This window comes from Strongylocentrotus purpuratus, unplaced genomic scaffold (genome assembly GCF_000002235.5).
Source record: "Strongylocentrotus purpuratus isolate Spur 01 unplaced genomic scaffold, Spur_5.0 spur5_contig_850, whole genome shotgun sequence".
Classification (NCBI taxonomy): domain Eukaryota; kingdom Metazoa; phylum Echinodermata; class Echinoidea; order Camarodonta; family Strongylocentrotidae; genus Strongylocentrotus; species Strongylocentrotus purpuratus.
The window spans coordinates 1,078,587-1,144,617 of record NW_022145558.1 but is presented as its reverse complement, the minus strand read 5'-3'; the positions used below and the strand labels follow the sequence as shown (position 1 = coordinate 1,144,617).

Sequence of the window (66,031 nt, the reverse complement as noted above, 5' to 3'; positions counted from 1 at the left end):
CTAACTTTAAAAGTACAAGCCTGCGTGCAGGTTAAACATTGCACGGAAGCAAGCAATGGTACATCCTTCCTCTCAATTTCCTTCTTTCAAGCATTTCTATTTTATTTTTGTCAGGTAACAAATGCTTGGCTTTGTGAAAACGTAAAGATTATTTAGATTTAGAAATCACAAGGATGTTCAATTTTGGCAAGACATTAACCTACATTGGCCACTCTCCACCCAGGTGAAGTGTCTTGCAAAAGGATATACAGTAAGTGCCGCTTCAGGACTCGAACGACGAACCGTGTGATTCATATTCCGGTGACGTATCCAAAAGACCTCTACTTGTGGAAAAAGCAGACTGTTGCATTCCACTGATTGTTCAATTAGTCTACTAAAGGTTGTAAAAGCAAAGTGTTTTGTGTAGCAAAAGTTGACTGCATCCCAGCGATTGTTCGATTAGTCTACTCAGGCAAGCAATTAAATTGCACCACCTTACCACTGGATTGGCCTGTAGTAGTAGACCCGGTAATACCAGAGAGAGAAGGGGTCTATCTTGTCTGTGATACTCCTGAATTTGACAGCATCTTCGACAAAGACCACAGCTAAACACAGAATATACACAAAAATACATTTCAAGTTCACTTTAGCTGTCCAGTGGACACTAATCGCCATATTGTAAAGTAAATAAGTATATGTAAAATAAATATAAAGTTGGCAAAGTGAAAACAGCTATTTTCATGAAGGCATAAACTGAGTGACTGCATTTGCGTTTCCGCCTTAATCATCATCGCGAACTTCTGTGAGAGGACAGCGTTGTTGTTATGTACATCGCATGTTAGCTCATTATCATCAGAAACGCCGGGAGGGGGGGGGGGTACTTACATATGAAGACATACGGGGTGTGCCACTCTAATGGGTCACTTTTTCAACAAAAAAATCCTAAACACGGGTCCCATTTTTAACTAAAATAGCCCTAAACATGGGAACGTTTTTTCAAAATTTTCGAGTGTTTAATGGTCTAAAATGGGCTTTACTTCGAAAAAAAAATCCCTTAAATGACCCTTAAAATGGGTAGGGGTTTCGGGGCTTTAGCGGCACACCCCCGTCAAAAACAAATCTGAGTACCCCCCCCCCCCCCCCCCCCTGCGGGTCAGGAACACCTGGAAGGTAATTTCATCGCTATCACTCCGATATGTAATTGTTACGTGTTTAAATGAAATTCTTGACCGATTTCAAAGTGCTTTGTACGAGTAGAAAGAAGAATCCACTAGGCACTAATAAACTCTAAAAGTATTTTGCAAGGTTCGTCTGGTACGGGAATGGGCGATTACGAGCGCATTTAAGATTTTGTTTAAATCTCTCTTCACACAGGCAGGGGTAAGTGTCCCAATTTATACTAGGTGATAATCATTTCATGGTTATAGTAATTTTAAGGAATATCAAAACTATACCTCTTACACGTCAACATGGTCAATCAGTCCATGACGTTCATACCATTGATCTACTTTGAGCACACTATTAAGTTGATTCACCCTCCCACTACAAGTCCAGAAAGTAATTCCCACAATGTAATTGACAGACCAAAATATAATAATGAATCTTGAAAAGAATGTCAAAAGGACGGATGGGTTTGCTTATTTTTTGTTTGGTGTGCTTGGAACGGAAACAACACATTTCCCGTATAAACTTCCTATTCAATATTAGAACATGTGTACATTTGCAACAGAAGATTCATTACAAGTCAGGAAAGTGTTTGCCCACAATGTAATTGACAAATTAAACAGTGTAGTAGATTTAAACGATTGAATTTTGGGGAAAAGTACTTTGATGCAATGGTAGATGATATATTTTGAAGTCCCCCCCCCCTCAAACGTCATTTAAAGTATTATCTTTCTGTCTGGAAACAGACTAAGGTTTCCACTTGTTGAGTGGAATGCCCAGGCCACTTTATCACATGATATTATTTGCATTACATTGCCCATCGCCGCAGGACCGACTGACCGAGCGAGAGATATGTATTCCTTTGTTTGGTTGGTTAGCTCTAGTTATATGTGGTTCCTCTGGTTTTGTTTTTGGACTACATGATCCACCTGACTTGCATTAAGTACCTGCTCAATATCACGTCACCAGACGGTGTAATACAGACTCAGGCAGCCTATGTTTTTCATTTTATACGGGTTATCCGTCACTTCTACATGGAAATCTGATGGAACGCAGCACATTTGTGCAAATGGAATCTGCATTAGATTGCTTTCTCGATAATTTTCTTCGACACACTGCATGTTTTGGCATCTGTCACACACGGATTCATGACCCAGAGACAAATTCTCCTTTTACCTTGCGACATAGACATTATAAACACAGTTATAACACGTTCTAGAAGAGACCTCTCATGTCACTTGTTGCCAGTTACTTTTATTTGAACTGTGTAAGCTTACGTGTGAGTCCTTTTATTAAAGTCGGCTATAATTGGATAAACATTTCTGAGAAAAGGTCTCGACGCCTCATTCCACGATTCATTTCGCATTTAGCAGGATCTAGGCAAACAGTGAGTACAATTAATATATAATTTTTGACTCGTTACCTCTAAATTTGGTTGATCCAAGCAATTGCCACTATATAAGCTTGTCGGAATAGAGTTACATACAATCTATGTATATATTACAGAAACCCTTATCCTAATTATATATCATGAACCGTATCCGGACACCTACCCCCTGGACATCCACCCCCGGATAACCACCCCAGTCAACTATGTATTCCTTTGTTTGGTTGGTTAGCTCTAGTTATATGTGGTTCCTCTGGTTTTGTTTTTGGACTACATGATCCACCTGACTTGCATTAAGTACCTGCTCAATATCACGTCACCAGACGGTGTAATACAGACTCAGGCAGCCTATGTCTTTCATTTTATACGGGTTATCCGTCACTTCTACATGGAAATCTGATGGAACGCAGCACATTTGTGCAAATGGAATCTGCATTAGATTGCTTTCTCGATAATTTTCTTCGACACACTGCATGTTTTGGCATCTGTCACACAGGGATTCATGACCCAGAGACAAACTCTCCTCTTATCTTGCAAAAGAGACATTGTAAACACCTTTATAACACGTTCTATAGAGACCTCTCATGTCACTTGTTGCTAGTTACTTTTATTTGAACTGTGTAAGCTTACGTGTGAGTCCTTTTAAGTCGGCTCAAGTGGATCAATATTTCTGAGGAAAGGACTCGACGCCTCATTCCTCGATTCATTTCGCATTTAGCAGGATCTAGGCAAACAGTGAGTACAATTAATATATAATTTTTGACTCGTTACCTCTAAATTTGGTTGATCCAAGCAATTGCCACTATATAAGCTTGTCGGAATAGAGTTACATACAATCTATGTATATATTACAGAAACCCTTATCCTAATTATATATCATGAACCGTATCCGGACACCTACCCCCTGGACATCCACCCCCGGATAACCACCCCAGTCAACTACCCCCTAGGACACCATCCCCTAGGACAACTACCCCTTAGGGCAACCATCCTCTATGACGACTATCCTCCGGACAACTACCACCCGGACAACTACTCCCTAAGATAATTGTCCAGGGGGTAGGTATCCTACAGGATGGTTGTCGTAGGGGGGTAATTGCTGGGGTAGTCGTCCTAGAGGGTGGTTGCCCTAGGGGTAGTTTTCCTAGGGGGTAGTTGTCCTAGGGGGTAGTTTTCGTAGGGGAAGATTTGCTTTTATTGTTGTTGTTGATGGTAATGTTGATGGTAATGGTGATGATTCGTGATCTCATGTCCTTAGATAAATTTTCAACATTCGGGCAATGTTAGGCGATTTGCATAAACCTTTTGAGTCAAATGTACCATGCTGATGCATGAAAGTTGTATTCCCAGCTTTTGAATGGAGTAGAATTCACTTCTGATGTTTATCTTGTAATTTAAAGTCATGTATAGGTATTAAAGGTCAAATACAGATCGGAATAGTTATCATGGAATAGTGACAATAAATATTGTTACATCTGATTGATTGATTGATTGATTGATCCATTTTGTTTCAAATTCAGTATTTAAAAAAAAATGGTTGTAAACATTTACAATGTACATAATTATAACAATCGACCTAAATATGTTAAACAAAGTAATTACATTTAAATACAAATTGTGTTGGAAAATGAAATAGGGTGTATCAATAACAGCCTATGTGGCTTGACAAGTTGATACATCCATTACAAAGAATAAAAAATATTCTATCAATTTCAGGTAGTTGACGGTTACACACTAAATTGCATTTAACTTAAACATAATCGGACAGTAAATGGCGCTTGTACTTATTTTTAAAGGACTTTCCAAATTGAGTATTGCGTGTCAAGGGGGTTGATGAATTCATTATAATAAGATTAACGAACCGAATAAATTTAAAAAAGAGAGTGAGATGTGACCTTTGATTGATGGAAAAACTGGTTGTTAGAAATATATATATCTTTATTCGTTCAAAAGTTTATATATTCTGTGTTCCATATACATGGTGTTCTCTGCTTTACAAGAGAGTCATGTATAAAATTACATAATACAATTACAGTCAAACCTGCTTTAATTCTTGTTTTAGAGTAAATGTTTATGCATAATAATAATAATAATAATAATAATAATAATAATAATAATAATAATGATACTAATAATAATGAAATAAGCCAGATGGCTTTATACAGCACTAAATACATCTTCAAGGACTTAAAAGATATTACTACTCCTATCATTAGATTCAAATTTATATGTAGGCACTATGAATATGGCGGACAAAGAAATATGACAAAATATAAAGTTCCTCATTCTACTCTCAACAATTGCTGTGGTAGACAAAGGAACATCCCTTCACTGCTATTTATGAAAAAAATGTGTAGAACAGGTGTCACATGCATATTCACCTGTTTTACACATTTTTACATAATAGCAGTGAAGGGATGTTCCTTTGTCTACCCCAGCAATTGTTAAGGGTAGAATGAGGAACTGTATATTTTGTCCTCTGTCTTTGTCCGTCATATTCATAGTGAGGCTCGCCTGCATACAATGTATGTATGAATACCTATGTATATAGGAGGTGTTCAGTTTGAGTTTGATTTGGGTCCTTGGGAGAAGAATTATATTTCGAGAAACATCTCTCCTCCCATGGCAGATCTTTTGAATTCATTAGGTGGTGAACATTATATATCTATAGTCTCATTTGTATAGCGCTTAATACGTTTTTAAATGCTTTACATTGTAATTATTGTTACCTCGGTAATTGGATTCAATTGCTAATCCGCCCATGATAGTGCCCACGCTCTGCTCCCTGGGGGGGTATTCTGGCCAGATGCCATTTCAAAAGGCCAATTTGGATACCAGGGTGGGGAGTGGCAAGTGTAAATTAATGTCTTCCCGCAGTGGGATACGAACCGCAACCCATGTGTTCCACAGTCCTGTGACCTATCCACTTGACCATAACACCTTTGAATCATAAACCAAACAATCAAAATGTAAGATGATGAATTTGCCTTGGAGGGTGGGGGGGGGGGGTAGGGGGTCAAAGCATTGTACATGTAGATGGCATGACCCCCCCCCCCTTTCAAACCATGAAACTCAGTATAATTAGGGATCGTAGATGTATTTTTACAGTTCCCTGCTATAATATTTATAATCTACAAACAACCAGTGAACTGTAACAGGTTTGTTTTCTTCTCTGGAATGTCTGGGGTTTTTATATGGCAAATACCGTGAACATGTTAAGATGGTCACATCAAGACCAGTCAAACGTAGAAAATATGTTTTTCACAAGAATTATGAATAACAGAATGAATACCGGACAGCAGTACATGGTGTACAGGCGCGGATCCCGACGGGCCCGGGCCCCCCCCCCCCGTAAAAAAAGGAAAGGGAAGGAAAGAAAAGGAAAGGAAAGGAAAGGAAGAGGGAAGCAAGAAGGGCTAAAACACGAGTTAGGAGTGGACCCAGGGCCCTCACCTATCCGTATATAGGCCAAGCTCCCGCGGCGGTTAAGCTGGACATGCGCCGATCTTTGGATTGTTTTCAGGTCAGAACTAGCCCTAATTCGTGTTTTAGGCCTATATATTATGATAGAAACAAACTGCCGATGATCTCTCTACACTAGGGCGTACAAGTTACAACGTTCAAAAGTATTTCAGGACTCGGTTAACTTTAGGTCCATCCGAATAATAATCATGCTGTTACACAGTGCACATGGTCCGCGGTATGGCGGGGCTCGAGCCCCCCCCCCCCCCTCTTATTTGAAAAAGTATTTTAAAGAGAAATAGAAAGAAACCAACCAAGGGCAAGGCCCCAGAAAAAAAACCTTTTTTTTTCCTGCAAAATGCGAGACCACATATTTCATCTACATAAAAGCTCGACTTAGCAAACGTAATTAAGGAAAAAAGCACGTAAAAATAGCAAATGCGAAAAGTAAAAACACGGAGGCATCGTGAAGCTACCAAGTTCGGCAGTTTCGTAAAAGTGGTCGTAAAAGCCTGATTTATTCAGAAAATTACCCATTTTTATCTCCAGAATCTGGGTAAAAACACTGCATTCAGTTGAACAGGTGCACAGAAGACGACCTGTCAGTCTAAATTTTTCTTTTTCAATCTGCCCATAATATTTATTATATGTAAATTATACGGAATAAAATTAGTCTCATGCCCATCGTTTACTAGTGTCACAGATGGGTTGTTACTGTTACACTATATGGACAGATTGGATAGATGCGTAAATCATTAAAAATTAAAATCAGTATACGATGCGAAAAGGATTCTTCTCCAGTAAAATAAAATAAAATAGTTATGATAGCCATTTTTATTTTAAATTATCACCTCAGAGCTTTATTCGCGTAAACTGGAATAAGTCGGATAGTCTGATAAGAGGTAGGCAACATGAAGAAAGAAAGAGGGCAAAGAGCTTTTCACAGGATGGGAGAGTGTGATCAGGAGAGAAACGATGTGGTGTAAATAAACGTTGAAAGATGGAGAAGGACCAAGAGAGAGAGAGAGAGAGGGGGAGAGGAGGAGAGAAAGAGAGAGGGGGAGAGAGGAAAAGAGAAAGAGATAGGGAGAAAGTAAGGGAATAAAGAGAGAGAGAGAGAGAATAAAATAATGAAATACAAACTCGCATACGAAAGCATATCTTGTTATGTTATCAATTTGTCATTACCGTTTTCTTTTACTTATTCTTAGGTGAGAAAAAAAAGAAAAGTATATATATTTATATATAAGCCAGTTTTAGTAAAATCGTAATTTCTGACAGTGCTCTATTAATGTAGATATAGAGGCTGAAAAGGTTAAACTTTATTAGTAAGTGTTGTACAGTCTGTTTCATCTGAAGGCTCATCAGCAACTATATACATTTTACACAAGGCACTGTTAAATACTAATGTGCAGTCAGGTAAAAATACAAAAGAGACATAATAATACCCTATTAAGATTGAATGCAAGCATATTTAGTTGCTGATGAACCTTGGGGTGAAACAAACTTTACAACAATTACTGATTAAAGTTGAACCTTTTCCACCTCTATCTATATAAATATATATATATATATGATTACTATTTGTTTAATCAAGAACAAGTGTTTCAATGGCAACTTTATGGTGTTTAAAAACTTTTTAATAACGCCACTTTCATCTTTTATTAGGCCATACATCATATGTGGAACATCCAATTTTCAAATGTATATCAAACAGGTCTGTTGCTTCAAACTCATTATGAAAATGATATTAAGTGAAAGGTAATTTCAAATAATGCATAGGCCTATTAGGTAAATAAAAGAATTAAACAATCGTTAGTTTAGGACTTTCTTTCAAATTTTGAGCAAAAGAAATTGGATTCTGAGCAGAAAATGCGCGTGGCATCCACCCCAATGTAATTTTTTTAGTAATTTCGCAAGAATTTTAGCAAGGAAGTCATGCATTACCCCCCCCCCCCCCAACATGCCGTTAAAAGTTTGTTTTTTTAAATATTGTGTCTAAGCTGGTCTACTACTACTACTACTAATAAAAATAGACATTTGTATAGCGCCGTCTATCTAGACAATGCTATTCCGAGGCGCACAAGAACTACGAGCTGGTGTTTAAGGCATAACAAGGTTTTGTAAATAGTTTGGTGCTAATCCGTTTACAGCCTTCCATGTGAGGAGAAGGATTTTGAATTCCACATAATAATATAACAAGCATTGGCTATGGCGTCATTTTGCAGAACGCTTTTCGTCCCCTTTCCGTTCTTTTTTCCACCTCGAAATCTTGCAAACCTGGGTGACCAAACGCAGGGTATCTCATAATCTCGAAGCCGAATTTTGAAAAATCTGTAAAGGGGGGGGGGGGTGAGGCATTTTAGATGCCATTTTATACCCTGCATGATCATATTAGTATGGAAGGCCATTTGTGCCACAGAGCGTGTCGTGATTTGTTCATCTGATCTTTCACCATCTTTCATTTGTATTATAAAGCAATATCTAGTGATACAAAATCTGACTCTTGGCTAGGGGGTATTTTACATAGCTTAATGGTCGTTGGTATCTTATTTTAGAGTATGCGAGAGCCTAAATAAATTGCACCAACAAAAAAAAATCACATATTTTGTACCGGGAACGAAGGAGTCCAATGTGATCATTTGAGGGACCCGTGTGTTTTTCACCATAAACATGATATATATGCCTACATACTTTGCCGGTCTATTTCTGATATTCTTTTATTAATGTAGAACGCTGCGAAAGAAAACAAATCTGTAAAATTCGGGTTTTCGCAATCTATTCAACACCATGCACCTTAAAGGTTAAACGCCCTCTTAGGTTCAAGTATACCATACCATAGCTAAATGCATAAATGTAATTCGTCATTAAGTTTTGAGGGTTTCCACTTGTTTCCTGAATTACATTATGATACATATATAAATGTGAAATCTTGTTAAGGATGGTGGACCTGAATATCAGGTAAAACGTCATAAACAGAAGCCAAAATATTGTTTCCGGTTTTCACTTCAGTTACATGTCTGTCTGAGTTTTCTCGTATATTAGCGAGGAATGTCTGTATCAAAGCGAAACGAAATAATACCCAAATTTGGACATGCCTATCACTTCAGATATTTTTCCATTGTAATTTTATTCTAAAAGAATTCCTTCGACAAACATGTTTTTGAGCTTCTTGGCACCCACGCTTCTCAAGGTCGCAATCGGTGATCATAAAATGATTTGTTTTTTTATGAAAACCTACCAGCGTGCAAATCATTACAAATGATTTCAATCAAGGTACGTTTCCTTTCAGAAAGTTCCTTTCAAATGTGTTTTTCTTTCTTCTGTTACCCTTGATACAAGCCCAGCTTTATGAAATATCTTATTCACCTACGATACTGTGGCATGCTAAGGGCGGCGATTTCTTTTGATGACCGGGGGGGGGGGGAACGAAATGCTAGGGACGAGGGAGCAGTGGCGTAATGAGCAAAAACGTTTGGAGGGGGCAGAACAAAAATCTGCATCACCACCACTCTTACATGATACGCAGGAGCTGGCAACGTTTTTCAAAGTGGGGAGGGGGCTAAAGTATTTACGATCAAAGCGAGCAAAGCAAGTGGTGCGTAAATTGGCGTGGGGTCCAGGGGCAAAGCCCGGCGGGGGGGGGGGTCAGAGGCGCAGCCCCATGAAACGCATTTAATACGTGTACAATTCACAAATTATGATCGCTTTTTGTGCGTGGAATTAAATCAGTTATAACATGAAACAAATTATAACCATAACCCCCTCCCTTACTACCCAATCCCCAAACAAAGCACCACCTCACACATCCAAAATAACACACACACACACACACACACACCACAGCAATGCTTTCCCCTTTACGAAAACTCACAGCCAAAAATGACAAAGAAGAGACAAAGTAAGGCCTACATTGCGCTTCGATATTTTTGTTTCTGCTCCATTCGAATTTCATGAAAGGTTTTCTCAAATATTGTTGGGCAATCATCGTTGAGTTGAAGTTCCTAATTTTAGTATAAATTCCCTGAGATTTAGGTACCAATAAATAAACACATGTATACATATCATAATCAAAACGAAATTCGTTTGTAAAAATTCAAAACATAATCAAATAGTTACTGGGAAACCAAACGCTGGCCTTTTCTTAACCCCACCCCTTCCCCCCCCCCCCCCCCAATAACATGATTAGATTTGCAACAGAAGATTTTGCGTTGTCTAGATTCGCTATTGTAGTAGATTTAAGTGATTGAATTTCGGGAAAAGTCGGGAAAATTACTAGATGCAATGGCAATTGATATATATTGAAGCCCCCCCCCCCCATCAAAGTTAAAGTAGTTTCTTCTCTGTCTGGGAAAAGATTAAGGTTTCCACTCGTTGAGCGAAATGCCCAGGCAACTTTATCACATGAAGCTATTTGCGTCACATTGTCCACATCAGGACCGACTCACTAAGCAAGAGATATGTATTCTTTTGTTTGGTTTTTTCGCTCTAGTTATTTGTATTTTCCTCTGGTTTCGTTTTTGGACCACATGATCTAACTGACTCAGTGCATTAGGTAACTGCTCAATGCCACGTCACCAGATGTTGAAATACAGGCTTACGCAGCCTATGTCTTTCATTTGATATGGGTTATCTGTCACTTCTACATGGAAATCTGATGGGACGAAGCATATTTCTGCAAATGGAATCTGCATTAGTTTGATTTCTAGATCATTTACTTTGAATCATTACATGTTTTGGCATCTGTCACACCGGATTCATGACCCAGAGACAAACTCTCCTCTTATCTTGCGTAAGAGACGTTATAGACACCTTAATAGCACGTTCTAGAAGAGACCTCTCATGTAACTTGTTGCCATTTACTTTTATTTGAACTGTGTAAGCTTACGTGTGAGTCCTTTTAAGTCGGCTATAATCGGATAAATATTTTCTGAGGAAAGGACTCGACGCCTCATTCCACGATTCATTTCGCATTTAGCAAGATCTAGGCGGGGACCTAGGCAAACAGTGAGTACAATTAATATATCATTTTTTGACTCGTTACCTCTAAATTTGGTTGATCCAAGCAAAAGCCACTATATATAAGCTTGTCGGAATAGAGTTACATACAATCTATGTATATATTGCAGAAACCCTAATCATTATATTATAGCATAAACAATTTGACTAAAGGTTAATAGTATTTTGAGAATGATGAGAAGGTTGACATTATCCACATTAGCATGTCATAAGTTTCTATACCTGGGCAAGGATAAAGCATTTTGCCTCTGGTAACGCATGAAATATCATCTTGTTCGAAGCGGTTCCCCCAAAACTCCGGTAGGAAAGTGGACTTTGCATTTAATGAACCTAAAAAAGGTCTTTCCGCTGAAGAGTTGTTGTTGATGAGCATGATGATGATTCGTGATATAATGTCGTTAGAGAACGATTTCAACATTCGGGCAATGTTGGGCGGTTTGCATAAACTTTAAAGATATTGATCTACATTTGCCACACTCAACCCAGGTGATGTAAATGGGTACCTGGCAGGAATTAATTCCTAAAAATGCTGGAGCGCTGTATAAACGGCAGCTAGGCTAAAGTCGGGGGTAATAATAAATGCGCCTCGGAATAGAATTATCTAGATAGACGGCGCTATAGAAATGCCTATTGTTATATTGTTTAACTACCCTTCATGCCTTCAAAGTTGCTCTAAAAACCCATCTCTTTCTAAACAGTGCTATCTAATCATGTCAATGTAGCGTTATAATTTGTGTTGTTTTAGTTTACTTTATTTTAGTTAAGAAGTTATATTTTTGTGATAGTAATACATGTATGTACAGCGCCATGAGCGTCAGAGCCTGGCGGATACCGGCGCTATATAAATATCCATATTATTATTATTATTATTATTATTATTAAAGCCCAATGTTTTATGATGATGCATGATAGGTACCTGTCTGGTCCTCCCACATGCCATTTCACCAGCCGTTGAAATACAGACTCATGCAGCCTATATGTCTTTTATTTCATACGGGTTATCCGTGACTCCTACATAGGAAACTTATTTGACAAGGGCTTTTGTCCTTATATTAGTTCTTCTTTTCTCATTTTCGGCTGGTAAATTTGGTCTCTTTGATACAGTCCACATGTATGATTGCTTTTTTGTGGTTTTGTTTAATGTATAATATTGTAATGATCTATAATTGTTTTTATATGAAAATGGAAATAAATGGAAATCTAATGGAACGAAGCACATTAGTGTAAGGTGAATCTGCATTAGATTGATTTATTGATCATTTTAGCATGGATGCCATGCTTTACCCCCATAATACCGTCGGAAGAATAAAAAAAAAATATATTTAAAAAAAAAATTTAAAAAATCTTATCTTGGCTTGTCTACTACTGGGTTTTAGCATAATTATAACCCGCGTTGGCTAGGGCGTCATTTTAAAGAACGCTTTTCGTCCCTTTTCTGTCCTTTTCATTCTCTTAAAATTTTGTAAGCCTGGGGTGCCAAATGCAGGGCATCTCGAAGCCAAATCTACTTGAAATATTGAGCAATATTTAGTGAATTTGTTATAGTTTGATGTCTCAAAATAATCATATGTTCTAGTTTTCTACACCAACCTATACCGGTCCATCTATAACTATACCTATACATCGGTTTATACGTTAGGGTATATTTTACAAAGCTTGAATGTCGTTGGTATCTTATTTTAGAGTTCGTAGAGCCTGAATAAATTTCATAAAAAATTGATCAATAAGTACACATATATGTATTATTTTTGTATCGGGGACAGAGGAATTTAATAAGTATAAGTAGGTATAAGTATAAGTATAATAATTTATTGTCCTTTTAAGGAAATTTGCTTTCCACTGGTTACAGAGTATTGCGATACAGATATATAAATGAAATATTACATGACAGTGATAAACATACACATATGATAAACATGATAAACAATGTGATCATTTGAAGTGCCAACAAGTGAATTATTGAAATACGGACCTGTGTTTTTTCACCATATACCTGATATGTATGCATATATACTTTGTCTAGTTCTGTTATTCCTTTTTCTAATTTAGAACGCTGCGAGAAAGAAAAAAACGTTTCTGCAAAATTCTCAATCTATTCAACACCAGCTTAACGGTTAAATGCCCTCTTGGACTCAAGCATAGCATACCTTAGCTATAAGTATGAATGAAGTTCGTATTTAGATTGAAGTGTTTTTACTTATTTCCTGAATGACATTATGATACATATATAAATGTAAAATCTTGTTAAAGATATAGTCCAGTTATGGTCATGTGATTGCATTGTGAAAGAAACGCTGTGGAATCGATCAGAAAAGGTGGATCATCTAGCATTGAAGTATTGGTGTGTACTGCAAGGTTCTGGAATCATCAAAATTATAAGAAATTTGGCCCAGTCTTGGTAAAGTTACAAGCACTGTACACATAAAAATGTATATGGGACTACGCGACACGTGCGCGACACGTGCGTTATACCTATCAGGTCCAAATAGATATAATATTTTACCAAATATATCAATTTGTAGGCGGTTTCTCGGCCAAATTTATATCATTACGTATTAGTCAAAACATACTCTTTCACATGATTGGTAATAAAAGCTTCCATTTTATGTTTGAGAGGGGGGCGTTTTCAAAACTGGTCTTTACCTTTAAGAATGGTAGACTTGAATATCAGGTAAAGTGTCATAAACCGAAGCCAAAATCTGGTTTCTATTTTTTTAACACTTCAGCTAATATATGTCTGTCTGAGTTTTCTCGTATCTCCTTTTAGCAAGGGATGGTTTATCAAAGCAGAACGAAGTATAATACCCAAATTTGGACATGCTTACATTTCGAAAAATAGTTTTCCATAGTTTTTTTCATTGTAATTTTGCTCTAAATAATCTATTCGGCAAACATGTTTTTGAGCTTGTGCGTTTTCTTTCTTTTGTCACCTTTGAAACAAACCCAGTCGGCGTATGAAACATCTTATTCACCTACGATACTTGACATGATAATAAGAGTATGCCAGTCCGTATATCATGATATGACTAATGGAGATCAGAATTAGATTTGTGTGGTTTCCAGGCAAAGTCAGTCTTTTCTCTCTCTCTCTCTCTCTCTTTCTCTGTATTAAAAACTCCAGGGTCTATGAGTAAACCCATACAGGATACATAATATAAACTAAGAAGAAGAACCAAAACATACTACACACAGAACTGGTTCCATAACAATGTTTTTAATATAGAGAAGAAAATTCCTTAGGCTGCGAGCAAGGTTACTTTAAATAACTTGTAGAATCGTCAAATGTCGGGGGATGATTTTGTCTTCAACTTTAAATAGAGAGCCTCTTTTCTACATGATGTAACAATGAAATAATTATTTCATGGCTTGATTTGAATTTCATGAATGTTTTCACAAACATTGTCGGGCAATTATCGTTGAGTTGAAAGAAAAGGCTGAGTTCTGGGGAAAGGTAAAACGATAATGCAAGTATGGAAGAAATCAGGGAAAAATACTCCCTGAAAAAGCATGGCTCTTCTGTTCTAAATATGACAAGTATAAGCTTAAAAATGACGCCAAATTTTTATTCCACATGTTTCTGTAGTCCCATATAAATCTTTCTTTGTACAGTGCTTGCTACTGTACCACAACTGGGCCAAAATTTGTTATCTTGTAATGACTCCAGAACCTAGCAATACACACCTAGACGTAAATGCTACTTGATCAACCTTTTTCCGATTCCTCACCGTTTCTTTCACAATGCAATCGCATTACCAGAACTCAATTTTATCTTTAAGTTCTTAATTGTACTATGAATGTTAATTGTGTATTTTTTTTTTATATGTCTGAACATGTATGTATACTTGTTTTTTATGAACCACATGTGGAAATAAAACTTGAACTTGAACTTGTATAAAAAATCATGACAAAACGAAACGCGAATATCAAAATTGAAAACATAATTAAATAGTTAACGGGTAACAAAAGCCTGGCGTACCCTTAACCCGTTAAAAAATAAATAGCATGTTTACATTATTCGCTATTGTAGTAAATTTAAGAGATTGCATTGTGGGGGAAAAGTACTCAGATGCAATGGCAATTGATTTATATTGAAGTCCCTTCTCCTCCTTCCCAATCGTCATTTAAAGTAGTTTCTTTTCTGTTTGGTAACAGACTGAGGTTTCCACTTGTTGAGCAGAATGCCCAGGCCACTTTATCAAATGATACTATTTTCGTCACAATGCCTATCAGGACCGACTCACTGAGCAAGAGATATGTATATTCCTCTGGTTCCGTTTTTGAACTTCATGATCCAACTGACTTGCATCAAGTACCTGCCAAATGCCATTTCACCAGAGGTTAAAATACAGACTCATGCAGCCTATGTCTTTCATTTAATACGGGTTATCCGTGACTTCTACATAGGGAACTTATTTGACAAGGCCTTTGTCCTTTATTACTTCCCCTTCTCTCATTTTCGACTGGTAAATTTGGTCTCTTTGATACAGTTCACATGTATGATTGCTTTTTTTTGTTTTGTTTAATGTATAATATTTTAATGATGTATAATAGTTTTTATATGAAGATGGAAATAAATGGAAATCTGATGGAACGAAGCATATTAGTGAAAGGGGAATCTGCATTAGATTGATTTCTAGATCATTTTAGCATGGATGACATGCTTTACCCCCATAATGCTGTCGAAAGTTTAAAAATATATATATATATATATTGAAGTCCCTTCTCCCCCCTCCCCATCGTCATTTAAAGTAGTTTCTTTTCTGTCTGGGAACAGACTAATGTTTCCACTTGTTGAGCAGAATGCCCAGGGCACTTTGTCACGTGATATTACTTTCGTCACAATGCCCATCAGGACCGACTCACTGAGCAAGAGATATGTATCTTTTTTGTTCGGTCGATTAGCTCTAGTTACATCTATTTCCTCTTGTTTCGTTTTTGAACCAAATGATCCAACTGACTTGCACAGGTACCTGCCAAATGCCATTTCACCAGACGTTGAATTACAGACTCATGCAGCCTATATGTCTTTCATTTCTTTTGGGTTATCCGTCACTTCTACATGGAAATTCGATGGAACGAAGCACATTTTAGTGCAAAGGGAATCGGCATTAAATTGATTTCTAGATCATTTTCTTCGACACACTGCATGATTTGGCATCTGTCACACACGGATTCATGAACCATAGACAAACTCTCCTCTTATCTTGCGAAAGGGAAATTGTTAACGCCTTCATAACACGTTCTACACTGTTGGTCATAATGGTGGAATATTTATTTTTACCCCAGTTTAGGGAAGGATTTTTAAAAAATATTTATTTCTAATAGATCTAGATAATGGCATACATTCTCAGATTTTATTGAATATTAATTTGCGAGTGTTTGTTTTGCGTGACTGCTTAATCATATGTGTGCCACTATGCTAATCAGCTAAGGGACCTACGTCCTTAAGTCATAATTGACAGTAATGAGGATTAATGCCTCACAAAAGGGCACTAATATATAGCTGATCGACACGATTTTTATCCTGGGGCCTCACAGTAACGAGGCCATTGCTTAGCCCCTGAATCATGATTGTACGCAGTGTTTGCTAGGGTACGCGGCCCCTTCCACAAATCCCCCAAAACGAAGAAAATGCAATAAATTGTCAAACAATTATTGCATTTCCCCCCGGCCCCCAACAGGAAAAATTCCTCTGTAGGGCCATGCATTATGGTTCAAGGCATGGCCACACAGAGGAATTTTTCCTGTTGGGGGCCGGGGGAAAATGCAATAATTGTTTGACAATTTATTGCATTTTCTTCGTTTTGGGGGATTTGTGGAAGGGGCCGCGTACCCTAGCAAACACTGCGTACAGTCATGATTCAGGGGCTTAGCAATGGCCTCGTTACTGTGAGGCCCCAGGATAAAAATCGTGTCGATCAGCTATATTAGTTCCCTTTTGTGAGGCATTAATCCTCATTACTGTCAATTATGTTTTAAGGACGTAGGTTCCCTAGCTGATTAGCATAGTAGCACACATATGATTAATCAGTCACGTAAAACAAACACTCGCAAATTAATATTCAATAAAATCTGAGAATGTATGCCATTATCTAGATCTATTAGAAATAAATATTTTTTTTAAATCCTTCCCTAAACTGGGGTAAAAATAATTATTCCACCATTATGACCAACAGTGTAGAAGAGACCCCTCATGTCACGTGTTGCCAGTTACATTTATTTGAACTATGTAAGGTTAATGTGAATCCTTTTAGCTCGGCTATAATTAAATATATATTCCTGAGGAGAGGACTCGGAGCTTCATTCCACGATTCATTTCGCATTTAGCAGGATCTAGGCGAATAGTGAGTATATTGTATATAAGATATATATGATAATCGACGATAAACTCTCATTGAAAGTTCATATTTATAGCATTTATAGCACAATTTCTCGCAATATACACACAGAGAAATAAAAGGTGTTCTTGGGGAGTAAAACGAAATTGGAAAAATAGGGCGCCGCTTTTACACCTTTTAGGGAGTAAAACACGGGAATACGCAAGGGTGTATATTTGAGGGATGTAATTTTACACCCTATTTTAGTCAGACGAGTTCTGATTGGTCAGTGCATATGCGCATGCGCTACAGCAATGGCGCATCGTGTCAATATAGGTACTGCCAAATGATTTTTTTTTTTTAAAGAATAATTCACATATTTTAGTCATGTTAGGGGAATTATCATGTTTCATTTGGGCATATTATTTGTGTGAAAGTTATCCGATCAATAATAGGGGGTTGTACCGAGGGTTACAATTTAATGAAATTAGCAGAAGTGTTGTTTTACTAACTAGTACATAATTGTCTTCTTATACGTGTTAGTGAAGGGAAGAAATTCGGTAAGGCAGGATTGTGTGTTTAAGTAATTCCATTACATTTAAACCGATAACTCCAGCCATATGTTAGTTCTTACAGTCTGCACTTGTGTTGAGTTCACACTAATGGTTGTTTAGGTGAGCATTAAAGCCATGGGTGTCAATCCTTACGTAATACCTATTGATCAGGGGGGATGAATGAATAGATCACCCCCCCCCCCTGAACAATAGGTATCACTTACAGATCGACACCCATGATTAAAGCCTTTCAACATATAACTCGACATTCTGGTCTGATTTCTTTAGAGCAGTGAAACGTAGACAAAAGGGTGAGAATCAGTGACTGTTAAGTGATTACAAAGCATGGATGATTGATTGCTCGAGGGATGATCAATTGGTTGATGCTGTGCATAAAAAGGGTGTAGATTTACTCCCCACAGGGTGTGGAATCGATCATAAAGGGTATAAAATTCAACCCCACGGGTGTAAATTTGAACCCATTTTTCATGAAAATGGAACCAAAAGGTGTTAAATGAGCACCATTGGGTCCAAATTTCACTCCTTAAAGGGAGTACAATCATAACCTTGGGGTGCAAATTTACACCTTCTTATGAAAAAAGGTAATTTACTCCCTACATTGGGGAGTAAATTTACTCCCTGAGGGGTGTCACTTATGTGACAAGCATTTACTCCCTATAGGGAGTCAATTTACACCTACTTTTCTGTGTGTGTAGGGATTGTAAATAAGGTTACGTTTTTTTTGCCAACCTCCTCCCTGCTAATGATTTACTCGACATTAATTTTGCCCTACTTAACTTATGGCATTATTTTATGGGGTAATACACACATTTCTTATCTTCATAGAATAATACTTCTACAAAAGAAAAATGTGCGTGTTTTCTGTAACACTTCTTGGAGATCCCAAATTGATGTTTTGTTTTTAAAAAAAATAGGTTGAAGATAAATGATTTATATCGTTATAGCCTCGGTCAGTTTATGTAGCAGTTAAATAATCAAACGCTACGAATTCAATTTTTATTAAAATAAAACTATACACAAATACCCCCACGCGCCAATCTGACGAACTATACTTGTTAAATCCATGTTTATTTACGAAGGCCCGAAGCTTTGGGCCATTCTTGATGTTAGCATGAAGAATGCCCCCAGTTTAAACTCTTTTAAGTTCAAATTAAAATAAAATTATGCGTGATTATCAAGCCTCAGCTCTCCCTCATTAAATATTTCACTCAATAAAAATACTTTGTTATATTTTCATTCATTTTGTACTGCCATCCGTATTCCGGTCGGACCGTGTTTTGTTGTGTGTGTTATAGACAAGAGTCCTACCCTCTCTCGTTCCTCGTTTCCCTTCTTTCCCTGTCCCTTGCACTCCTTTTATGTTATGTCTATTTGGTTTATGTATTTGTGCGTTCCCTTATTATTGATATACTATTTTTGCAATTATAAGTTATAGGGGGCTGCAATCTACAAGCCCAGCTTTTCAGCAGTCCCCTCCATGACCAACCTGTTTTATATGCCTGTTGTAACACTGTGGACCAATTACAAATATATTGTTAAGTTTCATTATTTTACTATGTACAAGGCAATCCCATGTAATTCATTTTATTTTGTTGGAAATGGAAATAAACGAAACGAAATATTGTTTTTGACTCGATCGTTACCTCTTAATTTTGTTGATCCAAGCAATAGCCACTACATATAAACTCATCGTAATAGAGTTACATAAGATCCTTGTATATATTGCAGAAACCGTAATTCTTAGTACACTGTTGCTCATAACGGTGGAATATTTTTTTTTCTCCCAATTTATGGAATTATTTTAAAAATAATTTAAAAATACTAGATCTAGATAATAGTATACAGTCTCAGATTTTATTGAATAAGAATTTACCAATATGTGTTTTGCGTGACTGCTAAAGCATGTCTGTTATGCTACTATGTTTATCAACTAGGGGACCTATGCCCTTAAGTCATAAATGACAGTAATGAGGATTAATGCCTCACAAAAGGGCACTAATATAGCACATCGACACGGTGTTGATCCTGGGGCCTCACAGTTACGAGGCCATTGCTTTGTCACTGAACCATGACTGTACGTAGCAGGGGCTAGGGTAGGGGGCAGTTTCCATAAATTAAAAAAAAAACAGAAAATGCAATAAATTTTCAATAATTTATTGCATTCTACCCCGGTCCCCAACATAAAAAAATCTTCTGTGTGCCCATGCATTGAGCCATAATGCATGGCCGTCCAGAGGATTTTTTAATGTTGGGGACCGTGGTAAAATGCAATAAATTATTGAATATTTATTGCATTTTCGGTTTATTTTTTTAATTTATGGAAACTGCCCCCTACCCTAGCCCCCGCTACGTACAGTCATGGTTCAGTGACAAAGCAATGGCCTCGTAACTGTGAGGCTCCAGGATCAACACCGTGTCGATGTGCTATATTAGTGCCCTTTTGTGAGGCATTAATCCTTATTACTGTCATTTATGACTTAAGGGCATAGGTCCCCTAGTTGATAAACATAGTAGCATAATAAACATGCTTTAGCAGTCACGCAAAACACATATTGGCAAATTATTATTCAATAAAATCTGAGACTGTATACTATTATCTAGATCTAGTATTTTTAAATTATTTTTAAAATAATTCCATAAATTGGGATAAAAAAAAATATTCCACCGTTATGAGCACCAGTGTATATACCATGAACAATTTGACTAAATGTTATTAGTATTTTGAGAATAATAGTAATTAAGGTGGACATTGTCCATATTATGTTCATGAAAATGTATGATTAAAAAAAGAAAAAAGATGCAGAATCCAATAAATCAAATCAAATCAAAATCAAATCAAATAAGTATGTCATACGTTTCTTAAGTCTATACCTTGGCAACGAAACCGAATTTGGCTCTGGTAACGTATGAAACATCATCTTTTTCGAAACGGTAGGAAAGTGGACTTTGCATTTAATGAACCTCAAAAAGGTCTTTCCGTTGAAGATTTGTTGTTGTTGTCGATGAACGATGAACGATTTCAACATTCGGGCAATGTTGGACGGCTTGCATCAACTTTAAAGCCCAATGTTCCATGATGGTGCATGATAGGTACCTGCCTGTACCTGCCACATGCCATTTGACCAGACGTTGAAATACAGACTCATGCAGCCTACATATTATGTCTTTCATTTCATACGGGTTATTCGTCACTGCTACATAGGGAACTTATTTGACAAGGCCTTTGTCCTTTATTACTTCCCCTTTACCATTTTCGGCTGGTAAATATGGTCTCTTTGATACAGTTCACATGTATGGTTGCTTTTTTGTTTTGTTTAATGTATAATATTGTAATGATCTTTAATTTTTTTTTATATGAAGATGGAAAAAATGGAAATCTGCTGGAACGAAGCACATTAGTTAAAGGGGAATCTGCATTAGATTGATTTCTAGATCATTTTAGCATGGATGCCATGCTTTAACCCCAGAATGCCGTCGAAAGTATAAAAAACTTTACAAAAAATAGTCTTCTCTTGGCTTGTCTACTACTGGGTTTCAGCACAATTATAACCTGTATTGGCTAGGGCGTCATTTTTTAAGAACGCTTTTCGTCCCTTTTCCGTCCTTTTCTTTCTCTTAAAAGTTTGTAAGCCTGGGTTGCCAAACGCAGGGCATCTCGAAGCCAAATCTATTTGTAATATTAAGCAATATCTAGTGAATTTGTTATAATTTGATGTCTAAAAAAACATTATCTAGTTTTCTACACTAACCTATTCCGGATTCGTTACATCATCGGCTTAGCAGTACTAAATTGGCCTATACGTTAGGATGTATTTTACAAAGCTTGAATGTAGTTGGTATCTTATTTTAGAGTTCGTAGAGACTGAATAAATTTCATAAAAATTGATCAATAAGTACACATATATGTTATATTTTTGTATCGGGGACGGAGGAATTTAATGTGATAATTTGAAGTGTCAACGAGTGAATTTTTGAAATACAAACCTGTCTGTTTTTCACCATATACCTGATATGTATGCATATATACTATGTCTAGTTCTGTTATTCTTTTTTACAAATTTAGAACGCTGCGAGAAGAAAACAAACGTTTCTGTAAAATTCTCAATCTATTCAACACCAGCTTTACGGTCAAATGCCCTCTTGGACTCAAGCATAGCATACCTTAGCTATAAGTATGAATGAAGTTCTGATTTAGCTTGAAGGGTTTTTACTTATTTCCTGAATTAAATTATGATACATATATAAATGTGAAATCTCGTTAAGAATGGTGGACTTAAAATTCAGGTAAAGTGTCATAAACCGAAGCCAAAATCTGGTTATTATTTTTTACACTTCAGCTAATATATATGTCTGTCTGATTTTTGTCGTTTCTCGTTTTAGCAAGGGATGTTTGTATCAACGTAGAACGAAGTGAAATACCCAAATTTGGATATGCTTACATTTCAAATATAGTTTTTCATTGTAATTTTGTTCTAATTATCCATTCGGCAAACATGTTTATGAGCTTCTAAGCCCCCACGCTCCTCAGGTTTACAACCAGTGTTCATAAACTTTTTCCCCTACACTGTACCACCTCCCAGTGTGAACTTCATTACAAATGATATAAATCAAGGTACGTTTCTTTTCAGAACGTTCCTTTCAAAAGTGCTTTTTCTTTCTTCTGGCACCTTTGACACAAGCCCAGTCGGCGTATGAAATATCTTATTCACCTACGATACTTGACATGATAATAAGAGTATGCCACTCCGTATATCATGATATGACTTATGGGGATCAGAAATAGATTTGTGTGGTTTCCAGGCAAAGTCACTTTTTTGTCTCTCTCTGTTTCTCTCTCTCTCTCTGTATTAACAAATCCAGGGTCCATGAGTAACCCCATATAGGATACATTATATAAACTAAGAAGAAGAACCAAAACATACTACACACACAATCGGTTCCATAACAATGTTTTTAATATAGAGAAACAAAATTGTTAGGCTGCGAGCAAGGTTACTTGTAGAATCGTCAAATGTCGGGTGATGATAGAATCTTCAACTTTACATAGAGAGCCTCTTTTCTACATGATGTAATAATGACATAATTATTTCATGGCTTCATTTGAATTTCATGAATATTTTCACAAACATTGTCGGGCAATTATCGTTGAGTTTAAAGAAAAGGTTGAGTTCTGAGGAGAGATAAAACAAATCTTGAGAGCTTTATCATTTTGATAATGCAAGTGTGAAAGAAATCAGAGAAAAAATGTTCCCTGAAAAGCATGGCTCTTCTATTCTAAATATGACAAGTATCAGCTTAAAAATGAGGCCTGATTTTTATTCCACATGTTTCTGTACTCCCATATACATCTTTCCTTGTACAGTGCTTGTTACTTTTACCAAAGCTTGGCCAAATTTGTTATCATTGTGATGACTCCAGAACCTAGCAGTACACACCTAAACGTATATGCTACTTGATCAACCTTTTCTGATAGATTCCTCACCGTTTCTTTCACAATGCAATCGCATGGCCAGAACTCAACTTCATCTTTAAGTTCCTAACTGTAGTATAAATTCCCTTACAATAGATAGATACTAATACATGTATACAAAATCATGAGAAAACGAAACGCGAATATCAAAATTGAAAACATAATTGAATAGTTATCGAGTAACAAAAGCCTGGCTTACCCTTAACCCCCCCCCCGACAAATAAATAAAATGTTTACATTATTCGCTATTGTAGTAGATTTAGATGATTGCATTGTGGGGGGGGGATACTCAGATGCAATGGCAGTTGATGTATATTGAAGTCTGGTAACAGACCAAGGTTTCCACTTGTTGAGCAGAATGCCCAGGGCACTTTGTCACGTGATATTACTTGCGTCACAATGACCATCAGGGCCGACTCACTGAGCAAGAGATATGTATCTTTTTTGTTTGGTCGATTAGCTCTAGTTATATGTATTTTCTTCTGGTTCGTTTTGAACCACATGATTCAACTGACTTGCACAGGTACCTGCCAAATGCCATTTCACCAGACGTTGAATTACAGACTCATGCAGCCTATATGTCTTTCATTTCTTTTGGGTTATCCTTCACTTCTATATGGAAATCTAATGGAACGAAGCACATTTTAGTGAAAAGGGAATCGGCATTAGACTGATTTTTATATCATTTTCTTCGACACACTGCATGTTTTGGCATCTGTCACACCGGACTCATGAACCATAGACAAACTCTCCTCTTATCTTGTGAAAGAGACATTGTTAACGCCTTCATAACACGTTCTAGAAGAGACCTCTCATGTCACTTGTTGCCAATTACATTTATTTGAACTGTGTAAGATTATTGTGAATCCTTTTAGCTCGGCTATAATTAAATAGATATTTCCGAGGAGAGGACTCGAAGCTTCATTCCACGATTCATTTCGCATTGAGCAGGATCTAGGCAAATAGTGAGTACATTGTGTATAATATGTATCTGATAATAGACGATAAACTCTCATGGAAAGTTCATACTGATAGCATTTGCCGTACAATTTCTCGCAATATAGGGATTGTAAATAAGGTTAAGTTTTTCCACCAACCTCCTCCCTGCTAATGATTTACTCGACATTAATTCTGCCCTACTTTAATTATGGCATTATTTCATAGGGTAATATCATAGACGTATGTAATATACACAATTCTGATCTTCATAGAATACTAAAATAAAGCTATGCGTGTTATCTGTAACACTTCCTGGAGATCCCATACTGATGTTTTGTTTGTTGAAAAATAATGTGTTGACGATAAATGATTTATATCGTCATAGCCTTGGTCAGTTTATGTACCAGTTAAATAATCAAACGCTACGAATTCAATTTTCATGAAAATAAAACTATACACAAATACCCCACGCGCCAATCTGACGAACTATACTTGCTAAATCCATGTTTATTTAAAACGCAGGCTCGAAGCTTTGGGCCATTCTTGATGTTAGCATGAAGAATGCCCCCAGTTTAAACTCTTTTAAGTTGAAATTGATAATTAAAAAAAATGCGTGATTATCAAGCCTCAGCTCTCCATCATTAAATATTTCACTCAATAAAAATACTTTGTTTTATTTTCATTCATTTTGTGCTGCCATACGTATTCCGGTCGGACCGTGTTTTATTGTGTGTGTTATAGGCAAGAGTCCTACCCTCTCTCGTTCATCGTTTCCCTTCTTTCCCTGTCCCTTGCACTCCTTTTATGTTATGTCTATTTGGTAATGTATTTGTGCGTTCCCTTATTATTGATATACTAGTTTTGCAATTATAAGTTATAGGGGGCTGCAATCTACAAGCCCAGTTTTTCAGCAGTCCCCTCCATGACCAACCTGTTTTTATACCTGTTGTACACTATGAACCAATTATAAATATATTTTTAAGTTTCATTATTTTACTATGTACAATGCTATCCCATGTACTTTATTTTATTTTGTTGGAAATGGAAATAGACGAAACGAAATATCATCTTGACTCGATCGTTACCTACTTATTGTGTTAATCCAATCAATAGACACTTTGTATAAGATCACTTAGTATATATCATGAACAATTAGACTAAAATGTTGTCAGTATTTTGAGAATGATGGTAAAAAGGTGGACATTGTCCACATTAGTATGCCATACGTTTCTCAAGTCTATACCTTTGCAAGAAAAAGGAATTTTGGCTATGGTTACGTATGAAACATCATCTTTTACGAAGCGGTTCCCCCCCCCCCCCCCCAACCCCCGTACAGTGGGCCAGGGATGAACCAAAGTGCGCTAAAACTAAGTTTGGGTGATTTATTTATTTATTTTTTTTTTTTAATTCCGGTATGCACAATAATAATAATAATAATAATAGCTCACATTTATAATAAGGGTATAAATTTACTACTTCAAACAGCAAAATTCTACATATTCACAGTTTTAGTGCAAAAGTGACTTATTTTATAAATCTTTCAATTCAACATGAAGTTTTTAAGTTATTTATATGAAATTGCTCTCACACATTCCTGATAGCTTATTTCATTGAATGAATGGTTTTAAATTTATAGAAACACAATCTTCATGATATATCATAGGGTAATTCACTGAAAAATCGTTTAATTATCCATGTTTTTTTATAAATCCAGAAGAAATGTTTAGATCTCCGCAGTGTTTTGCTTAAATCTTAATACCACCATTTTTTCTGATGTCTAAGCTTTAAGTTGATACCAAATTTGGCTGCCCGATCTTGTCCGTTGTTATGTAAGAGCCGATTTCCCTTGCCACATTGCCCCGAAAAATGTGGGTTTTTGGGGTCCGCGGATGAATCATGAAGGATTCGTGGTCATAAATCACGGCGCGAGGGGGCGCGTGACAGTCTTGTTCTGACACCGCGGACCAAAATAAACACATTTTTCGGGGCAATGTTGCAAGGAAAACGGCTCTTACAAAATAACGGGCAGAATGGGGCAGCCAAATCTGGTATCAACTTAAAGCTTAGACATCAGAGAAAATGGTGGTATTAAGATTTAAGCGAAAATCCCCGGAAATCCAAACATTTCCTCCGGATTTATAAAAAATAAATCCCTAAACATGAGTTTTGGCGCACTTTGGTTCACTTTGATGTCATTGCCTCACTGTTTATCAATTGCTTTACATATTTTTATCCCACTAATTTCCCTTTTTATCCCAAAAAACTTGATTTCCCCATGCCTTTGCCTAGGTCATATGATTTGTATTATATTGCGGGCACGACATTTTACAAAAAAATGTATGACCTTGAAGAATTGGTACTTTTTTCTTAATTTAGGTTTTCCCGGCCAATTTCGTCAAAGCAGCGATCAATTTCACTAACGTGCATTCATGTTCGAGCGAATTTTCTCCACTCGTTGCTCCCCTGTTTCATTTTTAATCTTTTTGCATTCAATTTCGTTTCGAGTCATCAATTTTCTAAACATGCATATTCAAATTAAAGCTTGGTTCAGTCAATTTGGAAATGCGTAAGCGTCATTCAATTTCGCCAACGTTGAGTGGAAGGAGAATTCTTTGGCGAATTGCGGTTTCATTTTCGTCTATGGGCAACCTCTTTCGCAATCGGGTCATTCAAATTAAAACTAGACCTCAAAATCATTGTATGAGGCTCAATTTTTATTCGGATATTCACTTTTTCATGTTCATTTTTTTTTGTTCTATGATCTTTTCTGAAATTATTTCACATTATACTACAATCTTCTTATTTGTCCGATATATTTATATTGCATTTAATGTTTTCTCTTTCTTTCGATCTTTATTTTTGTTGAAACATTTCTTTAAACATGTTATTTTTGTAATGGTTTGTGTTGATTAATCTTGATTGAGTAGGTGATCTTTCATTCTTTTCATTTTACGTCTTTTCTTTATTCACCATTTTATTTTGTTTCTATCATGTTCATGTCTAAAGTTCAACTCTACCGCTGTCCAGGATCTGTGTATATATAGCTTGTGCTTAGAAGAGTAGTCACAAATTGTGCACCTTCTCTTGGGACAGTTAATAATAATAATAATAATATCGAATATTTAGGAGCGCTAAAAACAATAAGTACCATAGCACTTACAAATACAAATATATGAAAAGAGGACAAAAAAAGTACAGTACAGGAAGTATATCACATAGATCATTGGGGGGAAAGGTGAGTAACCTGTGTAATGACAGATATCTGCTAACAAATACGCAGGTCATTCCTAAAAGTAAACTTATAGCATTAAATTATTCAAACAGATTGAAGTATATTAAGTGACAAATTAACATCAAATGAAAAGCAATGCACAAATGTCACATATGGATGCCTAATCACGAAATTGAATGCTTGAATACATACCACCGTCTGTCCGGCGCGAATTTGAATGCTCTTTGCACGCTTTTCTAAATTGAATGCTCGTTTTGCACGTTTCCGTGACAAGAGTATGAAATCGCATGCTACTAAATCAAATTGAATGACGCAATTAGCTTTTTGAATGTTGATCTACATAGTCATTCAATTTCGCACGAATTTGAACGAACGTAACGTTAATTCGGATGCTAAGTTTACGAAGTTGGCCGGGAAAACCTATATTATACATTCATAATAATCATTGATTTTATATTATTAGTTTATCAAAATTTAGAATTTTCATTATTTAACTGGAAAAAATGTTCTTTATTAGTGCGCCCACACAAGAACATATTACTATCAATATAACTTGGATACTTGTGTGAGGAAATAAGATTTTTAGGGGAAAATTGGAAATTTACAATATCAGCAATAAGAAAACAATTAGTGGATATTGAGACCATGACGTCACAGACTCACATAGTGAGTTACCAATTCGTCTCATGATTTTCATTTTGTCATTTCATCAAAAATTAAAAACTTTTCTTATTAGTTATCTGATTGTGCTCAAACATTTTTTGATTGGTTTGTTTGATTTTTCTGGTTCTATAAAAGTAAGTTATTTTTGGAGTGGACTTGCCCTTTAAACATGGTGTGTTAAATAAATACCATATTTCTACTGAAGGAAAAGACTGATTTATTAACCAAAACATGTGGAAAGCAGTTAAAGGTACACAGGCCTATATACATCCATACAATTATAATGCATCACAAAATATGCATAAAGGCCGCAAAGATCATTAGCAACATTAGCAGAATCCATTCATTTGGGCAAACGTTGGCTCCCTAAAGACCTCGGGACCCCTTTCCTTTCCTTTCCATCTCCCTCTCCCTCTCCCCTCTCTCTTTCTCTCTCTTTACCCCATCTCTCTTTCTCTCTCTACCCCTCCTTCCCCTCTCTCTCTCTTTCCCTCTCTCTATTTTTTCACATTTCCACCCCTTTCTCTTTTTCTCTCCTTCTTTTTCTTCTTCTTTAGCCCACGTTGTCACTTGATTCATTTCATTCCTTCTTTTTAATCATTCATTCACTAGGCCTGAAATGACAGTGTGCATGATGGGCCCAATATGATTTTCTTTTAATTTTCGAGCGACATACATATTTGCCTCACCATATACAGAGACGAATCCAGATGGCCGCTGGTCGCTCCCCGCCGATGCACTCGTTTTCAAAAGGTTCACAATTCAAAGGTTTGTGATTGAAACAGTGGCATAGCCATATAAAGACTGGTCCGAAGTGTGGGGGATGATTTATGAAAATAACATAAATGATTTACATACTCTCTCACACTTACACACACACGCACACACATACGGCTTGGAGGAGCAATATATAACCATTACTAGAACACCATACATTTAACCACTCAACCTTCGGTTCCGCTGCATTTCCCTAGGTATCAGCCCACTCCTACCCAGTATGCTTATACGAGAAGGTTGGTTTTGTGCTGTTTGACTGCGTGGACCGCGGCTACTTAATGGGGATATCATGGTGAGTTTAAAAACAGCATTTTATCGAATTGAATATAGTTACATTTATTACAACCCAACATAATGCAGGCCCATTCCAAAGATGTACGAGTATTTGGCAAAAGTAAAATGCGGTAAACTAAAAAGGGTTTCATATAAAACACAAACCCACTCTGCTCCGCCACGTACTGCGCGATCTGGCCCTGTACTGAAACCCCTTTCTACAGCTACGTTCTTGCACCCTGTAAATGCACACTGTAACTGCAGCCAATAAATAACGACAGGTTGACAATGGTTTTTACGGTAGTGTTTCTTTCATTCTTCATTTCTTTGACTCCTTTCTTTTAACTCCGTTCTTTTCACCCCGTGAAAACTGTGAGAAAACAAACAACAAAAGGGCATTAATTAAAGGATGCAATAATAATTACAGGTTCCTTATCCATGTAATAATTACAGGTTCCTTAATACAAATTTAGGAGTGACCCATAGGCATTATACCAAAACTTGCCATTTACTTAACCTTACTATTTCTTTCTTTGTGTTTCCTGAATAGTCTTCACACTTGTATAAATTAATATAACCTAAATTCTTATACACAGATTCATCAACATAAATTCTTATACATAGATTCACCAGCATGAATTCTTATACATGGGCACCTGTCTCAAAGTTATGTCATAAATATCATGATTATACACATATTTCCCACAACTTAAACACTGCAAGTTTAAGTACTGACCTTCTTGCCTCCTTTTAGTCAATTAACTTGTCTGCAGCTATGAAGATGTTGCAGATATTCATCGATTTGTCTACAACATCAGATCGTCCATGTTTGTCTTTTTTTTTGTTTTCAATGATATTTTATTTTCTCCATTGCTTTTCACAAACAATAACAAAATCAATACATAAAATAATCTGCATGTTAATATTATTATATAGAATATGATTTTACATTCACATCTAAATAATACAAATGAAATTTTACTATTTACATCAAATAAAGCATGAAACATGCATGCATGAAGAAGGCATGAACATAACAAGACATTTAAGAGAAGAAAAAAAGAAGAAGAAAAAAAAGGGAAAAAAAATACTTACATACACACATACACACACGTGCACAGACACTCACACAAACACCCACTTAAAACATGCCTACATTTTGTGGGAATCTCGACCATTATATCAGCCATGTCCATTTCATTGCTTCTATTCGCCTTCCTTATTTTATTTATTCTGCACGAAGCTATTCTAAATTGTCCCACTTTCTAAAATGATATGTGAGTGTACCTCGGTCCCCAGCTAATTTCTTCTCCTCCTTTCTATTTTCTAATAATCTTTTCTTAATCTCCAAATAAGTTGGTGGTTTTTGTCTATTTTTACTATCTATAAATATCATATATTTTATCAAAATTATGATATGATTTAATAACTGTTCCTTCCCTATGTTAAACTCAACTATCCCTACATGGATACCTTTCCAATTTATATTTGTAATTTCTACTAAATTAAATGAATTCCCACACTCTTCCCAAATTGGTTTTACTTTCTCACAAAGACAAAATAAATGCTCGTAAGTTTCCTCATATTTACCACAAAAAGAACATAAATTACTATTAACCATTTTAAATTTATATAAATGTAATTTGGTATATATAATATTATAAAGCATTTTAAATTGAAATTCTCTAAGCTTACTATTCAATGTGCACTTTCTAAGTCTTAAAAATATTAATTGTATATCTTTTCCATGAATATTATAAGTCTGTTCTAAATGTCGTTCTGCATATGATTTTTCTACTTTCTTATTTAATAAAAAAGCGTATATAATCTTTGAAACTCTGTCTATAAAAGTCTGTCACCGAAGATGGCGCTCTAACCTTTTGGTCGACTAACTCAAATACACTTACACACACACACACACACACACACGATGTATTTTTTATACACACCAGCGCTTTGTCCATCTCGTCGGGTTGTGAAGGAAAGCTATATCTGTACTGTGGCCTTGCTGAGTAATTTATAGGACTTATTGTACTTTCGAGTATTATATGTATTATTTGATATAATGATAATCATTATTGTTATATCATTAATATATTTTATCATTATGATTAGCATTAATTATTATTAGTTATTATTATCATTAATATTCATAATATGACGTCTTCGACGATGCCTTGTTCTCGTTCGCGTACTGAATTCTTATTTTTCTTCTTCCACAAAATCTCATTCGTTCTGCACGCCGTTCTTGAAATTCTAATCCAAATCCCTTCCCCAAGTGTAATTCCTTTCAAACTTCTTAGGCATATTAATGTCTTTCATATAGTCAAGGTCTTCTGATTCTACGTTTTCCCCACCTAGGGCCCTTAAGCGGATGGTTGGATGCTAATCTGAGGGTTATTTAATGCTTAAAACCCCTGAGCTTCTGGGGTCTCGGCCCCCTGGACCTCACGCCAATTAGTGTCCTGCCAGTGTCACAATTCAAAATATGTTCATCTGACCGTAATTATATGCCTACAACCCCTAAGTTTCTGGGCCTCCACCCCCTCGACCCCACCAAGGGCGCTAAAGCGGGCCCCTACATGCTTGTCTGACCGTTATAAAATTCCTAAAACCCCTAAGCTTCTGGGGGCTCCGCCCCCTGGACCCCACGCCAATTAGTTACCTGCCAGTGTCACAAATAAGGTATAATTATGCTCATGTGAAGAAATTAAATGCCTTATGGAGCTCTCACACTCTGCCGTCTAGGCCTACCGTCCACCTGCCGGGCTATTAAAAAACAACAGAGTCCAGAACGTTGGGTTTTGAGCGAACTTGTCCCCGGCCGCAAAAAAAAAAATCGTAAAATTAATCTTTTCACCGTTTCGTTGCCATCTTCTGACCGTTCTCACCGGGCGCATACCGGGTGTTGAACGTGCTTCTACCGTCTTCACCGCCCAGATTGACTTTTGTTGAAAATTTTGGCCGTTTCCATACCGGGCCCATATCGGGTCTCGAACGTGTGCACCGGGTTTGTAGCAGCCACCTACCAGTCACTTAGCGTCCCCTCACCGCTCGGAGCGTCCTGTGAGCGAGTCCCCGGACTGCTGACGTCATGACACGACTGCCATAAATACCCCGATTTTTTTGCCCGTTCATCACCGTTCTGTAACGGGTTATGAGCGTGTTGTGAACGTGTTCATACAGTGTGACCGTTTTCATAACGTATTCATACCGTCCTCATACCGTTCAGCACCGTCCTCTTGCCGCTTACTTGCGGCCGGTGCCAGCCGGCCAAAGTTTTGAACATGCCCAAAACTTTCGCCGGGTCCCACCGGGTGTAAATAAGCGCCAACGCCCTATTAACGTGTTGCCCGCTTTGATAACGAACCACCGTGTGCCCTCGCCGTTCTCTACCGTCCGCAGACATTTTCGCGCACGGTGGCACACGGTAGGCCTACACGGCAGAGTGTGAGAGTCACTTAAAGCCCTGAGCTTCCGGGGCTCTGCCCCCGAACCCAACTAATGGCCCTAAGGCGGGCCCCTGGATGCTCATCTGACCGTTATCTATTGCTTAACACCCCTGGACCTCCGGGGGCTCCGCCTCCTGGACCCCACGCCAATTCGTGACCTGCCAGTGTCACAAATAAGGTTAAAAAATATGATCATCTGACGATTACTTTATGTATAAAATCTCTGAGCTTCTTGGGGCTCCGCCCCCTGGACCCAACACCAATTTGTGTCCTGCCAGTGTCACAAATAAGGTATCAAAATTTTCTCATCCGACCGTTTTTTATTGCCCAAAACCCTGAGCTTCTGGGGGCTCCGCCCCCTGGAACCCATGTAAATTTGTGACCCGCCAGTGTCACAAATAAGGTGTAAAATATGCTCATCTGACGATAATTTAATGTATAAAACCCCTGAGCTTCTGGGGGCTCCACCCCCTGGACCCAACAACAATTTGTGTCCTGCCAGTGTCACAAATAAGGTATGAAATATGATCATCTGAAGATAATTTAATATATAAAACCCCTGAGCTTCTTGGGGCTTCGCCCCCTGGACCTAACGCCAATTCGTGACCTGCCAGTGTCACAAATAAGGTATAAAATTATGCTCATCCGACGATAATTTGATGTATAAAACACCTGAGCTCCGCCCCCTGGACCGAGTGGCGGATCCAGGGGAGGGGGACGTGTAAGGGGGGGCATTCAAGGGGGAGGATGCGATTTTTCAAATTTCCGAGGGCCAACAAAAAAAATGAGTGCTCACTACCACCCCCCCCCCCCCCTGTTACAACCACAAATGTAATAACGCCCACAAATGTAATAACACTTTACCCACAAATGTAATAATTTTGAATCAACCACAAATGGGGGTGTTACACCCACAAATGTAATAATGCCCACAAATGTAATAACGCCCACAAATGTTATAACACTTTACCCACAAATGTAATAACGCCCACAAATGTAATAACACTTTACCCACAAATGTAATAATTTTGAATCAACCACAAATGGGGGTGTTACACCCACAAATGTAATAATGCCCACAAATGTAATAACGCCCACAAATGTTATAACACTTTACCCACAAATGTAATAACACCCCCCCCCCCCCCCCCCCCCCCCACTGAGCGAAAAATTGGCCGGCACGATTTTCAAATTTCAGCACACTAAATTTCAAATTGATTTCAAATTTGGGCCCCCACCCCTAAGAAATCCTGGATCCGCGCCTGACTTACTTAGCCTACACTTTAGCGTTAGATCTAGACTAAAACCTATAGTCTAGTTCCAACAGTATTAAAGTCCAAGTCCACACAAAACTTGATTTCACCATGCCTTTGCCCAGGTTATATGATTTGTTTTTATATATATTGCGTGCATGACATTTCACAAAATCTTTTATGAATTTTGAAGAATTGATACTATTTTCTGAATATTGTATATTCAAGAAAGATGATTTGTTGATTTTTCAATAAAGGAGGAATTTTAATTTCGTTGCCGCGGCCACAGTTGAACTACAGATAACACAACTTTGTATAATTATCTCAAGTAGAGAACGTTTAAAAGAACAAATGTTCTCGGTTATCCATTTCATTTTTTTACGACAAGAAACTAGATTTTATATTTACTTTAACAGTATTTACTTTCCTTATAGTAAAACCTAGGATGTGTCAATATCACATGAAAAACACGATGTAATGATAATGATTCTGTATATATAGGGTTTGATACATCTGTATATGCGCTATTGTTTAGTCCCTATTATTGTTCCCGACTCTCGCCTTGCAAAAATAAATGAGCAGAAACAGTATGAAAAATTGTTATCACATGACTGTGACGATTTGGACGGATATCATGTAGCCAGGGTAATAACCACATTATTATTGATACTGCTGTTCATGCGGGCCCTGCAATTGTTATTACTCCATCTTTGCTACAACAATTTGGTTGTCGAGAGGGAATATGTGGCCAAAACACCTTGCCCAAGGATATAAACAGTAGCTCTCATAAGGAACGAACCTTTTGTATGAGAGTCGAAAGTCCTCACCAATATACCACTATGCGCTAGAATGTTGTTTGGATATTCAGAAGCTGGTAAATATCTTTTGATATTGTTTTTAAATATAATATTATCAATATTCTCTTTAATCTTCATAATGAAGGGAAGTAAAAACAAAATGTTCCTAACTTGTGTTCGGATGATTTACCAAAGAGGGAGAGGGAAGTATTCTCACGAAACAACCTTGTATATTTAGGTGTTCCCATCCTTTAACAACTTTTAAGGAGATAACATACTTGTTTTCATTTGATTTCGTCCCGGAACTTCCTAATCTTGCACATCTCATAGTCAATTCCGTCTTTTGGCATTCATTTTAAAAAAAAACTTTGTTCAATCAATTTCATTATTTCGCATCAACTTTCGTCAAAGTTAAATCAAGTTGTACTGGGACATGAGGAATGGGGATGATTGTTTTAAACGAGATCGCATTTATTTGTTTAATTGCATTTTTTTATCTAGTTGCAAAACTATCACTAGTATTTTTGCTTCTTTCCCCGACGGTGTCACTCATTTGGTTTGTATAAATTAATGTTTTTAATTTTGTTTTTATTATGTAAACCTCAACTTTGCCACCTAGATGTGTTTATATGTGCTTTTGAATTGTATGCGAATATAGAACAGGAAACGAAAACAAGTAATAACTTGATTTCACGTCGGTTTATTTGACTGTTCGTATTAATTAGTGTTAAAAGACCGTGTCTAAACTTCCACGTTGTTATAATAACCACACAGGAGGCGTGAACTTGAATTAGCTTCCCTTTAATAGTTGTGGCGCTGTAAAGCACATTCAACAATCGTGTGAATCCTTATATAAATGAAGAAAAAACTAGGATCAACCAACATGGTTGAAGTACCTTCGTACGGTCTTGTTTTGCGCTGTAGCGAAAGGGCTGAAAGTCTCAGTTCAGGTAAAAAGGGTAATTATTCTGCCACGTAACAAATACGGGTAAAAAAAGGTCATGCCTTGACATCCCAACCCCCTAAGCGTGACGGAATGTCACAAAAAATACAATCTAACATGATTTAAGACTAAATGGAACACTTATAAGATCAAAGAGAAATACAATGAAATCACTATCCTCTATAAATTGCCCATTAATAGCAGTTTTTCTTCAAGCTGTTCAAATGTCCAGTGATCAACAGTTCTTGAACCTTTAAATGTCTAAACGTTCATCTCACTTCATCAGGGATACAAGTTTTGTAACCGGCCTGGTGGCACGCGTCCCATCTGCGTATTTCACTTCGACGACTCTAACAAGGCCATCCTGTCCACGCTGAGTCCTGACTACCTCGGCCATCTTCCACGACCCGCGCTTTCTGTCATCACCGATGACGAGGACGATATCGTTCTCTTCCACGTTGTCTGAAGATCGTTGCCACTTCTGACGTGGTGCCAACTTGTGGGTATACTCCATCCATCTACGCCAAAAACCCTCCACCATTGTATTACACAGTTCACGACGTTTCCGTAGATCTCCCTTGTAGTCCTCACAAGGAATATCAGGGCAGTTCAGATCTCCTCTCCCAATGAGAAAGTGATTGGGAGTCAGCGGTGGATGATCGAGAGGCGACGATGACATCGCAGTCAGGGGACGGCTGTTAATGAGCCCTGAAATCTTGCAGAAAACAGTCTCACATTCTACGAAGGTAAGACGGTCAACCTTCACAAGTTGCCTCGTAGCTTTCTTTACTTCTTGGACCATGCGCTCAACTGCCCCTTGGTGGTGGGGTCCTCCCGGTGGTCCGAACTTCCACTCAACCTTATAACGTTGACAGTGCTCCCGGACCTGCGTTTGGTTCGGCTTAATGTTCAGCTCATTGATCGTGTTGTCAGCCCCTCGGAAACAAGTAGCATTGTCACTAACCATCATGGCTGGTGCTCCTCTAATACTGACAAACCTTTCCAAAGCTTGAAGGAATGCCTGAGTTGATAGGTCTTGGACTACTGTCAGGTGGACAGCCCTGGTAACCGCACATGTGAATAAGGCACCATATCCCTTGGTCGTGGTATTACGATTCAGTTTCACCATTACTGGGCCTAGGTAGTCCACCAAGGTGGTCTTGAAGGGTGGCGAACATGGGCTGACCCGAAACTCCTGTAAATCAGCCATTCTCTGGTGCGTCGGTTTGCCTCTATGCCGTCTGCAAGTGATGCAACAGCGTACAACACGTCGTGCAATGTTCATGTCCCCCACTACCCAGAACTTCTTCCGAACCTCATTTGCTGTCCGCAAATGACCACCATGAAGGGCATGTAGATGTCTATCGCATACCAGGAGGAAGCTGATATGACTCTTCTTCGGAAGAAGATATGGATGGCGAATGTCATACGACAGCGGTGCTCTACCTAGACGTCCACCAACACGGTACACTTCACAGTCCTCATCGAAGAATGGGTCCAGCTTCTGTATATTGGAATCTTGGAAGTTTATCTCCTTCTGAGCTTGTCTGACCCAATACAGTTCTGCCTCTTTGATCATTCTTTGGGATGGCCATTCAGAGATCTGCCGGAGGAATTGCTTCAGCCGTTGATTCCGGGGAAGTTCCTTGAGGGATTACACCCTCGCTGTGACCATATGTAGCTTTGACCAGCTGGAGAACTTGGTAGCATCAACAATCGGGGAATTCTTGGACACAGCATTCATAGTTACTGAGAGGATCTTGGTGTTTCGACAGTGAAACATCTTCCGTTCAGGATCTCCCGGTTTGAAAGAAACATTTTCTAGTGTCCTCGGCCAAGAATGAGGAGGTAGTCTCAAGTACTTTGGGCCTTTGATGACCTCCTGCATGTCTGTAACAACGCCTCCTCTGGAAATGAGATCAACAGTATTTTGATCCGACGGAACGTAGGCGATATCCCTGTAGGGGTCAAATTCAGATGTGATCTCACCGACTCTATGAGCGACGTAAGATCGGAAGGTCTTAGACTGCCCTCTAAGCCAACTAATCGCTGTCATGCTGTCTGTCCACATCCATCCGACTATGCTGAAGCGTAGAGCATCTCTGATGGTGATCATCCATCTGGATAGAAGGAGAAGAGCTTGTAGCTCCTTCCGAGGCATGCTTGTCTGTTTCGGAGGTGTCACTCTAGATCTGGCACAGACGAAGGATAGATGAGCTTCTTGGCTGTCAGCATGTGACCATCTCAGCCACACTGCAAAACCCATGGCGTCCTCTGAAGCATCACTGACACCATGCATGGACACTATGGGTAGGGGTCTCGTTCCCCTATAAGGCTCTGATATCAAACATCTTGGGATCTCAATGCCGTCCATCTCATTAAGGTCTCTGTTGATCTTACTCATCATGGAGTATAGCTCACTGCCTTGGTCAAGAGGGGAGTCCCAGTCAAGGTCCAACTGCCACAACCTTTGAAGAAGAATCTTGGGGCGTACCAACAGTCCGGAAAGCATTCCAAAAACATCGTAATAGGATGCCGTTTGAGCAAGAATCTTCCGCTTGGTGAGGGTAGTATCCTCGGAGGGTTTGACCTTCTTCACTCTCAGTGTGTCCTTAGATAGATCCCAGCTGGTACCTAGGACTGTAGCAGTGTCTGTGTTTTCTGTCTCATCACAGACCTTCTTAACATTAGACTGCCACTTCCTTAAGTTGAAGTTTCCTTTCTTCAATGTCTCCGTCAGCTTGGACTTCAACTCTAGAGCTTCCTCAGCATTACTAACTGACTCGTTCAGGTCGTTCATATAGAATTGCTCGACGATTACTCTCTGTATCTTGTCATCATCTGGTGCATGCTCACGAGCCACATGTCTGAGGCTGATGATTGCTGCGGTTGGAGAGGGTTTATCCCCGAAAGTGACTGTTGTAAGCTCAAAGACTTGTATGGGATGGTTTGGATTCTCTCTGAAAACGAACCTGTGGAACCGAGCATCCTCTGGTGAAATCTTTATAGCCTGGAACATATTGGATATGTCTGCGATCATGCCCACTTCATTTTCACGGAACCGGAGGGCTACCTCGAAAAGGTTCGAGTTAACATTCTCTTCTTTGATGAGACAGTCATTCAGGGAACGCCCTTGGAACTTCGCCTTACCATCGTAAACTACCCGGACTGGAGTTGTTTTTGAGTCTTTAACAACCCCAAAGTGGGGAAGAAACCACATCCTTCTGCCTACATCCCTGTCTTGTTGCAACTCATCCTGTGTAACCTGCCGGGAGACACCCCTTTCCAATTGGTCTCTCATTTGCCGGCAATAGACCTCCCACTCATTAGACCGGTCTCGGAACTGGTTCTCCAGGCTTTTCTGCCTTTTAACTGCGTAGTCATAGTTGTCTGGTAGTTCTTCCGGAGATCGCTTCCAGGGTAAGCGAACCTCATAAGAGCCATCTGGTAGTTGAGTAACACTCTTCTGCATGGATTCAGTTCCTTTCTCGTCATCAGAGAAGCATTTACATTTCCTGGGCTCCAAACCAGCTGTCTCGAGTCCAATGAACTCCTCCAGGGATCCTGAAGCAGCTACACTGACGTAGTTGAGGAGTGGTGCTGCATTAGCTGATGGGCCTCCTTGAACAAACCAACCTAGAGGACATTTAACCGCAACTGGCTCATCTGGTCTGCTTCCCCTGATGTACTGTTCCCATACCATAAGGTGAGTATTGTCCACTCCAAGCAGCAGATCAATGACTGGTGATGGGGCCACATCTATTTCTACACCTGTCAAGTGGTCATAGGACTGTAGATGCTCAGGGAAAATGACAGGTGTATTCCCGCATGGCTTATCTATCTCAGTAGCTGTCAACGGATAAGACCAACTCCTTTGTAAATCCTTAATCTCACAATCAAGGACTCTCAGCTTCCGCTTGATATTACTGCCGCCAACAAGGCTAAGGTCTTGATCCTGGAAAAGATCACCCTCCATTCTGGGAAAGATTCCTGTTCTCACGAGTGTGGCCTGACTGCCTCCATCCAACAGAATGCGTACTAGGTGTCGTTTGCTGCCACATCGTAGATATCCCATCACGGTAGGTAAGGTAGCTTGCAGTTTCCCTACATGGTTGATTGCAGGAACATGTACGGCACTGTTAGACTGAGCGGGCCTCACAAAGTCTGCTTGGTTAGCATGGACACTTCTCTGATCCTCATATCTGGCATCACCACGGGCTTTGGGACAGATGGCGGGAAAGTGCTCGTCACTACCACATGACTGAACACGGCACGGAAAATGAACTGGCAGGAGCTGTGGTTATAAGGTGGTTTCCCTGCAATACAGTTGTTATGACCACAACGGAAACATACACCATTTGCTTTCATGACTTCATACTTCTCCTTGAGTGTTAGGGCTTTGAACTTGTTGCAGTTCTTCAGGTAATGAGAGGAGTTCTTAGGATGTAGAGGACATTTTGGGATATCACGAGCGTATGAAGGAGCCTCCCTGGAGTCCCAAGACACGGCTGCAGTCAAGGACTCTGAAACTCTCTTTGGCTCAATACTATCTGCGATGCTGGATTTGGATTTCTCCATAAGAATTTGCTGCCGAAACAGCCATTTGCTTAATCCTGAAATGGAGTCATCAGCATTCTCATCCCGAACACTTTTGTAGTAGTCCATTCTGTGTTCCTCCGGGAGTTTTAGTTTTATTTGGCTAAGCATGATTCTGCTGTTGAGCTCCCCAGCCAGGCCGATGGTCTCTGCCTGGCACTCAAAGTTCTGAAGTACCTGGATGAATCGCGCCATTGCTGGAAGATTCACCTTTCCTTTATATTCGTATGGCTTGAGACCATCCAAATCTTGTAGCAAACTGTCCACCACTCGGTCCTTGTCATCAAAGCGTTCATCCAGCATCTCCCATGCCCTCGCTACTCTTGAACAGCTTTTGAACAAGTTTCTCTCCCTTTGAGACACCATTGACTCCGCTAACTGGAAAAACATTCAATTTCTGACAATTCCCTTGTGCAGTGTTGGAACATTTCCTTGTATCTCCGGTAATCTTTGATGTCACCATTAAATGATGGTAGTTTCAGTCTCGCCATCCTAGGGGCACAGGCACCTGCAGATTGATTCTGAAAGGAGGTGCGGAGAGGAGAGCTTGGGAGTGTCACGTTCTGCTGTTGCTCGGATGTCTGCTGTACTGATGGTGGCGACAACTGCTTGCTGAGAACTCTCCCACCAGCATTTAACTTCTGGACAAAGTCTGTCTCGCAGTTGGTCATCCAGACTTCCTCAGCCTCAAATTCCTCGTCATTCTCTATGACCTGTACAAGCTCTGCATGCTTCCCTTCCACCTTTACAAACTGTTCTTCAGCCTTGCTGATGTACTGCTTTAGAAGACTAAGGTCTGCAGATTCATCGGAGAGATTGACAATGGATGTTAATGTCCTCGTCAATTGTCCCTTCAGATTTCTCCTCACCAGCTTTAGAGTCTTCATGTCAGTCGTCTTCAGTTGATAGTTATACAGCCTGATTGTTGAAGAATGTTATAAGACCGTGTCTAAACTTCCACGTTGTTATAATAACCACACAGGAGGCGTGAACTTGAATTAGCTTCCCTTTAATAGTTGTGGCGCTGTAAAGCACATTCAACAATCGTGTGAATCCTTCAGTTTTTGCATATAAATGAAGAAAAAACTAGGATCAACCAACATGGTTGAAGTACCTTCGTATGGTCTTGTTTTGCGCTGTAGCGAAAGTGCTGATAGTCTCAGTTCAGGTAAAAAAAAAAAAAGGGTAATTATTCTGCCGCGTAACAAATACGGGAAAAAATAATGTCATGTCTTGACATCTAGCAAAGAGAGATAGATAGACTAGAAAATTCTCATGATCAACGACGATGTATTATTAGTATTCTTATTTGTTCATCGTCTCTACAATGCTATTTGAATAAACAACATGTTTAAATGTTATGCTACGTTTACACTATGTTCCCGATGGCCACGGCAGTCCCGTTTGACCGAAACGTAGTGTGCCGTTGGATTTGGGCAATATTTCTCTCTGTGTTCAAGTTTTGTTAGGTCTTGTCAAGTTTTCTCACGGTCTTACATGGTATTCGTGACGGGTCGTGCGGGGAAAGGGGCTGTTGAGTCCCGGAGGCTCCAAGGTGCACTACGATTCGGCCCCGGTCTACCACGGATGCCAGTACATTCCCTTCCGGCCCGTCACGTTCTGATGGGTCCCTCACGTTTCTCACGTTCTGATCAAGGTCTGACACGTTTTTTACGTTCTGTCAAGGCTTTGTACGGATGAAACGTAGACGCACGGCAGCTTTGGAGCACGTTTGTGCCGGCGGTATAAAAAGAAGATTTCCCAAGCAATAGCAATCATGGTATTCTGAGACCTCGCGTTGTGTCAGACCGTAGTAGAACGCAACGCGCCGTAGCGTGCCGGGCGCTTAAACCGTCCCACTACGGACCACCCCCAAGTTTTGTTACGGCCTATTACGGACTGTCACGTTTTGTTACGTTCACCCCGGTTTATTACGGCCTACTAGGTTTCTCATCCGCACCGTGACTGCCGTGGCAATTTTTTTGACAGTTTACAAATCTGACACGGTATCCACGGCAATCACGGCCTGTCACGTTTGCCCATACGGTCCCCCGCGTTGTGTCACGTCAATAGCGAGTTTTCGCTCAGCAACATACAGACCTTCGCGGACGCAGAGCACTCAGATTTACGGCCGTCGCACACAGACCGCCCTCGATACAAAGATAGATTCTAATTCCGCAATGAGTTTGCGAAAATTGCCTAATCCCGTTTCGTCCACGGTGACCTGAAACGTGGTTGCCGTGGCCGCCGGGAATATAGTGTAAACGTAGCATGTGTTAGAATATGGAAGGCATTGTTCTCAATTGCACCTGTTTTCCTTCTCCTTTCATGTTCTGCCCCTCTCCCTTTCTTGGTCTGTCTCTGCATATATATCTCTCTCTCTCTCTCTCTACTCTTTCACCCTCTCCCCCTCTCTCTCTCTCTCTCTCTTGCCTTGCCTCCCTCTTATTCTCTTACTCTGTCTTTGTATCTCTCTTTCGCTACTCTCCCCCTTTCCCGCCTCTTTTGTTCTGCCCGCTCTCCTTCTCTTGCTCTGTCTCTACATCTCTCTTTCTCTACATTCCCGCTTCTGGCTTTTATTCTGCCTCTTATTGTGTCTTCGGATGCTCTTTAATTTTCTCTAGCATTTCCCTTTGCCCTTTGTATTGTTATTTCACACCTACCAGGTTTGATTACTATCCTCTCTCCCTCCAAGTACATGCATTCAGATCCCTCTTTTTATATCTCTGTCCATCTCATTTTTTTTTACAGGACTATACCAGCAGGTTACGGCACATGGTCAATGGTCATATATTGTCTCAATCTATCTTCCTTAGATTCATAATGATGAAGGGGACACAATTTAAACTTGACATATGGATAGATCATAATGGGAGAAGCATTTTATAAAATAATATGATATCGTGTAATGCATTCTTCGTTATGTAAACCAATAGCATACGTATCACCTAATACGTCAAAGTGACGAATTCAAGTCTAGTTATTATTTATTGATTCTTCCTCGAATTTGTTCGCAGGTTATCTCAAGACTGAATAAAGCCATTATCATGAAACTTGCCATGATGATAGATCTTAGTCTAACTTAGAACTGCGTGACTTTTCATAGACTCAACGTCATCTTGACGTCATCCAGGCGCTATTTTGTGAAAATCAACTTATGATCATATTTTCATAACGGAAAGATATTTCTCATTCATAATTATCAAGATTAAGATCAATATCCGTCCGGTCAATTTCAGGTCAATAAACGTGCGCAAATGCGTGCGTGTGCGTTCGTCCGCGCGTTTACGCGCACGCAAAAATTTAAAATGCTCCATATCATCCTAACATTTTTTTGCATACGTTTTAGACCATATGAAGCATTTGACAACAAATCACGCACACGCGCATGCGCGCGCGTTTTTTGCGCGTAATGGCATTTTGTGAATATTGATTGCTGTTCTTCTAAATTTTGATATGTTCTAGCTGAGACAATTTTCTACAAATGCAGTGCCCACAATTGTCCAGTTTGACAAAGGTATCATGGTGTATTTTTGCGATTAAAGGAGGCATGTCAATTTTTCACATTTTGCGTGTATTGTCTATGGGACATGACTTTTTCTCAAAACTGGATTCTACATTTTCGTCTTTCGCGAGCAATATCTCTGTTGTCTTAGCTTTGTTTTTGCTGAGCTTCGAGCACGTTGTAGCTGAGACAATAAGCTATCTCTAATATGCCCTTTTTTCGATCAGATGCCGGGATCATGCTAATATTTTACTTTCAAAGTGGGATTTGAGAATTCCATTTTCCGTTTACGTGTAATTGCTATGGGAAATGTTTTGGTATATCGGTAACGCACTTGACTTCCGATCTTGAGATACTGGTTCGAGTCCGGTCGTCTCCAACAATATTTTCCTTCACTTTTTTTTTCTTTTTGACCTTTCACTGTACCACCTCCTTTGATTATTAAAACACGTAGAATCTCAAATATATTAACAACCCTATTTACTTTATTATTATCCTATTTACACTTAATCCATTATGTTTTGCGTGTAATCCTATGGGAGATGACTTTTTCTCAAATCTGGATTCCGCATACTTGTCTTTTGTGAGCGATATCGCCGTAATTTCTGCTTGGATTTTGTTGATGTTTGAGTATGTTGTAGTTGAGACAAGATTTATGTTGACTATTTAACATTATCTTGACGTTATAATAGTCAAAAAATCAATCATAGGTTACATGTCAGTTATCATATATAACAATCCTCAATCGAATACCTGAAGGGGGTACTATACCACTTTTAATCATGGTAATCATCATCATCAATATCGTCATTATCGTATTCATGAACATTATCATTATATCATCATCGGCAGTTTCGGCACACTGTCATGATCGTAATTCAAGAGCTTAGCTATTTATGCTAGAAATATTGAAGGCATTTTTCTCAATTGCATCTCTCCCCCCCCCCCCCCCCCTCTCTCTCTCTTTTCTCTCTTGCTCTGTCTCCCTTCACTTAGTCTTGTTCTGCCTCTCTCCTTCTCTCGGTCTCTCTCATCTGCATCTCTCTTGTTCTCTCCCTATCTCTTACACTTTCACCCTCACCCTCTCACTGTTTCCCTTTCCCTCTTCCTCTCTTGACCTGTCTCCTTCTGTCTCTGCCTCTCTCACTTTCTCTACTCTCTCCCCTTTCTCTCTGCATCATCTCAGCTTGTCTCATTTATATGTATAACAATTTAATCCGAGAAAATTCGAGGCAATTTCTATCGTTTGGCCATTCACTGACATGCATACTAACAATCGTTTCTAGATTTAACGTCATAGATGTTTGGTTATGGATGGGTACAATTTGTTATATCTTACTCATATAATATATTAAATCACGACTAAATAAATCACTATTTACATTTTGTAATATTTATAAAAAAGTGTTTTAAGCTTGTTTAGTATAAGTAAACAGTTTAATCCTCTATCGAAAACCTGAAAGGGGCGCTGTGCCACTTTCAAACATGGTCATCATTCTAATATCGTCATCAACGTATTCATGAACATAATCGTTTTTTAAAAAATATTATTGGCAACACTTTCAAGATCAGTATTCACAAGAGCTTATTTATGCTATACATATGGAAAGCATTGTTCTCAATTGCATCTCTCTCTCTCCTTTCTTTTGCTCTGTTTCCCTTCTCCTCTCATGTTCTGCCCCTCTCCCTTTTTTGGTCTGTCTCTGCATCTATCTATATCTCTCTCTCTACTCTTTCACCCTCTCTCACTCTCTCTCTCTCTCTCTTGCCTTGCCTCCCTCTTATTCTATTGCTCTGTCTCCCTCTGCCCTACACAGTTGAAACTTGACTCATGGATAGACCATAATGGGAGTAGTATTTTATAACGAAAGATGAAATCGTGAAAATGCGTTTTTCATTATGTTACACATTTAGCATACGTATCACCTAATTCGTCGGTGACGAATTCAAGTCTAGTTGATATTATAGTTATAATAATTATTGTCATATCATTCCAATCATCTGCATCATCAGCATAATTATAAATGGCAGTAGTGTAGAAGTAAAAGTAGTAGTAGTGGTTTTATTGTGATCCTTATCATCTTGATTATATTTTGCAATACGTCATGTGCCAAGAATTTATTGCTATACTACATCCAAGATGTTTACCCAAACTGTCAATTCTTGCTGAAATGTTATCAAGAGAAAAGAAGAAACTTTTTTGCCCCCTTTTTCGTTATTGTTTTCCTTGCAGTTTTGCAAGCATATTTTAGGGGGCCAAACACAAGGAATCTCGAAGCCGGATTCTGAAAATATGTCAAGGGGGAATTTTAGACGCCATTTTTTACCCTGCATGATTATCTCAGTACGCGTCTTGACGGGTTTTCATTCACCCAAATCCCATTTGCACACAGCGCATGTGAGCCCTACCTAGGTCCCTTCCTCTATTTCGATTCATTTCATAGGCATAGTCTCTAGCATCCCATCAAGTTCACTGTACTTTTCTTTTTCCAAAGTCCATGCGCCATCTTGTTCGTTTCGGGCCTTTTTGGAGGCCTTTATTTCTGCCTACCTATCCTAGATGTTACAGACTTCTAACAAAATCCTTTTAATAGTCAAAGAGAAACTCTTTCGTAGAAACTTTAGGAGGTCCCTGTCAATGCATAATATCGCTCCAATACGATTGCAGTTCTAGTTGCTTGGACGAATGTCAGTAAATGCCTTGTTCTCGTTCGCGTTCTGAATTCTTTTTGCATTGAAGAATTATAATCAATGTCTTGTTTCCGTTTGCGCTCTGAATTATTCTTATTCTTCTTTGCATAGACGACTTTTCGTTGATACCCTTTTTCGGTACGCGTTTTTTCTTCTTCCCTAAAATTATATTTGTTTTGCACGCAGTGCTTTTTATCCCTATGTAGGTTCCTTCCTTCAGCACTATTCCTTTCAAAGTTTGTAGTCGTAATCTCCGGCATCCAGTCCAGGCCTTCTGACTCTTTGTTTTACAAAATCACTCATGCGTAACCGTCCAGGCGTCATTTAGTTTTTTCCTGGTCCGTTTTAAGGCCTTTCTTTATTCATTCGTATCTCCACTATCATAGATCCTACAGACTTCTTACATATTTTTGTTAATAGTCCAAAGGATTTTCTTTCATCTGCGACGGGTAACCTAGCCTTTCATATATGAAATTAAAATAGAAATGAACTATAATTATTGACTCTTAAAAACCGCAAATTGCCATAACTTTCTAATACAAATTCCGATTTTTGTCAAAATTTGTACAGTATCTTAATCATATCGATGCACACACCCTAACCAAGTTTCACGCTCCAACAATTACGCATGATATGAATAGTGCCCTCTAACGTTCTGAAAATGGCTATCTTTCTCTGGCCGTAGATCGATCGTGCCTGGCTAATCTCATACACTTTTTGGACATAACTTTTAACAAATATGCACCTCCACTCATTTTTTCTAGGTGTCTTGGTGATAAACTGATGTCAGTTTCCAGCTTTCACTAGGAATGTGGCATAACAATAAGAAGATACAACATGTAGATAAATTTAAAAACAGCCTTAAAAGATTTTGATAAATTCAAGAACTTGTACAATACTTTAAGTGCCAGGAGAATGACACCTAGCTTTCACTATGAATGTGGAAGAATTTTTTCAAAAATTCGGTCAGTCTCAAGGCAACGCCAAAAGTCTGATCCACAGAGACAATAAGGATGGCAATAAACAAGATGGCCGTATTGTCACCGGTGATTTGCAGAGTGCACTAAGCAGTGCTGTGCGGAATGGACAACTTGACCTCATCCAAAAACTAATCAGTCAAGGTGCTGAGGTGAATAAAGTTGAAAAGGACGGTTGGACCTCATTACATTTGGCAGCACAGAATGGTCATTATGATGTCATCAAATATCTCATCAGTCAAGGAGCCCAGGTGAATAAAGTTGAAAAGGACGGTTGGACCTCTTTACATTTGGCAGCACAGAATGGCCATCCTGACGTCATCGAATATCTCATCAGTCAAGGAGCTGAGGTGAATAAAGTTGACAAGGGCGGATGGACTGCATTACATAAAGCTTCAGCGAATGATCATCTTGATGTCGTCAAAGAAGTAATCAGTCAAGGAGCTGAGGTGAATAAAGTTGAAAAGGACGGTTGGACATCATTACATTTGGCAGCACAGAATGGCCATCCTGACGTCATCGAATATCTCATCAGTCAAGGAGCTGAGGTGAATAAAGTTGACAAGGACGGATGGACTGCATTACATAAAGCTTCAGCGAATGATCATCTTGATGTCGTCAAAGAATTAATCAGTCAAGAAGCTGAGGTGAATGAAGTTCAAAATGACGGTTGGACATCATTACATTTGGCAGCACAGAATGGCCATCATGACGTCATCAAATATCTCATCAGTCAAGGAGCCCAGGTAAATAAAGTTCAAAATAGCGGTTGGACCTCATTACATTTGGCAGCACAGAATGGCCTTCCTGACATCATCAAATATCTCATCAGTCAAGGAGCTGAGGTGAATAAAGTTCAAAATGGTGGTTGTACTGCATTACATCTAGCTTCAAAGAATGGTCGTACTGATGTCACCAAATATCTCATCAGTCAAGGTGCTGAGTTGAATAATATTGACTATAATGGATGGACTGCATTACATATAGCTTCAAAGAATGGTCATATTGGCGTCGTCAAAGAATTGATTAGTCAAGGAGCTGATGTTGATAAGGCTAGTGACAAAGGATGGTCAGCCTTATACCTTGCCGCAGCTGCTGGTCATGTTCGTGTTTCAATTATTTTGCTTAGTCAGCAAGCTGAGCTGGCCAAAGCAAATATAATTCATTGGACGGAGTTTCATTCCGCTGCAGAGAGAGGCGATCTTGATGACATGAAAGAGCAAGTCAGTCAAGGAGCCGAGCTGGATAAAGCTGGTTCTTTTGGTTGGACAGCCTTACATATTGCAGCAAGTAATGGACACCTTGATATGACAAAATATTTGCTAAGTCAAGGAGCTGATGTGAATTCTAGCAATGACTTTGGTAGGTGTGCTTTGCATAGTGCATCAAAGAAAGGAAACTTGGATGTCGTGGAATATCTGATTAGTGAAGGGGCCGATATGAACAAAGGAAATGACTTTGGATTTACTGCCCTAGATTATGCCTCAATGGATGGTCATTTAGATATCATCAAATTCCTAATCGGTCATGGAGTTGAGGCAGATAATTGCGACGCAGATGGAACCACTACTCTCCATCATGCCTTACATGCTGGCCATATCGACATTACAAAGTATCTGCTTAGCCAAGGCTCTGAACTGAATAAGAGAAGTGTGCATGACTCTGTCATCTTACAATTCGATGGACAGTATGGTCACTATGATGTTGTGCGATGTGTGCACAGTCGAGTCGATCGTGTAGTAAGCAGACTCGTTAATTCTCTCACTGTCTTTAGAGGTGCCCCAGAAAGTGATCTTGGTGGAAGCAATTATCAAGATGGCGATGAGGATAAGACAGTTCAAGGTGGGATGATTATTGTGCGTATGCCACTTATAGGGTCTGATTTTGACCTTCAAGATCTTCTTGCAAGTCAAGGAGGCAGAACTGTTGATCGCACATCATTACAAGACGCTACAGAAGGTGGCTGTCTTGCAGTTGTTCAGTTTATAACCAGTCAAGGAGCTGATGTGAACGAAAGCAATAATGTTGGCTGGACTGCTCTTCACTTTGCTGCGCAAATGGGTCATCTCAATATTGTAGATTATCTACTTGGACAAGGAGCTGAAGTAGCTAGAGGGGATGTTCATGGTATCTCTCCTTTACATGTTGCTGCATTCATTGGCCATTGTGACGTTACCGAGCATTTGCTTAGGCGAGGAGCCGAGGTCAACGGAGCCACCAAGGAGAAAGGTTCTACAGCCCTACATGTCGGAGTGCAGAATGGTCATCTCGATATCACACAAGGCTTGCTCAACCACGGAGCCGAACTTGATGCTACAGACAATGATGGTTGGACTCCCTTGCACATTGCTGCTCAGAACGGTCACATCGATGTCATGAAGTGTCTACTTCAGCAACTTGCAGATGTTAGCAAGGTTACACAGAAGGGATCATCTGCATTGCATTTGTCTGTCGCAAATGGACATACCGCTGTCACAAGATATCTATTGGAGCACGGAGCTGAAGTAAATCTGAGTAAACATGGTCCAACTGCGTTGCAACTTGCTGCAGAACAAGACCAAGTGCATGGGACAGGTCCAGATACGCGGTGTGCTGAAGGGCAGAAACACACTTCTTCCCCAAATGGCCATGCAGATACTGAGGGTTTAACAGAAGATGAGAAGAAGGTATTGAATTTAGTATTCCTATATATTTCATATGAAAACAAATATCATACTTTTCATCAACATTCTTGCAAGTATTAAAATAATATCAATATAAACTGATAAGGGTTAGCCAATTGGTAGCCTTAATAATCCTGTTAAAACTTTCTTGTGAAGGTATATGGATTGTCTAAATCATGAAAAAGGTTGAAATGATTCCACGAAGACTTCTCAAAACCTATCCTGTAACAGTAAATAATTACATGTTATTCAAACCTGTCTTAGTGGCAACCTATCTTTGAAAGCCACCTGTGTATTGTGGTTGTTTATTTTTCATCCCTCGAGAAAAAAAATGTGTGTATAATATATATGTAAGTCTATTTGGTGATTAAAGATATGGAAAACTAGAAAAGAAACTGGTTTATAAAAAGCTGTTTTGTTTGTAGATTTCTTAATTCTTGAGGCTGTTTTTTTTAACAGGTTGTTGGACAACATGCTGAGAAAGGCTTCACATCAGTTCATTTAGCCACGCAAAATGGCTACACCTCCATCATCGAGACATTAGTTTCTCATGGCGCCGATCTCAACATGCAGTCCATAGACGGACATACCTGTCTTCATGAAGCCATCAGACTTTCTGGTCGGAAGGACAGCAAAGTTGCAGCAACACCAGCACTCCAAAAGGTAAGATGATGAACTTTCCCTGGGATTGTACGACGCTTGCTCCTGCTATGTAGTAATTTCCTTCACTAACCGAATTGCTAACTTACAATTATGCAATTGGAATCAAACCATTCACACATGAGTTAGCATAGCCATTGAACAATGAATGAGTCTCTAAAAGAACATTACACAAAAAAAAGGTCTTATCTCTGAAAATGAAATAGGATTCATCATTATGAAAATTAAAGAGGATTTGAAAGTCTGAAAATAAGATTGAGCTCATAATTGCAAAAAACGACAACAATTCTGTATCACTTTTTGGAATTACAAACCCTTTGGATTTACGAACTTTATTCTATTTTCGGATTAATAAACCTCTGGATAATGATTCCTATTTAACTTTCCGAACTATAAACGAACTATCAGAAAAACACAACCATTTTCCCGTAATTATGAATCTGTGGATAAATCCGTTAAACAATCGTATGTATTGATAATTCTTCTAGATCTCAGAAGAGTTCTATCAGAATGAATTGTCTCCCAAAAAGGCCCTGGTCTTCTATCTCTTGGACAACGGAGCAAAGCCGGACATCAAGGATAACCAAGGCAACCTACCAGTCCACTATGCCAACGATGAAATCGTTCGCCAGATGATATTCTCAAGGTGGGGAAGCATTATATTAACATGGGCATTCGGAAATAAATATACAAATGATGTCATAGTTGAGTGGTGTAATTACTCGACTTGGAATACCAAAGGTCGTGGGTTCTTGAGATCCTCTGCATGGCAAGTATGTCCTTGAGCAAGGCATTTTATCTACAATGCTCCTCTCCACCCAGGTAGTAAATGTGTACCTGCTAGGATGTGAACATCAATGTAATTAGATGAGGACTTGCACGTCCATTAATAAAAGTGTGAATGGCTGACATGCTCCCCAGGGAGTGGAGTGCGCACTGTAGAGTGCAGAATCATTATAGAGTCCAGGGACTGGTTGAAAATACTGTAAACTCTTTAGTCAGATTCACTGTGACTTGTACAGTAGTTTATACAATGCAGTTATTAATATTTAAAAAAAAAAAAAAAAAAAAAAGTGATTAGCGTGGCTTTCTTAAATTTGGATTTGGGTTTCCAGCCGAGTTATACATACGGTTGTTACGAGGTTGTGAAATTAGATTATTCAGATGAAATAGGGCAATTCCACCTGGGACAAACATTGACCAACTTGAATTAAACCAATATGAACACCAGTATACAAAGAGTAATACTCCATTGTTCAGTAACTTTATTGGGTAATTTATTTAACGTTTCAGTCAGATATTTGTTGGCAAGTTGAAATATTAATTGTGCTGAAGTCTGTTTGAAATTATCTTGCTTATTTTCTTTAGATAGTTGAGTCCTTTATTTGCACAAAATGTGTGGAAAAATGCGATTGAAAGTTTATTGTTCCATACTTTCCATATGTCCATTTTGTCCTGACCATTTCTAAATGTCAGTATTCATGATGATTGTATAAACTATTTAGTAGATATCGTAACACTTAAAACAAAAAACACTGAGATGAACACTGGAAATATGTACATAAAAGTATGCGGTCATTAATCATCTATGCACCAACAGTATATCCTGTTGTACCTAGGCAGGACCCAGGTGATATTTTCTTCGAGAGGGCAAACAAAGAGGAGTAATATATGAAGCCCCTCCACTATTTTAGCAATGACTATTCTGAAGTGCAGAATGTGGGACTTTTCCATAGGTAAAAGATCTATGGAGAAAATATATCCTGAAGGTTGAAACAATATTATAATATCGCTTTTTCTTTGTTTTCATTTGCATATATTCTCAGGTCTCCTGATATGGACATCATCAGAGCTTATCGAGGTAACAACCTCTGATAAATACATAATAAAACATACTTTTTCATAAACAAATAATGATAAATAAATTATTCTTAAGTTTTTCAATTTTGTATTGATATGGGTGCATTATTACAGCCAGAACAGCACGAGAAAACTCTAGGGGAATTGCCAAATTTACTTCCAGAAGGACAAATTTCATATTTAAGAGAGAGAAATGAACAAAAAATTATAAATAAATGATTCTCAAGTTTTTCAATTTTGTATTGATATGGGTGCATTATTACAGCCAGATCGGCACAAAAAAACTCTAGGGGAATTGCCAAATTTACTTCCAGAAGGACAAATGTCATATTTAAGAAAGAGAAATGATTGACATGGTGATCAATTTTATTAGTTCAACTGAATGTCCATAATTCTCAGGCTGATTTTATCTTGAAGCCACGTAAGAGAAGGTTCAGTTCTGGTGAAGATAAAGAATGAAATTTTCTCGTTCTTTTTATTTCATGTTCGAGGAACAGATATAGTAGAGATGTCCCTTGAAAGGTATTGCTCTGCAAATGTCCTTATATTTGAAATATGACGAAAAATGCCTTAAAAGTTGGACCAAACTTTCATAACAATAATAACTTCGCTTTTATAGAGCGCTTGATACATCTATGATGTCTCTAAGCGCTTTACAGATATATTAATACCCCGGTCATTGGATTCAATACTTTCCCGCACACAGCGTGTGCACAATCTTCACTTCCTGGGGAGCATTCCAGCCAGGCGTTACTTGACGCTCTAAACTGTTTTACCAACAATGATGGTCGCATACGTGTTTGCATTGTGCAGATCCATAAACCCATACCCACATGGAGTCATTTGCTTTTCATTTTGATCATTCCAAAACCTACATCGATTATTATGTAAAACACAGTCAACCTATTACCATTGCTTAGGGATAGTTTTTTTTCACTGGATAGGTACTCAACTTTATCTTTAAACGCTCCTCATTCTTCCTCTCTCTTTGATGAATTTTGATCTGCAGCCGAAGAGTCGGCACCACCAGTGGTCAACGCTGTCTCTGCTCAGGTTGGATGTGACGGTAAACAGCTCGAACTGGAACAACATGGTATTTCAATGGCTATCCCACCTGGGGCTGTCGAACAGAACAAATCTTGCAAGATCACCATTACCGTTGTGAAAAACCTCCCTGATGTTGTCATCCAAGATGACACATCAATGGCAGCCTACGGGATCAGATGTGACCCTCCAAATATGGTCTTCCACCAGCCTGTTAAGATCAGGATACCACATTTCACCTTGGTCACCAACGCTGAGCAAGTGATACCAGACATCGTCTCACATATTTGGGATGCAAAAGAGGGTAGGTTATTTGGTTTATTAATGGTCTATCTTTCAACGAATATTATTGAAGTCTTCTCTTATACAAAACTACAGTACTTTAAACCATTCTTTTCCTCATGGTTACCCAAGGGATACTGGTCTTTATACCAAGTCATTTGGAACAATACCTAAGTAGAAATGTTTCCTGAAAAGGATTGCTATTAAAATGCTTTCTTATTCAAAATATTGTAATAAATAGCTATAAAGTTTGGTCCAAACACTTGTGTTTAGTACCGTGTTTTTCTGTGTGTGGTGCATGTGATCTTAAGGAAAACTGAGTCAATTTCTTTTCATGTAAATTAATGAAAAACGTCACAAGGCACATCAGATTTTATTAACATCATAAACTACATTTTCCAGTTGCTTTCAGACAGTTTCTTTCACAATGTAATTGCAACTTTATCTTTAAATTCTTCATCCTTTCAAACAGGAATCTTTTTTTATAATAGGGCTATACCTAGCTTCATGTTACTCAAATGCTTATTAAAGAATATTTGACATTGTGGCTCTAATAATAGGTTTACCGAGAATTTCGAGGACAAAGTCATCTGCTGCACCTGACAAATTGCCGTACTGCAAGGTCCTTGAGAGACATCTTGAGCTGCACATCGATCACTGTGGCGAGTGGTGGGTTCTTATCCCTCTTGAGCAACAGATCATTCAGCTTCAATTCATGTGTACCCCATACGTACCGGACAAGATTGAAAGAGGCAAAGAGTTTGATGTTCATCTCCACCTGAATGCCGATATCCCGGGCATAGAAATGGTCAGTTAGATATACTCTCTCACTCCCTTAAGATCTCTTCTCAGGGAGCATGTTCATATGGGTCACATGTACCTTGGGTTCCAAAATGGGTCCCACATGGGTCTGCCCATATATGATATTGCACCCACGATTTGTAGTGGACACCTATGGGGTCGTCCCAGGGCCACTCTGGTGTGGAAAAACTGTGGGCATAATGTGCACTATCCCATATGGGCATCAAAGGCCGTGGTGGGGGTTCCAATATGGCCCCCTCTTGGGAATGCCTATATGGGCCCCATATAAGTTAGCACTGAAGATTCACATGGGACCTATATTGGCAACCCCATTTTGCCCATGTGATCGTTCTTCCATCTTCTTGTAATGTTCAAAGGGCTATACAGCCTGTCTCTAAGATCTGTATAAAGATTATCAGTTGTGTATTGCAGCCATTTGCAAGCACACTAAATCCGGATTTACACCCTACTCTTCACGAAACTTCCACAGGATGTGACTCGATCTAGCTCCTACACACGTCGCTTTCAGACTTTGGATATAGCCTGAAACAATTGTTAGAATAGCAAATGTTGGCCTATCGTAGTTATCGAAATACATGTAGATTGTAGATATTACGTATATTACATATAACTATAGCAGAAACTAATTGAGAAATAGAAGAACAAATATGCTGTTTTATTAATGGTTATTATATACCTCACTTAAGGTATCCAGCCATCTGATTGGTCGAAATTGCATTCATAAACTTTAACTATTCCTGTAAAATTCCCGGTAAAATTCCAAACCCATGTAATAGTTCCAAAAAATAGTTCTAAAATTTCAACACTATTTGTGTTTCTTGATGACCCAGTAGAACAAGAAGAATAAGGGCTAGCAACCCCCCCCCCCCCCCAAAAAAAAAAAAATAGCCCAAAATAATGCAATCATTATAAATTCCGTCTTCTACTTGATACCAACACATGGATCCTTATTTAAACAGCGAGACAGTTCTGTAACAATGTTACGAAAAGCAATTCAACGAATTGTCTTGGCCTGTATTTGTTCTAGAGCGCACTTCACTTTTTCGATACCACGTGGCCCCAATTCAGCACAATATATACGTATTTTAATTCTTCACAACAATAACCTAGATCTAAAACTGGCCGCGGTTGCAACCCCTCAACCCCCCCCCCCCTTCTTCGCAAAGAAATATTCGCTAAAATTTCTTTGGAACAGAATGATAAACTAATTTCTTCTTGAGATGTTCGAGGTGAAATTTTAAACATCATTACCTGGTCTGGTTTCAGCGGGACGCTCTTCTTTTTTAACGCATGCTCTATTCTTACGATTTAGGCATAATTTACTTTGTTGATTTGCAATTGGTAATCTCCCTGGGAGTTTTGCGATATCCCCGATGATACGGGTACAGTGTATTTAATTTTGTTCGTAACATTAGTGTTTTGCAAGGAAACAACATGCTGAAAATGAGCGTCTTTCCGACATATTGATGATGTTCCCGACAATACGGATATCATTTGCATATAAAAAATCGTAAGACATATAAAATGCTCTTTAAATTAATTTCAAGGAGAAACTATACGACGTTCTTGATTAAGTATCATTTTTCAACATCACGGATTTAAAATACGTTCTCTAATTCTACGAAGATTTAAAGGACTTATGTATTGAAATAACAGATTGATGATATAATTATCATGATGATTTATAATGATCATACGACAAAAATCAATGGCCCAAAATAACGCATCATTATAAATTCCGTCTACTACTTGATACCAACACATGCATGATGGATCCCCCGGATGGATCCTTATTTAGACAGCGAGGCAGTTCTGTATAAACAATGTTACGAGAAGCAATTCCACGAATTGCCATGGCCTGTTTTTGTTCTAGAACGCACTACGCTTTTTCGATACCACTTGGCACCAATTCAGCACAATATATACGTATTTTAATTCTTCACAGCAATGACCTAGATCTAAAACTGGCCGCGGCTGCAACCCCTCACCCCCCCCCCCCCCCCTTCTTCGCAAAGAAATATTCGATAAAGTTTCTTTGGAACAGAATGATAAACTAATTCTTCCTTTTTAATGCATGCTCTATTCTTACGATTTAGGCATAATTTACTTTGTTGATTTGCAATTGGTAATCTCCCTGGGAGTTTTGAGATATCCCCGATCATTTTCAACATCACGGATTTTGAAATACGTTCTCTAATATTAAGAAGATTTAAAGGACCTGTATTGATATAACAGATTGATGATATAATTATATGATTTATAATGATCATACGACAGAACTGTTTTGTACAAGATACAACGAAAATTAAAGAAAACAAAACAAGAAAACCGAAACATGCGATAACATCGCTATAAAAAGGAAATATACACAAATTTAATGTAATATGAAACCAATAAAATGTCAAAGCATGCATGAGAAAAACAATGTCAGAGAGAGTAGGGTAAGTATAAAATAAGTTGTTTCTTTTTCGTGAACAAATCAATTTGTATTAAAATTGAGATATTTAACACAATCATGAACAGAACAGGAGGAGATGAAATAATGAACAATCATGCCAACGTTAACGCCTACAGAACTCCGATGTCGAGAGGGAAATAAACAATCAAAACAAAAATTGTAACCAATGTCATGTACGTAAAATAATATTAGAACAAATCAGTAGCCAAAGTAAATCTTTTCAGAGTCAAATCTCGCAAGACGAGACGGACACACAAGCGGGCACTATACATGAATAACTAATGCGCCGGATCGGGCGCGAAAGGGCGCAAAAGCTTTTCAAAGTTTAAGCTCCCATTCACAAATGTCAAGTGCTTCGCCGGGAAGCGCCCAGGCGGGCTTATCTCGTAACAATGAGACTCCAAACAATAGCCAGATTTTAATGAGCTGGAAACCAACTGGAGTCCTCTAGTAGCCGATGCAAAAAGGCGCAAATGGGCGCAAAAAGGCGCCTCCTTTGTTATCATATCCTGCTCTGCGCCCCGACGCGTCGGGGCACAGTCGCAACTTTGGAAGGCTCCCCTTAAAGAACAATTTCGAACATGTTTAGCACACATATCCAAAACTTTAGATCAAGGTACAGCAGTAATAAGTAAACGAGTTACGTTAAAGATAGCTCAACAGATAATCTACAAGAAGTAAAAGTCCACTTTGAGTTAAATATTTATGTTTTCAGCTGTGTTTTGAATTGCTGTATGGAATCTAATTTCCTCAGAAAAGATGGAAGTGAGTTCCAGAGAACCGGTGCAGCTTTGGCTTGAGATCTGTTTGCTTAGGTATCCCTGTCCTAAAAAGGTTAATGAATGAGATACATTCTGTGTTCTGTTTCTTTTTCTATGAAATAGGAGGTACAAACGGAAGAGAAGCAGAAGTCATATCACAATGCACATCGCTCCTTTCCGATCTCTATCGAAACTAAATCCGGTGACATTTCAGTGACTTGTGATGGTGAAGGCAAAATGAGCAACACTAAGGTATGAAATACACAATTGAACCTACCGCAAATATGGCGATCTTCCTCCCACACTGCACAGGACATGCGCATATACGATGCTGGGGAAGACGATTAGACAAGGTTAATTCCGGCCTCCCCCGATGATTTGATGAGATCTATGTAGGCACCATCATCATCCGTTACTTGTAGTTTGTTGGTTTTGAAACTATAATTTTTATCGTTCCCGACCCTTTGTATTTGTATGGGAACCGGACGTACCTGTGCCAAATATACGCATGCCCAGTGCTGCCCTCTATGCCTAGATACCGTAGTCGTAGAAGCAAGAATTTGCATGTTCCAATTGAGTGAAACCTCTATACAAAGCTGTATAGAAAGCCTACATGCCTATAAAGACCATAAGTGGTGTTCCCCTTTTAAATTAATTCATATTGAAACCTGTCTTAAAGCAAACTGTCTGTAAAGACCATCTGCCATTATAGACCACTTTTCTCGTGTCCTTTGAACAGTTTGTATGTTCAGGTTTCACTCTATTATGACCACTCAAGGGAGACAGAGAAGGCAATACAAGTGGTCATTATGTATGGGATCCTTTACTATGCAAGGACAAACGCTATTCAAGGGAAACATGAAATGAGGACTTTATGTACAGGTGGTCTTTAAGTGTACAGTTGGTTGCTAAAGCAGGTTTCACTCTATTTTTTCTGCATTAATATCATTTTGATTATAAAGAAAATAGTCACATGAGAAGTCCTATTTTTTCATTTTCACACTTGTAACTTTGTTGCTTAAAGATACATTTTAATGTAAAACTTTAATTGTTCCCTTTCATATGAGGAACAAAATTGAAAATTGCTCGGTAACATTTGTTCCCCTTTGCTAGCACTCTTTTTTCAAGCCTTTAACCAACTCTTTTCCCTTCAAATGTTTCCTTAAAATATCATATGATACGTTTACACTATGTTCCCGGCGGCCACGGCAACCACGTTTCAGGCCACCGTGGACGAAACGGGATTGACGTGACAAAACGCGGGGGACCGTATGGGCGAACGTGACAGACCGTGATTGCCGTGGATACCGTGTCAGATTTTTAAACTGTCAAAAAAATTGCCACGGCAGTCACGGTGCGGATGAGAAACCTAGGAGGCCGTGGTAAAACGGGGTGAACGTAACACAACGTGACAGTCCTTAATAGGCCGTAACAAGACTTGGAGGTGGTCCGTAGGGGGACGGGAAGCCCGCACATTCCCCGGCATCTTACGGTCTTTTCAAGTTTTGTTACGTTCTGCCACACGTTTTGTCAAGGTTGCTTCACGGTTGCTGCGCATTTTTGTCCCGTTTTGCCACGTTTTGCCAAGTTTTGCCCCGGTTCTCACGGCAGGCCAGGGTGTATGGTAGCCGGTTTGTCGCGTTAACTCACGGCGCATCCCGGCGTCTGACGGTTTACGGGCGCGGCACGTTGCGTTCTGACACGGCGCACACGGTCGGGAGGTAGTATATAAGAGACGGGCGCGGCAGGAGCTTCATTCGAGTCTGAGCAATCGACTACACATTACTGCATCTACAATACGAAGAAAGAAGGCCAAGCTATGCCACCGAAGAAGCCGAGACGTTCGAAGGCCCTCCGTCCTGCACCACCACCACCATCACCACCACCAGTAGTAGAGCAGGAAAAACCTGAAGATCCTCACCGTTCACCCCCGCCAAATGAAGAGGAGCATGCTGCTGCTGTTGTCCCGATCCCTGAACTGGAACCTGAACCTGAGGCTGGGGAGGCTGGGGAGGCTGAGGAGGACGCACCAGCTAGGAGGAGGGCAGCCCCAGGGTCGTCACCACCCTTACGGAGGATGAGAAGGAGCTCATCATCGATTTCCTCCAGCAGCATCCTACGCTGTACTTTATTGCTTGGGAGGCCTTCTTTTTATACCGTGGGAACAACTGTGCTCCAAAGCTGCCCGGCGTCCACGTTTCATCCGTAGAAAGCCTTGACAGAACGTGAAAAACGTGTCAGACCTTGATCAGAACGTGATAAACGTGATGGACCCCATCAGAACGTGAGGGACCCCATCCGAACGTGACAAGCCGGGAGGGAATGTACTGGCATCCGTGGTAGAACGGGGCCGAACCGTAGTGCGCCTTGGAGCCTCCGGGACTCAGCAGCCCCTTTTTCCCCGCACGGCCCGTCACGGATACCGTGAAAGACCGTGAGAAAACTTGACAAGACCTAACAAAACTTGAACACAGAGAAATATATTGCCAAAATACCACGGCGCACTACGTTTCGGGCAAACGGGGCTGCCGTGGCCGCCGGGAAAATAGTATAAACGTAGACTGCATAAAATAAAATACAATCAAATCTGCTTTAAGCTACAACCTGCATAGAAATATCACATGTCTATAATAATAATATATTACATTTAAGGCAACATTTCTGGTTCCCCTTGAATTGTGTTTGTCATCGAAGTGTCGAACCATATATTATAGAAACCTGTCCATAACGACTGCCTGCTCGTAAAGACCACTTTTCTTACCGCCCCTGGTTGATCTTTAAATACAGGTTTAATGTTAATTGTCTGGTTTTTGTTTGCCCACAGCTACTTTCTTTGAAGGATATTCACAGCCAAAAGAGACACAACTTATTGCTATCAATGATTCCTAGCGAGGGTGATGCAGAATTCTCAGTCATTTACGTGACGATTTCACAGGCTGGAAGACTAGGCACGAGGGCTCAATCGTTGGCGTTCGTTATCAGATACACAGGTTAGTGGACAATTTTATTCCCCAGGCATGATGGAGCTTGATGAAAGTCATGATGAATATTCTGAGAGCTGAAGAAGATCCCTGTAATAAGCTAGACTTTGTTTCTGACTTATTTAAAAAATAGACCTGTTTAAAAATGTATTTCAATTTATGGATGTTTCTGGCCTGAATCCTTTGTTACCAACTATTTGATTCACCTGCTATGTAAAATGGATGGAATTCACTTTGCATACATTATGTGTTGCTATGTTGGGTAATGCTACGGTCACAAAGGTTCGTATGAACGATAATTTCGTACGAATCTCCCTGTTTTTCCACTGTCTTCCCGAATTTCCATTGTCTGAAAATCGTTCGTACGGCGTTCGTAGCAGTTCGTAATGGCATTTGTGACCGAGGCTTCAGCCTCAAGCAAGCTTTTCAGTCTTCAAGGGGAACTTTTACAAAAAGTATGCATATAATTAGTAAACAGGTATATTTCAGTAATTTAGACATTAATATATAATCGCCACCCTCCACCAGGTAAAGTAAATAGGTACCCAGTACAAAACACTGAGCGGTTTAACCATAGTATCCAGGCTCAAGGTAGAATAATAAATTGATATTAAAAGTAATTATTAATACTGATAAGGCTACCCTTTGTAAATACTACCATAACATAATCACTGTTATCATCAGTGGCGGATCCAGGGGGGGGGGGGGATTTTTCAAATTTTCGAGGGCCAAACAAAAATTATTGCTCACCATCATCATTATCTTGTTTAATTATTATTTTTAATAAAATGTCATTCAACCCTATTCTTCTTTTCTCTTTTTAAATTATGAATTCATTTTATTGCAGATGACTCAACATGTCATGTATCTACTGAGCCCTCTTCATATATTCGGTAAGCTCTCTTTTGTATGATGCTGTTGTCAAAAATGTATCTCTGAAGGATTCACTTTCTTTTTGTTAATTCAATATTTGATATACATGATACCTCTCACGAAAAGGACTACAGCTATATGTATACATACATAATATCATTCATTGCACTACATTGACACTATACATTTCTTCACATTATAAGAAAAAATATTAAAATGTCAACGCAGAAAAATCAAAGATTTGTGAAGGATTAACCATTCATATAGTCAAAGACTATTCCTAGTTTGAAAATACCCCCCTCCCAATGTCACTGTTACTGCAGTGGAAACTGTATATAAATACTGTTCAAGGGAGAAAAGAAAAGCGGTCTTTAGAGGCATATTGTATTTACACACGGGACTCAATAGGGGCACATATAGTATTACGGTCTTCATAGTCTCTCTGTACAGGTGTTGCCAAATCAAATTTGACTGTATATTTTTTCAGAGCTGTGGAAGAGCTCTCTGGCAGTGACCTTCCCGACATTGATGTTATCACGATAGCTCAGATGATGACGGTGAACCAGTACTATGATTTGGGAGTGGCTCTTGGTGTCACCATACAACAGTTGGATGCCATAGAGTATAGGAGGTTCCGTAACAGAGAGCAGGCCATCTACGACATGCTAGTCACATGGAGAAAGAGACAGGCCTCCGGCCAAGAAGCGAAGGAAACGTTTCTCTCGCTCATGAAATCTTTGGTCTCGCCAGCCGAACAGACAGAGATTTCAGGTTAGTTAAATGGCACTTGCTCTTGCATCAATCGCTCTGCGGTAATTTCTTACAATTGAATAGCTATTTTTTAACCCTGCACCACACTATGCCTAATACTAACCCTACCCGTAAACCTATCCTAAAACCCATTTACAACTCTAAACCTAACCTTAATCCGTACTCCTTAGTTTTCATAAATAAAAGCTGGAGCAATTGTCGCAGGAGAAAGTGTTCAATGCACCGTCATGTTTGTAGTGTTATTGTTTATTTTGATTATTTCTTAATTTTTGTTAAAGTGAATATAAAAGATGTTACAGTTGTTTTGTGCACATTCTGACTGTTTTTGCTATCGTTCACGTTTCCTCTCTCGGCTGATCATAGTATATCGTCAGCGGCATTAACGACCTGCATGCAGGCATCCCATGATATCCATGGTCTACCAATGTTTTGTTCTTTGTGGATTAAGGCCATTCTGTTTGATATGAAAAAAGAAGGTAGATGCCGTTTGTCAGAAAAGAGGAAAGAGATAATTTGCAAAAGAATTGCAAGAAGGCCTAGTCGGACCTAACGATTATTGCTCTGCATTTGTACGCCTGGGCCCATCTTTTAAAGAGTTGGTATTAATCGCAACTACGTTCATAAGAGATGGGGGACTGCAAACTTGCGATTGATCCATATCATTCACAACTCTTTATATGACGGAGCCCTAAATAATAACATTTCTGGCATTATGTAACTAAATCAGTTGGGACACTGCCGACATAATATCTTCTGAATTGGGAATGATTTATCGTTATTTCTATAATGAATATTGCTTGGAATATATAATGAACCGATGATGAAAACGACAAAAGTGGCCATACCTGAATGGTAACATTGTTGGGTTCTGTTTTAAAAATAACTCAGCCGCAGGGACACTGCCCGCATATTATCTTATGAATCGGGAACGATTTATCATTATAGTTATAATCTTATAGATGATGTTTGACCAGGTCTTCATGCAAGTGTAGTTATTATAGATTGAGGTAAAAGGCCGTTCTTCTAAATTTGTTTTAAATCTTTCTTTCCTAGTCATGTCTTTGGAGTTATTCCCAGCAGTTATATCACAAAAGAATAAATCTATTGTAACTTATTATAATTTCGTTTTCTTTTTCTCCTTCCCGGCCATGTGACTTCATTACCTACCACATGATCGACATGTATCATAATCAGCTGCAACTGGGTAAGTATATTTATATGATAGAGAGCCCTATATCGACAATTATAAATATTTGACTTGAGATTGAATATTGTATTACTGGTCGCGTTACCCGGTATGATGACACAGATGCCATAATATTTGACATGTTAAGTTGAATAGCAGTGAAACTCCATGTACGTGAACAGTTAATGCATAGACAGACAATAATTGCAACGTCCTTAATAAGAGCTTATATTACTTCGAATCATCAGGTCATATCGTCCGGTTTGATGGTCACTTTTACGACCTTGCATGCAACGAAGATGAAAGTAGAAGATGGTGCGACCTTTAATTCGTACATTTGCTGTAGGGTTTTTTAATTTGGATTACACTATTTTTTTTTAGATGAGAGGGGTTTATTTCACAAGCATTACCACCCACCTTTTATGAATTAAAGGGGATGTTGTCACAAATGGTCGGGTAACGCGACCACCCGACCCGATGCGAAGTAATAACTGGCTCACTTTACTATCAATCACAGTGAGATTCCCGAAAAGATGCTGCTGGCGTTTGCCAGTCAGATCAAGGCAGAGCAGTTCTTTGAGATTGGCAAGAAGTTGGGATTCAGCCTCACGGAGCTAGAACACATACAGCATCGAACATGTGCAAACAGGAAGGATGCCAACATCCAGATGATGTCTAGTTGGAAAGCATATCAACCTTCAGGACCAGAAGCTAAAAAGGCGTTGAAACACGTTTGGGAGTCCATCCAAACAGCATCAAAATCAGAGAAATCACAGGGTAGGCCGTACTCTGACATAGTTTCCTCTCTTTTTTCTTCTTCTTCTTCTTCTTCCTCTGCAAGGGCTATACAGCCTATCACAAAGATTTGTAGAAAGGTTACCAGTTTGTATACAGGCACACTACATGCTAGGTTACACCCTACTCTTTGCAAATGACGAAAGTTATGGGAGCCGGACGAGGTTCCAATTAAGCCACACCCCTCCTTTCTTAGGGCAAGTCCAAAGGGTTTGGTGTTTTTGTATCCCATATGTTACCAAGTACTTCCACTTTCGGTATCGAAAGTCTCATTATCCTTGATAATTCCTCTGATGTAACCTAGAAGGGCTATGGAATTGATAGAGTTATACGAAATACTAAATCTTTGTGCCCCTTAACAATATAGTGATGTTTTATTTGTTAATCATCAATTGTTACTATATATCTAGTTTTCGATGAGGTAAGTTTGCCTGAAAAGAAGCAGACCATAACCAAACCTATGAGGAGTCTTCCACCAAGCAAAGCAACGGATGCGGACTATGTGGAAATCATCAGGATTACGGATTCAGGCAAGTATTATCTTCTTCATTATCAAACAATATTTTATATTCTTTGTTTTAATTTGTTTAATCCTCTTGATTCGGGAATGGTATTATTGTCTTCTTACCCCCCCCCCCCCCCCCAACAAAAAAAATAAAAAAAATAAAAAAAATAAAAAATAAAATAAAATAAACAGTAGATGAGTAGATGACAACAAAAAATTTCCCATAGAAAGTATAGAAAAGTATACTCCATGAAACAACTGATTGATTAGGAAAGATACCTGGTGATGCAACCATCTCTCTCAAATAGCTGTAATTCAGGGTTTATGCGCACCTTGATTTTTCTTTCTCTACAGAGGAATACCGATAGTTCTTTTCAGAACTGCACCCTTCATACTTCAACTTTTGTGATCTGCTCATAAACTTCTTGATCTTGATCACTCATTCCTTCCCCTTCGTTTTCTTTTCCATATCACCTCAGTTTTTGTGTACGAACACCAAAAACAAAGGCCAAAGTCTTGTCGAACTGTAGAAAAAACTTAATTTCATCATTATATCTCTCTCCTTTTCTGCCCTTTCCTTTATCTTTTCCTTAATTCCTCTGAACACATCATAAACGGATAGTTTTGATGAGAGAATATATAAACAGCGTTTCAGTAATTCTGTCACATGGTGGTACCGAAACCCTTCAATCGCAAAACGATTCTTTTTTTATTTACTATAGATCAGGAAAATTCTGTTGATGACATCAACAAATCAGGAGGACCGCCAACTTCGGAGGAACTTTTCAGCGTCGCTCAGGCAGTGAAGAGTTTGCCATTGGCCTGGGAATTAGGAAAAGCTCTCTGCTTGGAGGACGACGTTATTGCTGCACTCATTGAGTCACCTGATTTGACAACAC

General features: G+C 38.9%; 3 protein-coding genes across 3 annotated transcripts; 1 reads left to right on the top strand and 2 right to left on the bottom strand.

Annotated features, from left to right (window-relative positions):
- Window positions 1-35,976: 35,976 nt before the first annotated feature.
- Window positions 35,977-37,281, bottom strand: LOC100892998. Its single transcript, XM_003730502.1, has one exon. It carries the CDS (start codon window positions 37,279-37,281, stop codon window positions 35,977-35,979), a length of 1,305 nt encoding a protein of 434 aa, XP_003730550.1.
- Window positions 37,282-37,356: 75 nt separating this feature from the next.
- LOC100892932 lies at window positions 37,357-39,777 on the bottom strand. The gene has a single exon (XM_003730501.2). It carries the CDS (start codon window positions 39,775-39,777, stop codon window positions 37,357-37,359), a length of 2,421 nt encoding a protein of 806 aa, XP_003730549.2.
- A 7,651-nt stretch (window positions 39,778-47,428) lies between these two features.
- LOC100892781 (serine/threonine-protein phosphatase 6 regulatory ankyrin repeat subunit A-like) lies at window positions 47,429-55,328 on the top strand. The gene is made up of 7 exons (XM_030993775.1): window positions 47,429-50,137; window positions 50,594-50,797; window positions 51,283-51,440; window positions 52,621-52,655; window positions 53,664-54,002; window positions 54,541-54,788; window positions 55,272-55,328. The coding sequence occupies exons 1-7, from the start codon at window positions 47,429-47,431 to the stop codon at window positions 55,326-55,328; spliced, it is 3,750 nt and encodes a 1,249-aa protein (XP_030849635.1).
- Window positions 55,329-66,031: the final 10,703 nt, after the last annotated feature.

Coding starts and splice junctions, on each gene's coding strand:
- LOC100892998 (XM_003730502.1), bottom strand. CDS start 37,281: ATGATCAAAGAGGCAGAACTGTATTGGGTCAGACAAGCTCAGAAGGAG.
- LOC100892932 (XM_003730501.2), bottom strand. CDS start 39,777: ATGGGATATCTACGATGTGGCAGCAAACGACACCTAGTACGCATTCTG.
- LOC100892781 (XM_030993775.1), top strand. CDS start 47,429: ATGAATGTGGAAGAATTTTTTCAAAAATTCGGTCAGTCTCAAGGCAAC. Junction 50,798..51,282: donor CAACACCAGCACTCCAAAAG/GTAAGATGATGA, acceptor TAATTCTTCTAG/ATCTCAGAAGAGTTCTATCA. Junction 54,003..54,540: donor TATTTGGGATGCAAAAGAGG/GTAGGTTATTTG, acceptor CTCTAATAATAG/GTTTACCGAGAATTTCGAGG.